Genomic DNA, 72,089 nt, shown 5'->3' on the forward strand with positions numbered 1-72,089 from the left:
TTTTAGGGTCCTATTGCATTACACATTTATCAATATAGACATTGTAAATTAGACTCAGAGGAATAACTACTAAGAAATCTATTGTTGGACTGCAGAATGATTATTACACTGCCACAACACATTTTGAACTATATATTCTAGGTACAAAGACCATCGGAGACCATTATGTTATCCTTTAACTGGATCCCACAATTGTAAAAATAAATAAATAAATAAAAATAAAGATGATGTGCTTGTTTCGCTTTCAAGTTATAAACTAGTTGGTCAGTATGTACAACTTAAGAATAACTGAGGGAAAAAAGTGGGCAGTACGAGTAAACAAATGAAAAAACATGATAGGTCGGTGTTGAGTATGATGTGTACCTATCCCTTCTGCTCCATGAAAATCGTTGTCAATGAAAAGCTCCTTCATTAGCATCTTTGCTCACAAAAGAAGACCAGGTTGTTCTGATATATTTCCTCTGAACAACTACAACTCACTTTATGAATACATCTGACATGCACTCAATATCATTGCAACGCTCACCCTACCTTGTTGTCAAGGAAACAGACATCACCATCACTTAGGAAGTAGTGAAAAGAAATCTGTAAAAGAACAGAAGTGTATTGTATATTGCAGGGTAAGAGTTCCTTTCTCTGAAAGAGAAATTGATAAGTTTCCCATTTTAATGAATTGAACCCAAACCCACTGCAAAGCATAAAATCTGAGCATGACAGATAAGATGCTATAAACAATGCTCACTGATGGCAGAATAACAACACAGGTGAATTGGCTTTATATTTACAGATAGTATACAGAGTATACTCATTATACCCAACATAAGGTACGCCATGTCCGCATCTGAAAATTATTAAACTGGTTTAATTTAGTGAATTAGCTACTTAAAAAAAAAAATAACAACTATAAACCAGTATATAAGCAGTTGACTTAATGCAATTAATTCATTTCAAGTTGTAAATTCATTTGCTTGGGAGATGTGTTTTTGTTAAAGTCAATGTACTGAAATGATTAAGAGCTTACCTTCTAATTTAAATAGCCTTGTAATCAAACTGCAGCTTATTTAAAAAGAAAGAGAAAAGGATGGCACTTTCAGAGGGTGTTAAATGAGAATAATGAAGGGATTATTTAGAGAGGTATGGGAAAGTAGAAGGAAACAATAAGAGATGGCGAAGAACCCCAGGACCAGAAAAAATGAAAGCCATTACTCCCACCAAGAACTCAAGGAATGGTATTCTCAGAATTTGATGAGAGTGGGAAGAACCCCGGTAGAAGCTACAGCTACACAGGGAAGCCGACTCTCCATGCAACAAGACAGGAAGGGAGAAGGAGTGACTGAACAGTAATGAAAAGTAACACCATTTCTCTTTTCTTTCACCACCAAGCTTGCTGAGCTCCCCTCTTAGTTGAAGCCAATCAGAAGCTGGGGAAAAAGAGAGTCTGGATGATGCAGCATGAATAGCTCAGCTTCCCAGAGCAAAGCAGAGTAGAAAACTGATCTAGGGAAGCGAATGGAAAATGATATCCAACATATCCCCTTATTTGTTAATTATCCAAGACATATTACTTAATCTATATATCTGTTTAATCATCTCTAAGATACAGTTAATAATAGTATACTTCTTACATAGTGGAAGTAGTATATGAAAATAGTATATTTTAAAATAGTATATTAAATGGTATATTTAAAAATAGTATATTTCTTACATAGTGGAAGTAGTATATGAAAATGGCCAGAATAACATAACAATTGTTTATTGTTTCTCCAAGTCAGTTTTTTTTAAATGAAAAATGCCAAAGTGTTCATGCCATCAGAGGTACAGAAAGTAACTTGAGAAGTTGAACATTTTGAAGATATTCAAAACATAAAACCCTAAAATATATACAACCATGTTAACATTAAACAGAATACTAGTTTGACATTTTTTGCATTCTTCAAAAAAAATACTTTTCCAATTATAAAAGTAATTCGTTATCAGTTGTGAAATGTGTAAACACAGTCTCTAGTTTTAATCTCCCTATAGCAGAGACATCAATTTCTTTCACATTAATATGCTGGTTGGGGGCTGTAGTCTGCAGACAGAAAAAGGGCTCCCCAAAGATGTCCACATCCTAATCCTCAGAATCTGTGAATACGCTACCTCAGTGGCAAAAGGGATTTTCCTGATAGGATTAAGTTAAGGATTTTGAAATGAAGAGATTATCCTGGATTACATGCGTGAGCTTAATGTAACCACAAGGGGCCTTAGAAGAGGAAGGCAAGAGGGTCAGAGTGAGAGAAGGAGCTGAGATGACAGAGCAGAGGTGGAGTGACTGGAGTAAGAAGCTGGGAGTCTAGGAATGCATGTAGACTCTAGAAACTGGAAAAGGCAAGGAGACTAACTTTCCCTAGAGCCTCAAGAAGCAACCCAGCCTTGCAGACACCTTAAATTTCGGAATTTTGACCTCCCGAACTATAATAAATTTATGCTATTTTAAGATACTAAATTTGTGATGATTTATTACAGCAGAAATAAAAATCTAATACAAGGTCTGTGCTAATTGCTTCTCTGTGACTTCCCAGATCCATGTTCTGTCCTTTCCCATCTTGATCTGTGCCACAGAAGGCTTTTAGCTGAGAGCATGAACGGGGAGTACGGGCAGGCAATGGGAAACCTAGAAGAGAAAGGATAGAGTATTTATCCCTATCAGACCCACCATCACTGCCCTTTGGAATATAGGCATTCTCCCTTCGCCAGTTTCCAGAATCCAAGGTGTTTATAGGGATGATAACAACTTCCCATTGTTGTTAGCCCCAAATGCTTTACCGCCCTATTGGTTCTCTTAACACCCCTCCTACCCAAACTTCCCTAAGTAGTCCCTTCATTAATACTCTCGTTAAGCCCTTTGAATGTGCCATTTCTTTGCTGCCAATACACTGTCCGATTCAACGCAAAATATCTTTTCCATAACTATTCATCTAAGATTCAGTGAACTATGGGGTGCCTGAGTGGCTTAGTCCGTTGAGCATCTGACTCTTGATTTCAGCTCAGGTCTGGATCTCTGGGACATGGGGTCCAGCCCCACATGGGGCTCCATGCTCAGCAAGGAGTATGCGTAAGGAGTCTCTCCCTCTCCCCTTGCCCTTCCCCCTGCTTGCACGCATGCTCTCTATATCTCTCTTTCAAATAAATAAATAAATAAATAAATAAATAAGTCTTTTTCTTTTTCTAAAAGGACTCAATTAATTTAGTCTTAAATTGTCCCTGAGGTGCTCTGAATGAATCCCAACCATAAGAAAGTTTGAAAGTACAACAGTCTATCAGTAATTAAAATTTGAATTTGTTCATCTTTTGAATTGAATTATAACATCTGTCCCCACTATAGAGAAACCAAATCCCCACCTATTAAGACACACACACACACATTTATAGTGGTAATTCATATTTACATATAAGAAATAACATTTACAAAAATGTCACAGAAACAGCTTCAAAGAGAAAAAAATGTGTTTTAGCCACTTCTTAAACTAATTGGCAAAGGCAGAAAGAAGAATAGAGATATTTTTCATGAGGTAATACAATTCACTGCAATACTGAAGGTTAATTAGATGTAACAGATCATTACAGGAATAAATAAATGGTGAGTAGAATTTAATTTTAAAAATGTGTGTGCCCTGGGGCACCTGGGTGGCTCAGTGGGTTAAAGCCTCTGCCTTCAGCTCAGGTCATGATCCTAGGGTCCTGGGATCGAGCCCTGCATCAGGCTCTCTGCTCAGGAGGGAGACTGGTTCCTCCTTTCTCTCTGCCTGCCTCTCTGCCTATTTGTGAGCTCTATCAAATAAATAAATAAATAAATAAATAAATAAATCTTTAAAAAAAAATGTTTGTGCCCATCAGGAGCACATTTGTTTTTATTTATAGTCTGTTAAACCTATTACCATGGCTGTTTTTAGAAACCGTATCAATGCAATGCCAAATAACTGGACTGATCAAAAATATTTAGATAATATTCAGGAGATATGCTATAATATAGAAAATAAATATCCAATGACAGATATCCAAAATACATTTATCACTTTACATCTGGCTCTCTTATACTGTGTATATGGATGGATCAACTTAATTATGCCCAAGTAAGAGCTGGGCCAAAGTTGCCAACAGATGGAACTTTCTTCTGTATGTACTTAAATCTCAAACATTCACGTTTTATTGAATTTGATAAATTAGGTAAAGTAATAAAATGGCATAATTTTTACAACCCTCCACCAGTCTCCTCAAGTTGGTTAAATTACTGTACTTCATGTAAATCTTGAAGGTCTTTCTCCATCTTATAAATAATCAAACCCTACAGATTAATTTTTGCTACAAGCAGATGATGAAAGATTCTGGGAAATAAAACTAAAGTTCCCCAAAAGTGAGCCTAAGATTTTTCACATCAGTTTAAATGGGTTTTGGTTCCCCTTTTGCTATAGATTCTACCTCTTCTCACTGTATCCATGGATGAATGTCACAAAGGACAGAGGACTGGGGATGGCTCAATGGGTACTACTGTCCCTGGACATGCCACCAAGAGTCTTACATATAGAGACATGATAATATCAGTTCTATATTCTCACTGAAACAAAGATCCAAGAATAGTGTTTCACTCTCTAGATAATGTATATTTTAAAAATGCTTCAAATCAAAGCACTGTAAAAATAAAACTAGTTAAATATACACATTAAGATGGTAATTTTAGCACTTCTTTTATCTCTAAAATAGGTTCCTATCTCTAAGACACATTAAGAACAGACAAGATTTATGCTCATGTTGTCTGTGTTAAACACTTGTTTGAACTACACTGAGTTGCCTTCATAAGACTTACTGGTATTTGTTAGTAAAACTTGCATGCTTGAAGTACATGTGTATGTGTAAATACCTGCATTTCCAAGGTCAATTTAACATTTTTACACAACACTGTAATAAATAATTTGTATTTCTAAGAGAACTAAGATGAAATTCTAGTTTATATATATGATAATTGGCCTGTCTTTGTTATAAGGTATTCGTTGCTGTTTAACTTGATGTATATTGTTATTATATGCATCAAGTCCAAGTAATAATGTGATATTTTATCACACATTACATCATGCATATTATTTATAAAATCTATACACAATATTAATGAGTATGTGCTCACATTAGTATTTATTAGCATATTACATATGAATAATGTATACATATATACACGTATACATTCATAATGTACATAATGTACATGTATATATGCACAAATACATGTATACATATATATGCATATATACATACATATACATATATGGCTTGCCTGGCATATCTAAGAAAAAATAAAGCTATATATTTCTACATGGCTACAAAAAATATAATAATCATCAACAAATTATTAACTAGCAATTAAATCCTTAGTGTACTTCCCATTCTTGAGTCTTTTGTTGTTTAAACAGAAACAGATCTACAATATCCTTCCTAATGCTACTACTATCACTACCACCAATGATAATAACTATAGTAATAATAGTAATGATGATGATAATAATAATGCTATCATTACTGCTATCACTACAGTGTCTATAGAATCAATCTCCTTGGTATTTACAAATTATTTTCACATCAATTATCTTCGTTTTTACACATCAACCTTGTGATGTTGGAATATACTCTTTAATATTAGAGATACAGAGGTATGCAATTGCAGGTGCTAGAATAGGAAGGTTAGAATTATTTGTCCCATACATCTCTTGCAACTAAGACTTGCACCTTACCTTTTCTATGAGTAGACTTTCCATGGATGATATCTGAAGCAGATATCTTCAACATGCATTTTCTGAGTTGGTACTTGAAAACCAACCAAACCTCAGCTGGTGTGGAGCTGCCTCAACCCACCAGAGGCATCAACTGGAGGGCAATGAGTGTACATCAGTGGCCAAATGAGAATAGGGAACAAAACTAGAATGGACAAACCAAGGTTGGGAGAATGTGTGATAATCCAGATCACCTTGTTGGGCACTTGAGCTCATTCAGAACCAGCATAGGCATCCAAAGGACTCTCACAGAGTTCAGGGATTGGCAGGACATCTCCTCAAACATCCTGACAACAGTACCATGAAATGCAGAAGGTGCTAAAAATCACTTGGTTCATCATGGTACCTTCTCAAGAGGCAGCGATGCCATTCCCTTTCTCTTTGATTCAGCAGGTGACCTGGATATGAAGCAACGTTTCAGTTTACAGATTGCAGGAGGCACGTGTATAGAACACCTGGCAAGATCAAGGACCAAGAAACTGAATAACGAATTTGGTGCCCTTTTGGCTGCTAAGCTGATCGATGGTAATTGCTTACTCACCTCAAGCAAGGACTTGATGTAAATGCATGTTCTGTGGCACCTTTCCAGCAGTCATGGAAAGAAGGCTCAGTATTGTGCTTACATTCCACCTTTTTCAGGAACATCAAACGGAAAGATTTGTGGAAGAGTTCATCCTTTGAATACTGAAATTCAATTCAAACACTCAAAGATAACTTTCTCTTTCTGAGTTTTCCCCCAAGAAATTACAGATTATCCTTACTAATTTAGACAAGCAATCCCCATTTCCTTTCAGGTAACTTGTGTAATTACTTTGTAGAGAAGGTTTATAAGCTTTGAAAGACTAGAATTGTGAGAAATGCACAATATTCCAGCTAGAACTTTAGAATAAATTTGGAAAGGGCCACTTTCTCTGACAGAAAGATGAGAGAACAGAATGGTTGTTCGACCAGTGGGTAGAATCTCACTTTCTCCAACTTTGGGGAGAAGGTCATTATAGACTGGACCTATTTTGGGCCAAGGACATTTTGATGAGTAGATGAGAAGGGCATCTCTGTAAATCCTAGAGGAGAGTTGAACTGTTCTTCATTTTGTCTCAGTTGGAAGTATTTATTTGCCCACCCAAAAAGCTTCCCAAAATATAGCTTATTGAGATTATTAAAAAACATAAATATTTAGAAGGACACAACATACTCAACATATTTTTAGAAAATGTTGTTGATATTAGCAGCAGCAGCTAGTTATTTATTTCATGCAATTTTGAAACAAAGAGAAATCAAGATAAACCCTACAAGTTCTCAGTAATATACTGATTCAAGATGTGATAGTGAATAATGCTTTCTCTCAATGGAGGAGATATAGTTAGATGTTACATATTATGTATTATAAACATGTCTGTAGATAACTTTAGAGTAATGCTTTCTCTTAAAAAGTATATAAATATATATGATATATATTTCATATATATGAATAACATGTATTTCATATATGTATGTATGTGTTGTGTGTGTGCACATCCCACCAACACAGGATACTTCAAACAACATGGAAATATCTTGAAATGAAATCTAGAATTATTAACTACATTATATTCCTACATACATGATTATGTATGTAATGCACTGACTAAAGATCCTCTATCCCTGATTCAATGCAATATATTACCTCATTTGTGTCTTTTTCTCTCATTAGAAAAATTCTCTGGGAGAAAGAATAAAGCAGCCGCTGACATCCAAGAACTTGGTCTGACACTTACAACGGGGCCTCAGTATTGCTAGTTCTTAGGAGCTGGCCTGGCCCTCCCAGCTAAGACTCAGTTTTTTCCTATTTGACTGACCAAAACAATCTCACAGAATATCAACACGAGGCAAGGTTTCTCTGTTACTGTAAAGAAAAAGACCACTTCATAATTTCATTTAAGCACAGCTCACTGCACAAACCACAGAAATATCAAACATCTCCTGGCTAATTTAAGTGACTGCTGCTTCCTTACAGCTTTATTGTCCTTCTAGTCTTCCCTCCTAGAAAAGACTAATTAGGATACCCAATCATCTGTTTTTCCCTACTTCCTGATAGCACCTTATCCAGAGCAAGCAAACCTCCATTTCCTTGACCTCCCTACCAAAATCACCAAACCAAGGTACGAATCCTCTAAATCCCTCCTACCACCATTTTACTAACACACTACACAGTTCCCCATGGTGTGTAGTCTCTCTTGCTGCAATGAACAATAAACGCAGCCTGTTCAACTACAGGTAAATTCAGACTGATCTATTGGATGGAAGGCATTAACATAGGTGAACATTTTATGATAATATCATGTATTGTGTGAGTCTATTTTTAATAAATATAGATATATATGTAGAGATATATAATAACATATTTATTATATATAAGGGCTTGTATTTTTGACTCTCTTGTTTAAATTTACATGTTTAATTAACATGTTTTTGTATTAATTTTGAAATTACTTTTTAAAACTTATTCTTTTATATATTTTTCTTTACATCTCCAGATATTGTTAACAGTTAGGAATTGTATTTGGTTACAAGCAATAGAGATGTCCCTGTCTATTTGGCCAAAGCAATGAGAGGTTAGTTCTCTGAATGGAAAGGAAGCCCACGGGTTGATAGCTGTGGAAGTAGATTTCTAAGATGGCCTCCGAGCTTCTCACCACCAGCTACACGCCTTTTTTGAGTGTGGAAAAGACCAGGTATATGATGGGATGTCACTCCCATCATTAGCATATCGTATGTGGCAAAAGTGAAAGGACTTTACAGATACAGTAATTAAGGTCTCAAATTGGTTGTTTTTTTAGTTAATCAAAAGGGAGAGTATCCTGGATCACCTGACTTCATCAAGCAAAGGCCGTTAAAAGAGGGAATGGGCTCTTTCTGAAGAGAGAGTTTCTTCCAGTGGCTTTGAAGAAGCTAACAGCCACCTGGTACACTGTGGAGATGGCCACAGAGAGAGGTCCTCAACTACATGCTGAGAGTAGTCCCAGGGCAACAGCTAGCATGAAAATGGGGACCTCAGTCTGTAACAAGTGCAAGGAAATAAATTATGAGAATATCCTGAGTGATTTCAGAAGCACCTTCTTTCCCCATTCAAGGCTCTTGATGAAAATGCTGGCTCGCTGCTACCTACCATGACTGAAACCTTGTGAGATCTAGAGTAAAGGACTCGTGCCCAGGCTCGTGATGCAAGGATACTGTGAGGTAATAGACCGGTGTTGTTTCAAGCTGATAGACTTGGGGTAATTTGTTATGCAGCAATAGATAATACAACAGTTTAGAAATCTTATGATGGCTCTTAGAAAATAACCAGAGATCTGGGCAACCCTTCCCTCTACCAGCTGTGCATAGCTTCTTTCTCAAGGTTATCCCCAAACCATAAGATGGCTGTTGGAGCTCTGGCCACAGGTTCTAATCAAGGAGAGAAGAAAATAGGAGCAAGGGAGGTACATGCCAGTTGTCTGTTGCCCTTTTTAGTTTTCCCAGAAGACTGACACATAAACTGCCACTTCTACCTTATTGGCCATGCCTATGTACAAGAGAAGCTAGAAAATAAAGTATTGTATCTGGAAATATCTAATAAGAAAGCAAACAAAAACAATTCTCTTAGCAAGAAAGAAGATGGGCAGAAGGGGCAAGGACATTTGGTGAGTAAACCGCATTCTCTTCCACAAAGAGAAAAACAAAGGAAAAACACATTTCCTGACATCAGTCTTTCAATGTCCTTTATTCTGCTTTGAACGTTTGCAGGTAGGAGAGAATTTTCTGAGCAGAATGCCTACAGAAACACAGAAGCATATTAAAAAGCAAGCTTCTGAGCAGAGTACAAAGAAAAGATTTCTTATCAACACTAATGTTCTCCATCTCCTTCCATCTCTTCTGCCTAATCCTTCCCCGTCTTTAACAGTCATTTGTTCACCCACTGGTTTCATGTCCTATTCTGCGGAAAGACCCACAAAAATGAGCCGCTGCCGGATCCTTTCCTCGATCAGGGATTTTTTTTTTTTTTTTAAAGATTTTATTTATTTATTTATTTATTTGACAGACAGAGATCACAAGTAGGCAGAGAGGCAGGCAGAGAGAGAGGAGGAAGCAGGCTCCCTGGTGAGCAGAGAGCTCAATGCAGGGCTCAGTCCTAGGAAGGACCCTGGGATCATGACCTGAGCCAAAGGCAGAGGCTTTAACCCACTGAGCCACCCAGGTGCCCCTCAATCAGGGTTTTAACTCCAAATCCAAAGCATGAAGAGAAATAAACCTTCTATTTAAGCACTAACACATTTAAATCACTTCCCTTTACCCTTCTCCCTGCCTCACAGCCAACACACAGGCTAGTGTGTTGAGGAATGATTACAGACAGAACCAACATGGCTACTTGAAGATCAGATAGAAAGGCTACTTCACAGTAACTTAAGTTGACAAGGAGAAAGAATGAGCTAGGGGCATGCTGGAGATCGATCCACAGTGAACAGAAAGAAGGTGGTGGCTGGGAAGCCTCAGGCTGCAGCCGGGTATTGGAGGCAATGCTCAAAGCATATGAAGAGCTCACACGTAAATCCGGCAGACTCTAGGACCCACTGGATGAAAGAACAGAGTGTTTAGGAACCAGCCACAGACATCTGAGGAAGTTCAGCCAAAGGCAGCAGGACTCCAGCAGTCTGGCTGGAAGACCATTTGATAGTTCATTGAAGAGCTGCAGAAAGCCAATGGTTGATAGTAATGGTGTAGAAGTATACTCATTCCTTAAAAACTTAAAGAGTTTTGGGGCACCTGGGTGGCTTAATGGGTTAAGCCTCTGCCTTCAGCTCGGATCCTGGTCTCAGGGTTCTGGGATTGAGCCCTGCATCAGGGTCTCTGCTCAGCGGGGAGTCTGCTTCCTCCTCTCTCTCTGCCTGCTTCTCTTGTGATATCTCTCTCTCCTTGAGAGAGATATCTCTTGTGATATCTTGTGATCTCTCTCTCTCTGTTAAATAAATAAATAAAATATTTTTTAAATAAAAAAACAACAAACAAAAAAACCTTAAGAGTTTTGAAGGTGGTAGACAGACCTATGCCTAAACAAGTAGAAAATGACATCATTAAAAATTACCCCCAGAGCACTAGAAATTAGAGAATAATTTGACTTTGGGGGAAGCAGGATATTTGAGATGCCTTCTTGAAAATGTATGCTGGGATCCCTAACACTGATACTACCGGAGGACAGAAAAGTGCTTAAAATTATAGGAATAGGTCACAGAAATCTCAGATTAGTGTTCTGGAGCAACAACTGACAATGGTTGAGGTAAGTTTCTTCTCTCTCTCAAATGCTTCATTTTATCACATACAAGGTTGTACATTTACCCTTTGCCCTATCACCTCCCTCTAAAAAGTACATAACAATGATGCTAATCATAGTAACAATTATAATAAAGAAAAAGGTGCAGTGCCTGGTGGCTCAGGTTAAGCAGTTAAGCATCTTCAGCTCAGGTCATGATTTCAGGGTCCTGAGATCCAGCCCCTACCCCCTTACCACCCTGTCAGACTTAGCTCTCACCTCGGAGTCTGCTTGTCCCTCCCCCTCTGTTCCTCTACCTCCTCTCTCTCCATCTCTTTGATAAATAAATAAAATCTTAAAAAAAAAATGAGTAAGACAATGCAATAATGAGTTTCTTCCTTTCTTGGAGTCTACTTTTATTAGCTTTATTGAAGTATAATTGACATATGATAAATTATACATATTTAAAGTATATGATTTGGGGTACCTGGGTGGCTCAGTCATTATGCGTCTGCCCTTGGCTGAGGTCATGATCCTGGGGTCCTGGGATCAAGCCCCACATTGGACTCCCTGCTCAGCCAAGAGCCTGCTTCTCCCCCTCCCCCTCCTCCTGCTTGTATTCCTTCTCTCACTGTCTCTCTATCTGTCAAATAAATAAATAAAATCTTTAATTTAGTAAGTAAATAAATAAAGTGTTTGATTTGATAAACTCTGATACACACACACACACAAACACACACACACATATTTATCAGTATCTGTGAAACTATCACCTCAGTCAAGATAATGAAACTCCAAAAGGTACATCACTTCTAACAGTTTCCTAATGCCTCTTTGCAGTTCCTCCCTTCTGCCTCTCCCTGTCACCAACCCCCATCCCCAAGCCCTGGTGGATCCATCACTCTACATTAATTTGTGTATTTCCTAGAATTTTATATAAATGCAATCACACAGTGTGTGAATTGTTGGTCTTACTTTTTCCACTTAACATATTTGAGTTTCCTCCAAAGGATACCACATATCAATAGGTCATTTCTTTTCAGTGTTAAGTGGTATGTCATTGTAAGTCACTTGTTTTTAGGTTTATCATTTTTGTTTCCTTTTTAACATCTTTCTTCTTTTCTTTCTTATTGTCAGCACAACATGCTTATTATTTAAAAAAAAAAAAAACCTTTCACAATTGTACAAAAGTATAAAGTAACAGGGAAAAAAGTCACCAACAGAAAGCCTCGGTATTTAAGTTAAAAAGAAACCACCAAAATGAAACACAAGAACCTGAAGACTAAAAAGCCTTCATGAGTGTCAAGAAGTAAGTCTTTACCAGTTGGTTGGTGCACCTTGACGGAACCCAGGGATGTTACTGCACTTGGGGGGCCCTTGCTGAAAGCCCTGTAAACTGCACTGTGTGCGGCTGTCTACGTGCTCTTCCAAAGGCTGTCATGTAACATGTTTTGCTTATACAAAAGGTGTATCAATAAGGAGAGATTGTGAAATAAGGCAAGATGCTACATCTAAGGAACATAAGGGGTATACATTAAAAAAGAAGTCTTGGAGATCCACAGGCTAAGGAAAACCACAAAGTTTATCGTCTGAGCCAAAAGAAGGAAGGTAGTTTGATTTTATCAGTTTGATTTTTATAAAACCACGTATTATCAGCAATTTTTCTACTGTTGAACTGCAACTAATTTCCCTTTTTTTAACATTAAAAATCCTTACATGTTCCCCCACTGACCAGGATATACACTCAGCAGCTGCTTCTTTTAGCCTAGCAAAGATCAACCTGACCTTGGCCCATCGGTTTGTACTTTGAAGAGTGTACTTTATGAAACATGTGAGTAGAGAAGTATTCATGCTTGGAAGAATGTGCTGTCTCCTTTGCTCAGTATTTTACCATGATTAATCCCCATCCATCTCTCTCTGCTGCTGCCGCTACCAATGCGGTCAGTCTCATATTTCTTCTCTATAGCAGACGCCTTTCAAATGTTGTTGGATTCTGGCTGGGTGTGACCTTTTATGGGGCACTGCTGCCTCCTATCAGGCTTTTATGGGCCTGTTGGTTTGTGCACATGTGCAGACATTCTGACCCTCTGACCCTCCAGAATAGATTCTATGAGAACAACTGTATCTGACCTTTTCAACATTTTGGACACCCAAACTCTCTCAAGTGCATGGGTGCGAAGAATGCTCCCTGGTGGTTTTGGCTTACATTCTTCTCACATCAGAAGAAACAGTCTGGGAGAATGTGAAGCCAGGTCAAAAATGCTAACAGAACAGCGATGTCGCTGGCAGCCCTTCAAGCTGCCCGGCATGAATTTGAGCATAAGGCAGTGTTTTCACATCTTTCTGTTTTTATTGTAGTTTCAGTGAGCAGTTCCAAATATACGAATTACACTTTCTGGTATAATCCAGTCTATAGAGAAAGCAATGGCTAACAAAAACTCTAGAAACTTTGAAGCCATTTTAAAAAATTCCTTCTCAGATCTAATCTTTTCTTTTTTCTGAGTCCTGAATCCTATTGCTAAACGAGCCTACTTTATACAAACTTTTTCTTTAAATGTAGGAATCCATTTTATGGTATTTCCAGCACTGTTGATTTGAATGCTCTGTGCTATTACAGCTTACCAACAGTGAGCTTACTTTCATAAACACTCTAGTATATGTTTAAGGATACAAAACAACTTTTTAAAATTGTCAGTCTACTTCTCAAAAAAAACAAAAAAAGAATGAAAGAAACTTCTTAAATTGGAGTTTTTAAAGTTTTAAATGCCAGATTATTTAAAAAAAAAAAAAACAACTATATAAAACCTGCTTTTTCCCAGTCTTCATCTACTTTCTCAACTTCCCTCTGCTAATAAGGATCTGGGTTTTGTTCTTAATGCACAGTGGTCACTGGGTCACTGAGGCCTGTTCCTTTCCTTTGTTTCTCTTGACACTGACCTCACTCTTCTTTCTCCTCAGTGAGCTTTCTCTTTCTCTCCTCGAAACTGAATACTTTTCTCCTCTTAGTCTAACAGCCATGTTCATCCTCTTTTTTGATGGCTGATAAAGTCAGGTACACCCAATTCTTCCTCTACCACTGTGTTCAAAAAGAGGGATTTCTCATCCGATCACCTTTTCTCCCATTTTGAGATCTGGACTCATGTTTCTTCCTCAATGCTGGCATAATTCAAAAGAATATATTTGCCCTGGCCCAGCACACCAAAGTCACATCAGCACTTCTGCAATGGCTCAAGTACAGGATCACGGAGGGGCACGTCATGTGACACTCGGGACAGCTAAATCAACATCTCAGGATTGGAAGGAATACACCATCAAGACCTAAAAGATATGATTTTTATTTTCCATACACCATACAAGAATCCAAAGCCAGTGTAACTATATACAGTGCATCTCATCACTATCACTGATGGTTTGTGAGGCTCATAAAAAGAAGGGTCTATAACAAATTGTAAGACAAGCCCAAGAAGATGAAATAGCACATTGTACCACATTCTGAAGTGAGATATAAAATAATTTGGGTCTAGATATTTAAGTGAAAATCAGCAGGATGCTAGTTACAGGTAATAATATAATTTCTGATTTAGCATTACAGTTAAAGATGCAGTGATCTTTCTAGGCTATTACATGTATCTAGGGAGTAGGGAAAGGATTCTTAAATTATGGCAAAACATCAATTTAGCTACATTCAAGTGAGACCCTACATCATATAATAATAGTTCAATGTTTTTATAACTAGATTGAGCACTCTGATAGGAGGGTGGATAGTTACATATTTGTTACACGTATGAATCTTAATATTATTATTATATTTTGATAATAAACTTTAGTCATTATCAAGAAGTTTACACTTGCTCTTTCACTTTATATTAATTTCTTGTAAAGTATGATGGGGTGATATTATCTCATTATACAGTCATTTTAACTTTAATATATTTAATATACAATAATTAACTTTAATATATACATTTAAATAAGAATGAGCACAATATTGTCAAAGCGCCAAAGTTAATTATAGTAATTCCTTAGGCATTATCGATGGCTTTTTCAGATTTTATTTCTTGCTGATAGGATGTGATCAAAGATTTCAGAACAGTTAAATGATAAAATACAAATTTTAAGTGCACAGCTTGAAAAAAAATGAGATTGTGCAAAACAGAATGGAATTAATCTGTAGCAACCTAGTTTTGTACCATCATATTTGATGGGATTTCTGTTCTTGAAGTTTGGCTTTTGTTCTCTATAGGAACACCTCTGAATATCGATTTTAAGCCTGCTAATTATTTTTTTGACAGAGGGTGTTATGTGTATAAAAGATAGCATTTCAAACTTTTCTTTATGGCATTAACTTATAACGTAAAAATGATGTTACATTAGCATATAACATATAACTTATACATAAAATATGATGTGCTATACACTTTTGATATCTTTCATATAGATGTGTGTGAGATATATACAATTCATTAACAAAGCCAGTTAAAACAGACCTCTATTACCATTATTATATTTTCACTTACATTTTTTTGTTTTTCCTTTTTTTGGATCTAATTTTGTACAGTGGAGGCACTGCAGATATAAGTCAACAATAGACAACTCAGAAAAGGCGTCAAGGTAATTGTTATGTCTTGGCTGGTGAACTCTTAAATCAACAAAGGAGCCCGTCTCTCTGCTAATCAGCCCAGGCGGGTCCCCCGCCTGACAGTTGAGCTCAGAAGTGAATCTGCGCTGCGGGGTTTCTCTCTTGTTTTCCAATTCAACGTTTGCAACACAAAGTGAATAGAATAAACTTGGGGAGGGGGGCGAATGGCAACTAATACTTTGGGCTGTCTATATTTTGAGGACGATATTAAGAAATAAACTGTTCTTTTAAAATATTGCGTACTAATAACTATAATGCCATTTCCCGACGCCGCCAACAAGGCGAATGCAGAGGGAATGCTGTCCTCACAATTTTCTGGAGTGTAGGTACTCAGAGAAAGTTGAGCCTCTGGAGATGGCATAAAGAGGTGATTTGACAGAGTTTGAAGCCATTAAAATGGTACCTTGATTCTTTCATTTCCACACGTGTATTCATTTTGGGGAAACCCGGCATACTGAAGCACCAGCGGAGAAGGGAGCAACCTAAGACTGAAAGCTTAACCTTCCCAGGGGGTTTCATCTCTGAGGCCACAGCCGGAGGTAGAGCTGTCTTTCTCCACTCTTCACCTTTAGGAGATTGGAAAGTCCCCAGGCAGACAGCCTCCAGGTGGCACACAGGGACTCCTCCTCTTTTAGTGACCGGAGCCTCGGGCGGCAGGATTCATTCACTTTTGTTTCCACGTCCCCACCTGGGCCCACCAAAGCGCGTCGGAGGCCAGCCCGGGCTCTGGTCCCAAACGTGGGTGGCAAGGAAATTCACACTAAGGAACTGAGTGGCCTCTCCAGGGGCTGCGCTCGCCAGCCTAGGGAGGAGACAGGTCGGCGTGACGTTGGTTTTCTCCTATAGCCTAGCAGGAGGAGTGAGGACAAGGGGTTTAGATTCGATTCGCTTTTTCCCCTTTTGTCCATGGGAAGAGGGAATCGGAAAATGCCCTGGAGCGCAGAACACTGGGTGGGGGGTGAGGGTCCAGCTAGAAGGTTGGTAAATTGGAAATCCTGGAGGGAGAAGGCCCAGGGGATCCGGAGGGGCGGGGGTTGCGTCTCTTTGTTTCAGGCTTCTCTTATCCCGGGACCCCGGCTAGGCTAAATTTCTAGAGACATATGTGCTTGAACACGGAAGGGTGGGGGGTTCTTGGAAATACTAGAAACTTGATCGCAGGACTGAGCCCGCAAAGAACCGTAGGACAGGAGCTTCTGGGCCCTGGCTAGGAGCTACCTGGGATAGGGAAGTTGACCTCCGCGCCGCGCAGCTGCGCGGGTGGGAAGGATAGGCGTTCTTGACCCTTTCCGGAGCAAGTTATTAACTCGGTTGAGTTGATCAGATGACATTCTTTCTGGAAGGAGTCGTCTCCAGAGCCCCTTTTCTTGGTATTTAGCAGGTAGAGTAGCAGGGTAAATCCGTCTCTCAACCTGAAATCTCAAAGAATTGAAGAGTTTTCTTAAGAGACAGGATCCGGAGGCGAAGATAATTCTAAACACATACCAGCCCAGAGCTCCATCCTCTCATTCACGTCAGCGGAGTCGAAGAGACGGCAACCTTCAAATTTTTCGCTAAAATCTTATCTCTCGAATTGATCAACCACTTAGTAAGATTTGAAGATTTTTCTCCAGCCCCGAATCCACCTTCTCTTCCACTTAGAATCTCCTTGCAGATGCCACCAATGATTGCCCCTCCCCTTAAAAACAGCCCCTACCGACACATCTCAGCTACACTGAACATCCCTGACACACAGTTCAGCCACCAGTTTAATTAACAGAAAGTAGCTCTAACTCTTGATAACACCTTCGCAACCCACCCGAGGACTCCAGCCCAGGACACCTTACTATGAGGCTGCTTTTTGAGCGCTGAATTCTGAGAGTAAGGGAAGGTTATTTGAGGCATCCTGATAGATTTCCGGGCTTCCAATTCCCTCCCCCGCTTGGCTGGTAATTTTCTGCTGCTCCTCCACCTTCTCCTCCTCCTCCTCCTCTTGACCTCCTCCAAGGTACCCTCGCCTCCCCTCCTCCACTCGTTCCCAGTAAACCTCCAGCGGGCGGTGGAAATCAATCCTTTGGCGCTAAACTCAAAGCTGCCCTTCGGACAAAATTGTAGTGGGGGAAAGGGTGTCATTTCTTTCAGAAAGAATGTCATTTGATCAACTAGACCGAGTTAACTTGCTCCCGGTTTCCTGAAAGCTCCGGTGAGCCCGTGGGTGTTTTGCTAGATTCAGTGCAGATATGTTAGCTTTCAGCGGAATCGTCCAGGACTTGGGAGATAAAGCTTTTTCTCCTCTCCAGACTCCCAACTACCCTCCACGAGAATTCGATACATTTAATGAAAGCTTTGCCAGATGTAGGTTTCAGGGCGTCCTTGGGCCAGAACCTCCCAGTCGGCACATTGCACTCAACTGGCTCCAACGTGGGCTCCACACACAACTCTGGTCCAGTTAAAAATTACTTGTGCAGTTCCAAAGACAGTAACAAAAACAAACACCCTCCCCCCCCCCCAAAAAAAAAGGGAAGAAAAAGATTTCACCTGACACTACCAGCTGCTTCTGTGTGATGAGAATACTTCCAGAGGCATAATTTTAAATGAAGGGTGCCAATTTCTGTCCTCAATTGGTCGAACTCCTCCCTGCAATGAACAGCGAACCTCACATGCTCAAGACTGAACTGAGGTTTGCCGCTTCCTCGCTGCCGGCAGCGTGGAATTCTATCTGGGCTGGTAACCGAGCAGCAGACCGCACATGAACGCTACCTCCCCGGCTGCCTCTGCCAGTAAAGAATATCGGGAACACTGGTGACAGAAACAGTTACCTGAACCCAGAAACGCAGGCTAACAAGTTCAGCCTGCAGAAGAAGATTCTTGCTAATTCTCCCAGATTGTTTTAACTGGTTAATAAAGCAACTGACACTCAACAAAACCACATTCACAGCAGGAGTCCTAGTCAATAAAATGAGAATCACAACTGAAGGTTTGTTGTTGTTGTTGTTAACAACTGCCTTTATTATTATCCTTGCTTGGTATTTTTTTAATGGACAATTAAAGGAAAGAGAGACAATCATTTCAAACCCAATGGTACAGAACGATCTCTTCCCCTTTCCTCTGAAATTAGTCTCTTGATTCATCCTCAGTAAGCCACCACCTAAAACAATTGCAAGAAGGGCAAATTGGCTCTAAACACCCATACTTTCATTCTGGGTGGAATATAAATGGCTAATCATTACCCCCTTTAAACGCACATAATTTTATCTGACCCTTGGATGTGATTTAACATACGGATGGTTATAGAGCCTTATTCTACATGATTAAGACTACACAGAAAAAGCAAAAGTGAGAAGGGGATTGGAATACATATACACTATATTACATGCCGATTTTCTGAAGTGAATATGTTCATTTTGACCTCCAAAATACACTTTTTTTTAATATCAGAAAAAATAAACCCTTCATATATATCTATTTTTTTTTTCTTTTCTTCCCCTTCACTCCCCACCCCCCGGAAACTGGAAGACCAGTTGTTATTCTACTACTTCAAATCCAGTTCTAAAGAGAGCTTTACCTCCCTGGGAATAAGTCCCAAACAAACCCACAGTTCAGAGAAAGCTGATCAAAACCCCTTTCCTTCCCAGTTTTGGTTAGTGGGGAAGGAAAAGGCTTTTTCCTTTGCTGCACATAATTTTCCAAAGAATTGACCTAAAATTCACTTATATCTGTCTGAGCTTTTGTGGGGAATAAATACATTCTAAATGTGTAATGCCACTTTTCAATTGCAATTAAAGCCTATTTAGATTTCTGAAAAGTAGACTGAGAACATATTCATTCAAGGCTCTGTATCTGGCATTAAGTTTGATCTGGAATGTTTAAATTTTAAATCAGAGAAAGGAAGTAATGGCACACAAACACATAGGCTTCAGAGCCCACCAGGAATTTTAGGTGTAATAGCTGCATTTTGGAAGGTGTGTACAAGTGTACATGCGTAGATGCCACAGCTTCAAGAGTAAGAATTTACTTAATCTCAGCATACCTTTTATATTCAGACACTGTTAAGTATATTAGGGTGGCCTGGAGGTAATGGGGACTATACATAATAGCTACCAATATTCTTCTTCTCTCACCAATAGATGAGCTCACAACAGGGGATTCACAGAACTGCTGCGCTGAAAGATGTATTTTTGACCTAACAGAACATGCAAAGGTCAAAATAAGTCCATTTTTGTCAGGAGAGGGTCCAATTTCCCCTTTGAACACAAGAGGTCGCTCCTGTGATCAAGTACTGGGGGAAAATATTGCTAATCATGTTTTTTTGTATTCTATAAAAACATTACACAATTTTTTTACTATTTGATGCATTAAATGCACATGTAGCAGGCAGCTAAGGAAAGTGGAGAATAATCTGTGGTCACATTTGAACTTTCAGGAGAAGTGAAAAAAATGTTTGCTCCCCTAACTTTGGTTCTGATGCAAAATGTATTATCAGCAGACACAGACTCCAAAGCACAACCGTCATGGAACAACATACTGGGTTCCTTCAACTTTCCCTCTTTACAGGGAGTATCTTCCGCATGAGTAAAGGTTTTCCTCCAAGCCACATGCCAGCTTTTCTTTTGGAATTGCTACCATCAGCAGCAATAATTCTTTGGAATAGGTTATTAGTTTAGGAAGTTTAAATACCACACTGGGTGACTGGTTTGAAGCAGAATGGAGAGTGAGGGCGCTTTGTGGATCTCAAATATGTCATCAGGCTTCTGGCAGCTTCTGTTGTTTAATTCCACATTATAAAGGTGGCATAATGGAATCTGATTGGTTAAGATCCTCTATTTACTTTCTGGCATTATAGTAGTATCTTTTTCTTTCTTTTCTTTTCTTTTTTTTTTTTTTTTTTTTTTTTTGTAACTAGAGTCAACTTAATTATCTGTAAGGGAAACATGCCCTTATACCAGAAAGATTTGCTTTGCTTTTTGATTACCAGCATCAGCTTTGCAACAGCAGCATGACAAAAGGTCCTCACATATAATACTGGAGACTAGAAACTTTAAACGAAACAGATTTTTAAGCAAAAAATTGGAGAAATTTATCAACCTATATATATTCCAATTTTCAGTTTCACACACAGAGATACACTTATAATAAAAATAGAAGGCAGGAAATCCAGCTAAGACTCTTCCTTGAGAGAAAAAAAAAAACAGATAACGTGTTCTTGGTAAAGCCCTGCTAGATCAGGAGGAAACTCAATCATCTTAGCTTTTTTTTTTTTGCGCTCTGGAAAAGCATATCCACGCAAACTCAGCCACTGCGGCTAGCTGAGAGCTCACCGGTCTTATCAAGGGTTAGATCTAGCGAAAAGTACAAAGAAAGGAGTTTCCTAACACAACTGGGATTTCTCGAGGCAGCAAGACACCGAAATTAAATCTTCTGCTGCTTGGGTTTGTGGACCTTTTAAGAGAAAACTGGCAGGCACTTTAGATAAAGATTAGCTATTTAGAAGCTTTGGGAGGGAGACGTGTGGGTGTTCTTCGTGGCCTTTCCTGTATCTGTTTTTGGGAGACTGTAAAAGGTGTCAGCAACATGTCAGAAATTATTGAAAAAGGTTAACCACGAGTTGGAGTCAAGGTTCTTCTCTCTCCAGGTTGTTTCCCGAGAGAAATGATCAGATAAACCACCCCGGTGAAGTGAAACAGGTATGTCACTGCCTTTCAGTATTAGATCCCTGCCTAAGTATTCCCTTAGACTAACACATTTTTTTTTTTTTAATCTCTAGAGACGTGGAGAGCTGTCCTTTTAATTGCCGAAACACAGCCAGCAATTGCACACGTTTGCTGAAAAACAAAGGACAGGAGACTAGCGTACAGAGGAACGGGACAGGATATACATAATCGCTTTACAAACTTTCCACTACCGCAAGAGATTTCAATCTTTGGCTTTGGGTTAGTGCGCTTCTAAATTCTAGGGCTGAACCGCAAAAGCAGACCTCAGGGACTGTTTAGGAGAGAGTGGTCCGCGGAGCCCACCTGGTTTTACCTGCGTGTTCCCAACCTGATTCTCCGCTAAGGCAAGAAGCGCTCTTTTCCTCCCACCCGACCCTTTTTGGAAAGGTGGTGGTAACGGGACAGTGGGGGTAGCAGTAGAGAACCATTCCTGCGGGTTTATTCATCCCAATCCCGCTTCTTCTTCCCCTAGGCAGCTCCCGGCGCGCCAGGCGCGGCCAGTTCGGGAACTCCCCCTCCCCGGCAGCCAAGCCCGGCCAGGCCGGGAGCTGAGCGCTAAAGCGCGAGACCAAACCGAGCCAAAAGGCCTGTCCTAAGTCGCCCCTTTTCCAAGAACCCTAGAAGGACCTCGTCATCAGGAAGACCTACCCACCAGCCACTCGCCACCGGCGGCAGAAAAGTGCCCCGCGCGCAGCACAGCCAGCCGGATTGCGGGGACCCCAGGAGCGCAGGGCGGAGGAGCAGCGCGACGGAAGGCGAGGGCGCAGACGGCACGGCCGGCCAGGAGCAAGGGAGGGGGCAGGAGGAGGAGAAGGGGAAGAAGAGGAAGGCCAAAAGCCAGAGCGGCCGGGCAGCCCGAGCTCCGGGGGAGAGCGGCCTCAGCCCGGAGCAAGTTGCCTCGGGAGCCCTAATCCTCTCCCGCGGGCTCGCCGAGCGGTCAGTGGCGCACGGCGGCGGCGAGGCTGAAATATGATAATCAGAACAGCTGCGCCGCGCGCCCCGCAGCCAATGGGCGCGGCGCTCGCCTGACGTCCCCGCGCGCTGCGTCAGACCAATGGCGATGGAGCTGAGTTGGAGCCGAGAAGTTTGAGTAAGAGATAAGGAAGAGAGGTGCCCGAGCCGCGCGGAGTCCGCCGCCGCCGCAGCGCCTCCGCTCTGCCAGCTCCGCCGGCTTAACTTGGACTCCCAGATCCGCGAGGGCGCGGCGCAGCCGGGCAGCGGCTCCCTCAGCCTTGGCAACCCCAGGGGCCACTATTCCCCACTTAGCCACAGCTCCAGCATCCTCTCTGTGGGCTGTTCACCAACTGTACAACCACCATTTCACTGTGGACATTACTCCCTCTTACAGATATGGGAGACATGGGAGATCCACCAAAAAGTAAGAGGCTCTTTTACCTTGTGGGGCTCGGTGTGCTGTTCTTGTGCGGGGGTCTCTCTCAGGCACGGGTGCCAAGGGCTCTTTAGAGTTGGAGTCCTTGCCTGGAGAGAGAGGAAAGGTGGCTTTTTCTTGGGGCCGCCACGCCTGCATGCTTGCTGTCGGTTCTGATCTTCGGGAAACTGGTCGTACCTGGTGTTTTGAGTTCGCCTGTGTGCCCTCCAAAACCATAGCCCTCTGGGGCTAAGACGGGATTTCCTCCTCGGGAATCTGGAGCTCTCCGAGAGGGTTATTCTGTTGCAAAGGTCCGCCTGTACATACAATGCCCGGAGATGTGAATTAGCATTAGACTTGCAAAAGAGAGCGAGTGACAACTGTATTGATGTCTGCTCTTACTAACAATATCCAGTCCTCTGTGCTATTTAAGAGCCTGCTTCATGGAAAATATAAGCGTTTGCTTAACGCTTCTAGTCAAAACCTTTTCTTTGACTTGACTTATCCCTAATCTTCCCCCAATGATTACGGCAAAGAGGGAGGTGGGAGGAAAAAGAAATACAAAATGAACGGGTTTGATTGCGTGCTAGGCTCACAAATGCAGACTATTCAAAAATGCGTTTTACATATATTCCACCTCCTTTTTAAAATGAGTCAAGGTTTTGATGGCACACTTCAATTACCATCCCAAAGTGCAATACTCTTAAAAAAAAAAAAGAAGAAGAAAAAGAAGAAAAAGAAAGAAAGAAAGAAAAAGAACGGGGGGGAAAAACTCCCAGAGTACGCCCTATAAGAGAACGACACTAAAAGTGTGTTTATCTCTGTAGGAAGTAAACGGTTAGTCAATCATGTATTTATTTTCATTTCAGAAAAACGTCTGATTTCCCTATGTGTTGGTTGCGGCAATCAAATTCACGATCAGTATATTCTGAGGGTTTCTCCGGATTTGGAATGGCATGCGGCATGTTTGAAATGTGCGGAGTGTAATCAGTATTTGGACGAGAGCTGTACGTGCTTTGTTAGAGATGGGAAAACCTACTGTAAAAGAGATTATATCAGGTACGCCATTTACATTGCTTCCTTAATTTTGTGAGATTTCCCTGTCTCTCTCTACTCTTAATATTAGATGGGGCTTTGTCTTTTTGCGAAGTATGCCTTAGTGGGGGTCTAGTGTGCAAAAGTTACCCTTTAAGTATGTTACATAAATTATTCTGTTTATCTCACTTTTTAGGGGGCATCCCCTCACAACCTCAGTAGTGGTTTTCGTAAATTGTGTGGTGTTGAAGCTTGTTTAATTGCTCTTGAAATTTGTGATGCTGAAATTATTTTCTTATTTCATCCTTCCTCTTCCAAAACAAGCAGAAATGAAAAGATGGATAACTTGGGCTTTCTAAACTTTCTTTTTTAAAGGTTGATTTTATTGTATCGAACAGTGTTTTTCTCTATTCATTTTTTTTATAGTTCAGTGTTTTATTAGTAATTTTACAAATTTTGTGGAGATGTCAGTGCAGTAGGCAAAATAAAAGTTTGACCTAAGGATGTTTAGAAGTGCACTTTGAAAGTGCAAATAGAAATATTGCCCCATGTATTTTTAGGGGAAGAGTCCTTTCTTGGAAAATTTCAAAACCAACCCAATATTCCCTGCAAAAAGACTGGAAATTTAATCTTTTTAAATATTAACCCTTTGGTGACATCTGACTATCTTTTCTTTCTTATCTTATCTGAGCTGATGAATTAGACAGAGCAGATCAAATTGCCCATCATCTGTCTACGAACAATTGGTATATTTAGATAATTGAACAGCTTCCTTTCTCACATTAAAATCTGGTAACTGATAAAATGAGCGAATTGCCCATACTGACAAGGCTAAAACCACATAGGGGACTTTCTGAGGTTTTTTTTGTTTTTTTTTTTCTTTCAGCTTATTTTGTGTCTAAACTTCATGCTTCACAAATCTCAAGTTTTCTCTGACCTGTGTATATACATGTGTCAGAAATTTCATTTTTTCTGCCTTAGGAAGCCAGTAGAATTCCTAAAGAAAATTTTATTGTTTTAATAACAAACAGAAGAGATAACACCTTCACTATTATATTAAATAGTGTCAAAATATTATGTATTTTTAACATTTCTTTAGTGGCTATTAACAAGTAATTAGCTTTTGTAAGTCATACGTTTTCTGGAGCTGCGAAGTGTAGTCAAGAGTTAAGAAGGTGGTCACAATTTTTACCTATTCAGTCCGGCACTTTTTCTTACGGTGAAATCATGAAATAGAGAGTATAATCTTGATAGGTAAAACTGAACAGTGTGTGTAAGGGTTTATTAATACTCCGTGGGGTGGGGGTGGGAAGGAGAGGAGAGTGGGAGGAAAGAGGGCATGTGGGGAACTGGAGGAAGGGGGAGGGATTTTCCAAATTGTTTGGTCACAGGCAAGGTAAAGTCCTCCTATGAAATGGAAGATCTCACAAAAAGTAGGCGGAGGGAGGAAAAACTTTTGAATCTACCTTCTAACCTCCGACAAATGAGCCGTTTTCATTGTTTACTTGGTGAGTGTGTGGACTCCGTATTCTGGAGAGGGACAGCTCACTTTGCACCTCTAGGACTATCTTTACTCCTGCGGAGATAGCGTTTTCCTCAATTGCATACGGACCTTCATGTAGCCAATTTCATGTACACATTTGTAGAAGGAGCCAATCGCTTTCACCTTTTATCCTTCTCTCTCTCTCTCTCTCTCTCAGTTTTGTGCTCATGTGTGTGTGTACGTGTGTGTGTTTGTGTGTCCCCCTTTGAACTCCTATAGTTGTAAAAGCAGAACAGAGACTGTATTTAGGTCTAAACGCCCTGCTTTCCTTGGGGGAGTGAGGTGCCCTCCTCCCATTTTTGTGTGGATCTTTTCCTCTGGTCCATTCTCTGTTTGTAGGAAAGCTCCCACTTCTGTTATTACTGATACATGGAGAGGGGGTCAGGGCAGTGCCACCTAGGTGGAACCTACAAGGATTGTCCCTTGGTAAGGAAAGGTCAGGAGTGAGGAGGTCCTTAGAAGTGGGTCTTTTCATTCTTCTGGCTGGTCATGGTTCTCAAGCACACTGAAATAGAGGTAGATGCTTGAACAGCTTGAAAAAAATTGAGGGAGCAGGGGCAGATTTTAAAGATGATAAAGGAAGAATGGAGAGGAAACTTTCTGTTAACACTGTTGCCCCAGAAAAAATCTGTAGTTGGGGGAAAGCTGCAACATGCTTATTGTGCAGAAGGGGATCTGGAAACCCTCGGAGGTTTCATTTTGTTACTCTGCTTGCGCATCTGTGTATATTTATAAATGAGTGAAGGGACAGTCTTCTCCCCTCACCTTTCTTTCTCTTGGAAGGACTTTTTTGGAGCAGTTTTAGAGACATTTCTTGCATCAGAAATTGGGGGATAAGAAGGCAAAAGTGTAGGGCCAATGACTACCAGAGTCCCCCCCTCACTCCTTTCTGCCAAGATCTGCAAGGGTAACCCCGGGATTGGGCTAGAACAGAGGTCCAGGTTTCCAGCACATCAAAGATTTTTACTTTGGGGGTGTTCTGAAGTAAGAGCTACAGTCGGTGACACAGAGGTTCATAGGAAAAAAAACCCCAAAAACAAAAAACAAAAATGGGAGAGGGTAAAAGAAAGGGAGGAGAAGAGAGAGAAACTTAATGATTCCTTTCCTCCCATTCCCAGCCGGTCGGCTAACGCTGACTTCAATGTCCCCGGGCAGCGTGGCCCTGGGTATTCAGCAATCTTGGGCCGGGGCAGCGCCGGCTTGAAGTGACCCCCTCTGACCTGACCCCCTCTCTGTGTTTTCCCCCGGTTCCTGCCCGGCGGCGCGCAGGTTGTACGGAATCAAATGCGCCAAGTGCAGCATCGGCTTCAGCAAGAATGACTTCGTGATGCGCGCCCGCTCCAAGGTGTACCACATCGAGTGTTTCCGCTGCGTGGCCTGCAGCCGCCAGCTCATCCCCGGGGACGAGTTCGCGCTTCGGGAGGACGGGCTCTTCTGCCGCGCGGACCACGACGTGGTGGAGAGGGCCAGCCTGGGGGCCGGAGACCCACTCAGCCCTCTGCACCCGGCGCGGCCGCTGCAAATGGCAGGTACTCCTTGCCTGGAGGGAGGCCAGTCCGGGGGAGGCTGGTGCTGGGCTAGGCCAGGGCGCACCCAGTGTGCCTGTCACCTCGGCCACCTCGGTAGCCAAAGGGCAGTCGCTGGGGCCTCGGCCAGCAGTTAAAAGAAGTGTTCTGGGAGCAGTTTACGCCATACTTTGCTCTTTTGTGCACGATTCCGTGCACTCCCTGTCTCCCCAGATCTCCTTCCCCGGCACATCTGCTCACCTGCATGTATAAATATGGGTACACATGAACGTACATCACTTGTGCATACACGTTTACACACATCCAAACACAACTTCCAGCTCACCTTGGCCTCCAAACTGGGACTTACTGAAAATGGGCTTCAGCTCCCGGCCAGGTATTCTTCCTGCCGCTGCCTAATTAAAGGGGTGGAGCTCTGGGCCCCCAGAGCTTCCTCCTTTAACCCCGTGAAGGAAGCTTAGGTGGTCCTAAGTCATTTAGCCTTTGAAATCCTCTTTCCTTGCAACTGCCCCGCACTCTAAAACATTTTTAAAGTTTATTTTTATCCTTTTGTGAAAGAATGGATGTGAACAGATACAGTCTTAATAACTGCCGGCCATTGCACAGAGCTGTAATTTAAAACTGTCAACAAGCTAATCTGCAGTAATTGCCTTTTAAAGGGAGCCTGCCTCTTTAAACCGTTCGTTCTATGTGATTTGGTGAGAATTTCATCTTCAGGCCTGTCGCTGTAACACTAAATGGACCTAGTAGGTTTTGACCTGACCCTAGGGGTCCTGGAAGGTGCAGGATTTGTACCATACGTTTCAGAGAGCCCTTTCCCCAAGAAGGAGAGTAGAAACAGGACAAGGCTGGCCAGGAAGAGGAGCTGCATGAGAAGGCAGACAATGTCTTCAAACCTTACTTCCCCTCAGGACTAGATCTACTCCTCAGGAATAGAGCTACCTGGTGCATTTTTGAAGTATTAATTTTTACTAAACACTGGTGGTGAGGAAACAGATCTGTCCACTCTACTTTTTCAGAGGCTGTAAGACTTCTGTTCTGGAGGATATATGGCTAGCTTGCACAGGGGCAAAGCCAAAGTGGCAATTTCTGTTCTGTGCAACCTGTGCTCTGCTTGTGGGGAAACACAGAAGAGGTGGAAATATTGGGAGGAAGTCAGGAGACAGAACACTTCCCAGCTATTATTTATCTAGAGATTAGGCAGCTCAACAGTTTTCAGTTGTTTTTTTGTTTGTTTTTTTTGTTTTTTTTTTGCATGGGATCAGCCCATCTCAGGAACAGCCAGGTAGATTTAGTAGTAAGAAAAATCAAGGACTGGGATTATGGCCAAATACTGAATTTCTTTAGCCCCTTGACACGATTGCCCTCTCTGGACTGAAGTTCAAGGCTTTCTGGCATAATTCTCTTTGACCTTTGCATTAAAGACCTCCTGGCTGGTATAGTGTCTCTGGCTGACATTGGGGTGTTCTCCATTTCCCCTTGTACTATCTGTGCCTGTTGTCCAAGAGTCTGGAGGTGGTGGGTACTCGTGTAACCTAGGCACAGTCTGGGTATGAGGACAGGCAAGGATGGAGGAGAAACGATGCTGAATGATGCTGCCCCTGAGACCTGAGACCTGAGCCCCTTTGCTAAGGCTTTGTTGATAAGAGCAGGGTTGGAGGCAGTGTTCTGGGCCTGAATTACTCAGCATTGGCCTCTCAGATTAGAGAGCCACGTATTATTCTCCCGTTTGCTTCCCTGGTCCCTACCTCTGCCATGAGACTGCAAAACACTGGCCATTGACCGGGAGCAGCACAGGAAGGCGAGAGATGCCCAGCCCCACACTCACCGCACCCCTTGCCTTGCAGCTGAGCCCATCTCCGCCCGGCAGCCAGCCCTGCGGCCCCACGTCCACAAACAGCCGGAGAAGACCACCCGCGTTCGGACTGTGCTGAACGAGAAGCAGCTCCACACCTTGCGGACCTGCTATGCCGCCAACCCCCGGCCAGACGCACTCATGAAGGAGCAACTGGTGGAGATGACGGGCCTCAGCCCCCGTGTGATCCGGGTCTGGTTTCAAAACAAGCGGTGCAAGGACAAGAAGCGGAGCATCATGATGAAGCAGCTCCAGCAGCAGCAGCCCAATGACAAAACTGTGAGTGGCCCTTGGGGGTGTGGGACCTGGGCAGGGAGCAGGGCTACGCTTAAGGTGCAAGGGGCTGCCCAGGTTGGCCTGCACGTGGGTTCCATCCTGCTCCAGGGCCAAAGCCGGCAGCCCCTTACTGTCTCTACCCATGCCCAAGGGAGAAGAAGCTGGCAAGGGCCCTTGCTGAGTCCTGAACCTCCACCCCCAGCCCACGTGGGTGGGCTTATGCCCTTCAGTCCTTGCTCCCACCCCACCCCGGGACCAGAATAAGTTCTGGTCCTGTTTTGCCAACATTCAGGTTGTCAGTTCCTCAAGCATCAGGGTGAGAGACTCCTCCTTGGCTCCCCATCTAATTCAGGGGTCGGTGGGTGGGTCACCCTGGCCATTGACCTCCCGGGTGTGTCCCCTGACTCTGGGCAAGGCCTGCCTCAGCACCTTCAGACAAGTGAGGTGCACCAAGGTGACCCATGACGACTCTGCTCTTGGTCAAGCCCAGGGCTCCATAGATCCATGGCAACACCCACTCCACAGGATTTCTGGTTGTGTTAAACTAAAGAGGTTCTTTTTTTTTTTTTTCTTTTTACCTCTTTAGCCCTATTTTTAAATGCCATAAAACCCCCGCTGTCATTCAACTTGGCAGGCCAGCCAAGCCTGGGCCGGGGCACTTTTCAAGTTGGTGAGTGTGTAATAGCACACAATAGAGGCCAGACCCAAATGCTTGGGGGTGGGGGTTGGCTCTGTGAAGAGAAGTGCCTGGAGAAAGTGTAGCTGAAACTGCCCAGAAAACCCACCGTGTTTAGAGGCTGCAGTTTTCCACCGCTGTAATGCCATAGTCTGTGAAGGCAGATGGGAGGAGCTGGGATGAGCTAGCTGTGATCGTAAACGGAAAGGAGAAAGTCACAATAGAATTTAGTTTAGTAGGGTCCGAGGAGATCGACTAGTCCCACCCACGGAAGCAGAAAAACCATATAATAAAACAAAACGAACTCCGGCTAATATCCATACATGCAGCAGATTAACTGAGTCAATAATGGCCACTATATAGATAAGATAATGCCAGGGCCTATTTGCTTAGCCTGTGCAGACAATCGAGGGCAGGAGTTCGATCATTAACATGTTGGGATTGGGGGGGCCTATTCACAGAATATCCAGGGGATGACAGGAACTCCCATGGTGGCTGCCAGTCCAGAGAGACACGATGGTGGCTTACAGGCAAACCCAGTGGAAGTGCAAAGTTACCAGCCGCCTTGGAAAGTACTGAGTGACTTCGCCTTGCAGAGTGACATAGATCAGCCTGCTTTTCAGCAACTGGTAAGTGTCAGCTCTCAGACTGAGGAGGGCTGAATCTCTAGCAAAAAGAAGATTCTGGCTTAACTGTCACACCATGAAAGATTCAAGGAGGAGAGGGTGCCTCCCTGGCTCCAGGGTTGGAGAGAGATGAAGGAGGTTTGGTGTAGATGAGGCAAGTGCTGAAGGGAAACGGACTTCTTGTGAGTCTTTTCTGTGAGTTCATAATTTGACCATTTGGTCTGCTTTGAGGGATAACCTCCAAGGTATCTAAGTACCTAAACATGCATGGAAGGGTGGAGGGGGTTGCAGAATCATACATCTTAGACTTTTAGAGCTTGAAAGGACTTTAGAGATCACCTTGTCATTTTGATCAGCAATGAGTGAATTTATTCCCTCTCAGCTCCTAGAGAATGGTGTATTTAAAGACCAAAATCAAGCTGTTCGTATTAATAACCGATGTTGTAAGACATAATCAGTGTTCTTATCAATGGGGAGCAGGCACCTGTCTGAGTGCAATTTTCACATGTATCAATAGAGACTTCAGTTATTTAAAGACATGATGGATACCTTTCATTATTATTATCCTTTTCTGGGACCAACTTCATCTACAACGTAGGCCTGCTTTAACATTTAAAGTGTTTGAGTTCAGATGTTATATGCAGTCACATACTGTGGTCCATGTCTGGCCAAAGGAACATGAGTTCTACCAATTGGAGAGCGCATGAAAACCGGTTTTAGCATTAATATATTTTGCAGACCCAGAGAAGAGAAAATTAACTCACCTTATGCCTGCAAAAGGCTTAAAGGTCAAGATAAATAAGATTATTAAATACAGGTACTTTGTGATATGGCATATATACACATATTTTTTTTTCTTAAGTGGTCAAAAGTCCTCTGAAATCTTGTTCTATAAAACTATAAGATCTGTTCTAAAAACGTGTTCCTTTCTTCTAAAATAAAACTTTAGTCAAGGTTAACTTTTTACCCTCACATTTACCCGGACAACATTTTATTTCTCTGTGGCAACAGTTAAATAACAGGCCAGAGGCAGTGGTTACAAGGACTTGGCCTGGGGTTTACATTTGTAAGTAGACCAGTCTAGAGGCTGGGCAAATTTGAGAAGTCCCTTGACCTCACCATGGGAAAATTTAACAGGATAAAAAAATTTCCTATTTCCTGGAAATAGGAAAAAGAACTTATTTTAAAGTGAGGTTAATCTTATGAGTTATTTGAGCAAAACCTGGATCATAGAAGGCAAGTAAGAGGAGGGCTCAGGGCAGCCAAGTGTCTGTACCTTCTAAAACTTTAGTGTTAGATGAGAGCAGTGGGAGGGAAGCCAAGGCAGGAGGGGGGTGTGGGGGCAGAGTGGAGAAGGAGGTTTCCAACAGCAACACAATACTTTCGGTTTAAAAGAAGGAGCCAGATATTTATAATGCGATGACGTTATAATATATGGGTCTCCTCTCGGAAGGAAGAGCCTGATTTAAAGAGAGAGAGAAAGAGAAAGACAGAGGAAGGCCAAAAGACAGCAGAACCAACAAACAACAAGGAAGAAAGCCCATGCTGTGAACCCTCTGAGGAGTTAATCATTGTTCTGTGGAGCCTTCTCTGAATCTCCTGTCACACGATCTGAGCGTGTGTTATGGATTTTCCAACTAGAGAAGAGAGGCTTTGATGCCTAGAGACTGAGAACTGGCCTGCTCCCAGGGCAGCATGTAGCCAGCAGGATAATTTTATTTCGAGCAGGCATGGTAGAGTTGCGATGCCATTTTACAGTGGGAAACACATTTGTTCTTAAATAATTTAATGCAACACAATGTTGGGAATTCAGTTTCAGATAAAACAGAGATCTCTTGAAAGATGGGAAAGCGAGAGGATTTCTTCTCAAGTTCTTTTCTTCAGTCACATGTAGATATCTTTATCTGTATATCCATCTACACATGCAAACCTCGCACATATGGATACTCATATGGCGTGTTTATAATCCTTTAAAGAATACGATCGCAGCCTCCTTTATTCATTTCTCCACCTTCTACACAGGTGAATTTTTCAGAAGGAGGACCGGGCTCTAACTCCACTGGCAGTGAAGTGGCGTCGATGTCCTCTCAGCTCCCAGATACACCTAACAGCATGGTAGCCAGTCCAATTGAGGCATGAGGAACATTCATTCCGATGTATTTTTTTTTCTCCCCCCCCCCCCCCGTCCCCGTTGGAGAAAGTGGGAAAGTATAATGTTGAACTCCGAAACAAAAGTATTTAATGACCCAGTCAATGAAAACTGAATCGAGAAATGAATGCTCCATGAAATGCACGAAGTCTGTTTTAATGACAAGGTGATATGGTAGCAACACTGTGAAGACAATCATGGGATTTTACTAGAATTAAACAACAAACAAAACCCAAACCCATCATACGCTATCCAATGACCTTAGGAGTACTGAAAAAAAAAAAAAAAAAGACGTTTTTAAAACGTAGAGGATTTATATTCAAGGATCTCAAAAAAAGCATTTTCATTTCACTGCACATCTAGAGAAAAGCAGAAATAGAGATTTTCTAGTCCATCCTATTCTGAATGGTGCTGTTTCTATATTGGTCATTGCCTTGCCAAACAGGAGCTCCAGCAAATGGGCAGGAAGAGAAACTGGCCTCCTTGGCTGAAAGAGTCCTTTCAGGAAGGTGGAGCTGCGTTGGTTTGTGATGTTTTTAGTTGACTTTAATGAGGGGTTAATTGAAATCCTGGGTCTCTTAGCATGTCCTATAGCTGGTTTCTTTTTTACTTTTGCACCTCCCCCTCCCCCTCCTCCTTTTTCCTCCTCCTCTTCTTCTTCTTCTTCTTCTTTTTTTTTTTTTTTTTTTTTTGAGATCCATCCTCTATCAAGAAGTCTGAAGCGACTTTAAAGGTTTTTGAATTCAAATTTAAAAACCAACGTATAAAGCATTGCAACAAGGTTACCTCTATTTTGCCACAAGCGTCTCGGGATTGTGTTTGACTTGTGTCTGTCCACGAACTTTTCCCCCAAAGATGTGTATAGTTATTGGTTAAAATGACTGTTTTCTCTCTCTGGAAATAAAGAGGAAAAAAAAAAGGAAACTTTTTTTTTTTGTTTGCTCTTGCATTGCAAAAATTATAAAGTAATTTATTATTTATTGTCAAAAGACTTGCCACTTTTCATGTCATTTGACATTATTTTTTGTTTGCTGAAGTAAAAAAAAAAAGATAAAGGTTATACCGTGGTCTTTGAATTATATGTCTAATTCTATGTGTTTTGTCTTTTTTCTTAACATATTATGTGAAATCAAAGCGCCATATGTAGAATTATATCTTCAGGACTATTTCACTAATAAACGTTTGGCATAGATAAATAAATGCAATGATCCAGGGTCATTTATACGTTTACAAGTAAGCCATTAAAATGTCTGGAACTAAGGACTGCACGTGAATGGGGTAAACTGACATACAGTAGGTGTGATATTTAATTGCAAATAGTTAAGGTCGAATTTGCCAGTTTGTATTTTAATAGTTGAATCAAAAGTGGATGGAACCCTTGAGTTCTCAGCAGTGATGTTACTGTTTTGTTTTGTTTTTAAAATAAGCTGCTATTCCCCGTTCTGCTCCCTACCTCTCCATCGTCCCCTCTCTTTTCTTGCCCTGTCCACCCACCCAAATAGGAAGAGGGTCCTGCTTAAAATAGGTTTTTATTTCGAGTCACTATTGTATTTTCTGGGAGTAAGTGCTTTATGCCCAAGTCTCCTGCTTAGGATTGTTGAAATGACCTATATTTCAAGTATAAGCTCTTGCTAAAAGAGAGCCTTTCTGCCTAGTCAGTGAGGTATGACCATTATTTACCAGTGGCTGCTGTCAGCCGATTGAGAAATGCTGCTTTATTTGCGCAGGAAGAGCAGGCCTAGAGGGGAGAGCGTGTTCTCAGCAATTCCCAGACCGGTCAGCGTGTGTCTTTTCTTGTCTCTCCCCCACCCCCTTCCCTCCCAGCTCCCTCCCCTTCCCTTTTTCTCCCCCAACTCTTAATTCCCCAAACCTTGGACGTATCTCGGGCTAGGGCTGAGGCGCGGGATGGGGCCGGGTGGAGTGCTCCGCTGGCCCCCTCCAGTGTTCGGACTAACGGGGACTTGCTTTCTAACACTCCCCCCTCGCACTCCCCGCCCCTGCATTTAGCAGTAGTTCCTGTGTGAGAGCTAGAACCCGGGGATAGATAAAGGGCCCTGCCCGGAATCAGGCTGCTTGGTGCTTCTTCGTTTGCGGGTGCAGACTGAAGATTTGAGGCTTCACACTGTCGCCTCCACTTTCTCCACCCCGGGATGACTCTTTGACTCTTTAGAAACTGGGTTCATTTGTACGCTCCAGTGTCAGGCCGGTTTACGTCTCTGACAGTTCTTAATGAATATGAGAGCTAAAGTACCTTAATCGTGTGTCCTGTGGCTCGTGCCCCTTCGGACCCCTGAGGGGGGGGTAGCGCGGAGGCCCGGCTGGAGACCGGGGGAGCCCCTCGGCTCCGGGCTCTTCAGTTGCTTTCACCCTCTCCAGACCTGCCGCAAGTCGGGAAACGAGCCTCAATTAGCCTTTTGTTTGGCATCGTTCTACATAACGGGTTAATTACAGGCTCTAACGTGGGGGCAGAGAGAAAACAAACTTTGCATTGAAAATGTTACAGTGCATTAGACATGCCCGTTGATTACTTTGATTGTTGTGTCTAATTCTTCACAGAGGGGTAATAATTTGGCCGGCGGTAATAATGGCTTGTGGTCTTCTGTTGAGAAAAACAGGAGTTATGTCTTATCTCACACAGATCTTCTGCTGGAAAGATCTCTCGCTTGCTCGCTCTCTCGCTCTATCTCTCTCCTCTCCCGTCTTCCATCTCTCTCTAATGTCTCCCATCGGACTTGGCTCTTTTACCTTTCTGTTCACTATTTCTATTTGCCTGCCTTTTCAGTTTTACTTTTTCTCCCCATCATACCTGGGGTGGCTAACTGATTAAGCGCAAAGATGGCAGGTCCAAGGCGAATATTGGTGTCTGCGAAGTTACTGATCGGATCGCCCAAGTCCTGGTTTGGAAAACATTAAATGCCCTTCCCCAGCCTCTGGTGGACTCTACAGACGTTAGATGGGAAAAATTTATTTAGGGTTTGAATGCAATGGAGGGACTTAGGTGAGGCACACATCTTTGTGATGCTTTCTCATCCTGACGTTTATTTCTAAGATTAGGGGGGTGGGGAGTGGGGAAGGAGGTGATGTTTTACATATATAGATGTCAGATTTTCTGAGGTCCACAGCTTGAATTTAAGTACAGTAATTTGGGAGGGGAGTGATGAACGATTTGGTTTCACTTGCTAGATTCAAGATATTTGTTGCCTGATGGCTGAGAATGGATTGATGGGTCGATAGCATTCCAGTTCTTGTATTATTCATATGAAAGGTGTGTTCCCCTCTAGACTCCTCAGCATGTGCTCTAAATTGTGTATCTGAAATGTCTCCTTGTTTGCAAACCATCTCTTGCACATACTCTCCTTTTCCCTGCACACCTCTGGAGACCTAGCTTTGAGCTGTGCTCTTCTAATGAAATTCCTCCTGTTTGCTATTATCTTTGATCCTCCCTCTCCTTATTACTCTGAATTCTTCCTTCTGGACATTATGACTCATTTCCTCCAGCTTCTGCAAGCTAAAACTTAATGCAACTAAAAACATCCAGGATGCTCTCCTTAAATCAGGGAATCCGTATCTATACTCAGGATCCTCCTCCCCCCCCCATTGTTTCAGAGCAATAACATCTTCTATTTCAGTCTATTCTCTCTCTTTCCTTTTCATTACATGGGCCTGGTTTTCCTTACCATTAAAAAATAGTCCTTTCTAAGTTAGAATCATATTTGAAGAGACTTTTTTCTTCGTTGAAATAACATTTCTGGTTATTTGACATACTTCGTGGGTGTGTGTACCCACTTACCAATTCACAACTTGATTTTTTTTTTAATTCAAGATTAAATGGATGACTTTGTAATGCTCTGCTACTATTCACCCTAATAAGCCTGTTAAACTCATTGCATTGACCTCTTTTTTGGTCTATCTCAGCCCTTTGACTACTAGCTAAAAGACAATGTGCTTTTTTAAGGTACCTAGAAGTACTTGGCATTTCTCTACCACCCTGAATCTTTAAGCCATAAGTTCGTTCGCATTGCAAATCCATGTGGATTTATTTAGCCTTTTCCATTTTCTTAAAAAAAAAAAAGAAGAAGAAGAAGAAGAAGGAAAATGTTAAAAACTCTGTTCAAACCGCCAGAAGAGCTAAATTTGGATAGAACTCAATCAGTTTGGGTTTTTAATCCCACCCCTAGTACTAGTAAACTAAGCAGAAAGTACTTATTTTCTTATTTGTCAAGTTTAGCCAATTTTTGTAGGGGAGATTTATAATCCAAATTATGCTTGAGTTGATTCATTAAGGGCTATTTACTTCCTTTCTGCTAATCAACAGTTAAAGATTAGTCACAACAAGGCAAGTCAAATTTTCTTTGGAAGTGCCTAGAGAAAAAGGCAAAGGATTTTTGTGTGTGTGTACCTTTATTTAAAAAGTGTTACTTTTTTTTAAAAGTGTTACTTTTAAAAATGGCCCCAAATCTTGAATTCTCGTTAACTATTTAAAATAAAAACAATTCACTTGTACAGTGTGGGTCAATGTTTTTAAACTAAAACGCAGGTAGTTAATTCAGGGCGCTGGCAGCGATGCTGTTTACTGATCTTTTCTGATTGTTGTTTTCTTGATAACTGAGCAAGCCACTGAATGGCTGTTTGAGCCCAGGCGCCACAAACATAAACTTCACAGCTTACAATGTCCCAAGTCGTGATGGAGGATCTCTCCACACCTCCCGGAGACTTCTGAAGTGTAGACAGAGAAGTTGGTTCACAGGGAGAGAAGGAGGGGGAGGGGCGGGAGGGACCACGGCTGAGTGTTTGCTGTGAGCATTGTTACCATCACATCCTTTAATTTTTATGGCGCTTAAGCTGTTAGCTCTGAGAAGCCAGTTTCTGTGCCTTCAAGAAGCCAGTCCCTCCCCAGAGCAGCACTAAAAACTACTTGACTCTTTTTATAAAAAAAAAAAAAAAAAAAAAAAAAAAAAATCAAATCTTTCTGCCTAATCATCCTTTGCAAAAGCGCTCGGCAATGATAATAAGCAAATCGTTCTAAAAAGGAAACCTTCTCTACCCCCACACCCCTCTAAAAGAGAAAGCCTAGATTTGGAGAAAAAGTTGTGGGATAAGATTGCTTTTCGCCAGGTGGGGGAAAGCCACTTTAAGACAGTCCTGTGGGAGATTGTACTTAGCCCTCTCCTTGTCTGGGGTCCTCTTTCCCTTCCACTGATTGAAGGTTCCTGTTTATTTCAGGGTGGTGTTATTTGTGGATTTGATTGAGATGGCTACTTATTGCTGCCAATCTTCCTTGTGGTTATTCCCTCCCGTGCGTTTCCCGCGGGTGGGTGGGCGCACCGAAGCGGGGACCGACACTGGTCTAACCAGCCCCGCGACTCCTGCAGGCAAGTCAGCCCTTGATCCCTTCAAGAAGGGACAATCGTGGTCCGGGAGAGGAAAAAAGGGTGTTGCTGGGCCCTTCTCTTTCAGGAGTTGATCAGGTTGGCAGATCTGGAGGGCTAATCCAAACAAGGCGCTTGACTTGTGAGGTCGCGAGTCTAGACAGAGCTGGTGGCTCGGCGGCTCCTTATCTTGCCCTGGAATCAGCCGAAGAGGCGCTCCCCCGGCCCAGTGCGCTCCGCTCACCCTTGCCGGAGCCAACGCTCAGCACAGACGGCACAACAAACACAGCACCTGAGGCTTTACAGCTCGCTTTATTGTTTAATGGGAATGCTGCAAAACAGTCATTTGTTTTCTTGGACCCGCGCCCCGGCCTCTTCGCGTTCTGGCCACCGACTCTGGGTGGGGGTGTTCACCAGCGCCCGGCAGTCAGGTCCCGCGCCGCGAGGGAGGGCGCTTTCCGCAACTCTGTCCTGTCTCCTTTCCTTCTACCCAGGCCCCCAGAGAGGGCCTCTGGTTGGGGGTTGGGGGGACGCTGATTCCCCTTTCTTTACTCTGAACCCCGGAGGCGGAGTGGGTGGAGGGACTGTGGAGAAAACCTAGGGCGAGGTGTCTTGGACTAATCCCGTATCTCTTCTTGCTGCCTGGAAATGACAGTTCTGCGCTATAACCATTTGTGGTTTGCGGGGTCAGTGAGCTCTGACTCAAGGGCGATCAATAAAAACATTTAGTTCAGTAATAAGCTGCTCCCCCCACCTCTCAATGTACCGAGAAAGATGCGTCACCATCTTGGACAGGGTGTCCCGGAGCGGCGGCGGCGGAGCGCCCTTCCTTTTCCCAAGAGCACAAAGAAGTGACGTGAGTCTCCAGTGTTTTCGTGACTGCTTCATTGGGCAAACCATGGGTCTTCCTTGATCCTCCAGCTGGCTTTTACCACGGAGAAGCTGGCACTGCCATCCACTTGGAGGCAAGGGAACCATTGGGACAGGGTTTGCTCGCAGTGCCCTTTTTTTAAGAAGGACAAATAGCCAAGCTTGGGGAATTTATAATCAAGAATTTGTGGCTCGCATTTCAGATTAATTGAGGTTAAATTGATTATAATTTTGGTCCATCCCTATGGGATTTTTCTCTTGTTTCAGAAAGGAGGGAGTTTCTAGTTAGATCTTGTTATTCACTGTTCTTGTAGTTTGCAAGCAACATTCTGTGTCTGTGTGTGTCACTGGCATGGAATAAATAATATTGCCTCTGTTTGAAAACTAACCATAGATGTGAGTGAGAGTGATTTGGTTATGTGCTTAATGTGGTGGTAATACAAACACCATCATCTCCCAACTTCGGAGGCACCACAAATCCATATCATGCTTTTCCCATTTTCCTTGTGTGTTAGATGAAAAAAGACAAAGCAAGACAAAACCCAAGTTTCATGAAATTGATGAATTTCAGTAAGGAGATGGAAAAAATAGTCTTTCTCCAGAAAATAATTCTTAACTGTACTTAGGCACTGACTTGTCTTGTTCTCATGGGTAAGGGTTGCTGTTTATTTTGACCTGTCACAAATACAATGTGTTGGTTGAAACTTGTTATACTTAGCAGGTATATGGAGATAATACTAGACAGGCCACTGAATATGATAAAGTAAAATACGGTGGGAATTAATTTGTAAGGGCTATGAACAATTTTACTTTTTCCTAGTAGCTTTTTAATTAATATTTCTTCAAAATGTTGTGTCTATTTGCTCATACATAGTCCTAAAATATCTAACAGTAAACTAGCTGTTCAGTGCACAGTAAAGATATGATTGGCAAAATGTTACTTATGCAGGTTCTATCCTGCAGTCATTTTGATAAGCTACCTATATTCTTAATTAGTTTTAAATAAGTCTTGTTTTCCTTCATTAAAAAATGGTCACAACTAGGCAAAAATACTTTTTGTCTTAAAAATTCAAGTATTACTTATTAGAACAAATATTAATTTGTTTTTTAGTATGTACAGGAGGTTTACTTTAAAAATAGCTTTAGCAAAGTGAAAAAGTGTATTTGATTTTGGGATAGTACTAGCAGGAAAACTGTCTCAGAAAAATCTGAGACAGATTCGTGAAAAAAAAGCATATATACTTTGAAACAGTGTATTTTAAGCAATAAAGGGAAGAATACTTATGGACCAAATAGTGAAAAATCTCACTTCAAACTCACAAAATATACCTGCTAGTTATTTAACATTATATATCAGTAGTCAGAAATTTTTTTTATAAATTTTTAAAAAATATTTTATTTATTTATTTGACAGAGAGAGATCACAAGCAGATGGAAAGGCAGGCAGAGAGAGAGAGGGAAGCAGGCTCCCTGCTGAGCAGAGAACCCAATGCGGGACTTGATCCCAGGACCCTGAGATCATGACCTGAGCCAAAGGCAGTGGCTTAACCCACTGAGCCACCCAGGCGCCCCAGTAGTCAGAAATTTTTGTCTTGGGATATCAATTCTCAAAAAGAAATACTTGAAATTAAAATAACCTGTCAACCCAAATACATTTAAGATTTAATTCACAAAACAAGACAGGTGACTTTGTTTGTAAAATGCAATAATTGCTTTCACTAACAATGAATGCTGATGTCTAAAATGATCAAATATGGAATATATAGATTATCAGTTTCTGGAGAATGAAAATGCTTAGTAAATTCTGAAATCATTCACTTTCTAAATTAATACATGGAAATACTTTAGAGATTACCACTTAGAATTCTGTATTTATATCACAGTACATTTCATATTTTTAAAACTATAATGTATCCTTGAAGTCTTTACAACTTCAGAGACAGTAGTCACTCTTGCATTTTATGCATGGCCAAATTTCTGCCTATTTTACGAGAAGTTAAAACACTTGGATGAAAGATGGTGTATCACCAATAAAACCTTACCTTTTAGTTCTATTATACCATCAATGGATTCATAGGTCTCATTAATGTTAATGGGAAATGTCTTTATGTGTCATGTGCAAAACAGGGCTTGGAGATATTTCACCCAGCAATGTCTTTATAGTAAGTATGCTAAGGCTAAAATGACCTAAAAAGTAGTTTCCTTCCCATCTAAGCCCAGATAAGGTTAGTCTTGCAGGTGCAGATGAGCATATTTAGCGGCTGAATTAGAATTTACTTTAAAAATAGATGTACTATTTTTTTAAAAAGGCCTGAACAACCCCCACCCACCCCCCTGCCCCAAACCACCACCTTTAGAATTTTTGGAGTAACCCCTACTTAACTAATAGTTCAGAAATACTCCTTCAGGCAAATCCAGTAGCTTCCCTACCACTGAGACCTAAGACCAAAGCTGGTTATATACTGCTTACTCAACATAAAGGAAGTTGTTCCCATTGAATCATTTACTGGAATTTGAGTGATGCTTTGTTTATTTGTTTTCATTTTGTAGTGATGGACTGTATGAAATCATTCTTGTGGATAAAGGTATGCATTTATAATGTGTATTATGGCAGCCTTTGGCCGCAGTGTAGAGTTTTCTCTAGGGCAAAGCTAAGTGTCTAGCAACAGGATAGAATCTGTAACATTACAGAATTGAGTGATGGTCCAAGAATAAAAATGATGAATATTATTCATCACGAATGTTGTTTTGGTTATTCAAGTTGAAATCTTCCAGAATCACTATACAGACTAAGAATATTTTAAATCTTCTTTATAAGGAATATCAAGAAAGGAGGCAGTTTCTCCTAGAAAAGAAGATGCCTATTGGTTGTTTCTGCTGTGGCATGACACTTTTCTATCCGGAAAGCCCTTTGCAGTCATTAGCTATGCATGAGAGTCCACAGAGCCCATTTTCCTAATAACCTCTGTACCTGTTTCTCAGCACAGTTCTCAATTCCTTCTTCTTTTCCTTCATATGTTTAAGAGCAGAACATCAAAGAAGCAATACTCTGTCCCTGATGACTTCAAGGGGGACTACCTTAGATCAGAGAATGGAAACTATTTTATTGACATCTTCAGTGATGCCCACTCTCCTTACTTCCAGGAATTGAGGGGGGACGCTGCATGGTGATATGGGGGGATCCAATACATTTAAAAAACTGTAATTTATCTCCTGAAAGCTGTGACTCAAAATTTTGACTTCAGGACCCCTTCACACTCTTCAGAATTATGGAGGATCTCAAAAAGCTTTTGTTTATCTGAGTTATATCTATTAATATTTGCTGTATGATAAGTTAAAAATGAGGACTTTGTAATATTTATTATTCATCTAAAATAGCGTGTTACCATAAATAACTTTTTCTTTTCATAAATAACTGTTTAATGAAAAATAAGTATAGGTCACAAGACAAAAAATTTAGTGAGAAGATTGGGCAATTTTTCCAATTTTCTAATTTTGCAAATCTTTGAAGTGTCTGGCTTTATAGAGGAGAGCTTAATTTTCATTCTGCTTCATTATTCAGTCTTTGGCAATAACACACATCATGCAGCCTCTGGAAAACTCCATGTCCACTTGTGAGAGAATGAAAGCAAAAAACGTAAATAATTTTTCAGTATTATTATGAAAAGAGTTTTGACCTCCTAGACCTGCTGAAAAAGTTTTAGGGACACCCCTTCAGAGGTCTTCAGAACACGCGGTGAGTACTTCTGCCTAAAAAACAGCCTTAAAAAACTTCTGCCTTAAAAAGAAGGCTTATAGAGAAACTGTTGTTTGAGGGAATTTTATTGCTTATATTAATACTGTAATGATATGGATTGTTTTTAAGCCAAGTCTGGGTCACAGTTTTATTTTGTGACTTTTAAGTTTCGTCATCAACTACTAATCTGAAAGTCATTTATACTCTGGGCCTTGAAGAATATATATATTCTTCAAATATTTATCTAGTGCTTATTATATATATATGTATATATATATATATATATATATATATTCTTCAAGGCCCAGAGTGTATATATATATATATATGTATATATATATATAGTGATGTTATATAACTGAAAATTTAAGTCTTATTTCTAAAAAAACTTTATTAAAGACAGACCTGTGAATGTGGACTGTATATGTAATATGTGCTGGACTCCTTTATCTTTTTACCCTTTATCCTTGTGAAGCTGTGGAGGAGGAGGAGGAGGACCGAAAACATGAGAAATAATTCAGACTGGGCATAGGTTGAATTGCTAACCACAGCATTCTGAAACAAGGAATTAAAAGTAGTTATAATTTGGAGGAGTCATTTAGTTTTTGGAATGAGATAGGCTTGTGATGGGAAAGACTGAGGTTTAGGAAAAGAGCAAGTCAGGATCATAGTGGTTTCAGGCAAGGGATGGACTTTTCTATAGGCAGCATGAGGAGAAAAGGAAAACATTGGTTTGAGAGATAGTCTGAGAAGTTGACTGATGTGGAGGAGACTGGCAGCTGCCCGTCGACATTTGTTTTCCATTTCTTCATAAACACGTAGATCGGCCACATAGCCCTGGTTCCCTTACAGGGTGGAGGGGGGATGCCTGTGACTTCATCCTTGCTGACGGAATCCAGGCAGAAATAATGTAGGTTATTCTAGCCTTGGGGATGTGTTTCCTTTATGTTCTCTTTTTCCTTCCCACTAGCTGGAACCTATGAAACTCCAGCTTTAATCGGGCAGATGATGAAAGTGCCCTATGGGTATGGTGGAACAACATGGTGGAAATAACTAATGTTCTAAATAACTTTGGCGAACACAGCTGCCCACTCCCTCTAAAGCATTCAGCCTAAACTCTAATTGAGAAACAAATGTTTACCTTCTTTAAGCCACTGAATTATTACTGGCCCCATTTATCACATTGGCTTAGCCTTACTCTCACACAACAGAATATAGAGTAGAGCTTTGAGGTAGTAAGAAATCAAGGATAACTCTAAGGTTCTGAATCTGAATGACAGATTCTGAATAAATCATGCATGTGTTCACTTCCTTACTCACTTATTCATTAACTCACTCAAATATTTATCTAGTGCTTATTATTTGCCATGCACTGCTCTGCGTGCTGCCTATATGGCAGTGAGCAAAGCAAAAAAATTCTTGCCTTCATGAAGCCTATATTTTTGTGGTGCATTCCAATGCCATACAAACAAATGCACACCATGATGAGAGTAGTGACAGACGCTGCAAAGAAACCTCAACCAGGTAAAGGGTGCAGAGAATTTGAGGAAGAGTGACCAAGTAAGACTTTCTGAAGAAGTGACTTTTGAAGAAGTGGTGAGCACTTGAGAAAGTGAAAATGAGATCTGTATATATTGCATTCATTCTATGTTGAAACTGCATATTTGAGTTTTGATGTGCAAAACTCAAAACTGTACAAAAAATGGATCAATGACAGAGCATATCTGTAAGTTTTTCACCTATACAACTTCAGGAAAACAAAGGAAACTGTGTAGAATAAAAACAAAAAGCAAGAGGATACAAGGACTATAGTAATTATCAAAGATCTGTTGGAAGAAAAGTGACTGGGAAGGTATAAGAAGAAAAAAAGACACATAAATGTGGGAAATAGGTGAAGAGATCAGGGTGGTGATGAAGAAAAATAAAAGACAATAGAAGTGTCTCAGGAACTGAAGCCAGAAGTCTTCAAAGGGGCAGGTATGAAAAGCTGTGCCCCATACATCAGAAAGATCAAGGAAGATAAGGACAGGGAAAATGCCTTTGAACTTGGCTGAATTGAGATCATTGGATACCATAAAGAGCCAAAGATGGAAGCCAGATTTAGGAGGGGAATTAAGGGGGGAAATACTTTAAATATAGTTCATCTAACTCCTCACCATTGTTATTGGACATTTATTGAGTGCGGTGATTCTATAGGGCTCTACTCTGATAGCTGGAGTATTCGCTGAGTCTAGTTACCACACTTGTGAAGAATGACTGAAGAAGAACCAGAGTCTGGCACCTCTGTTAACCCTTTTAGGAAGGCTCTGGAGGACAGAATTACAAAATGTTTTTAACCCCTTTGGTTGCCTGGCTTTGCTGAATTTAGCAAGACTCAAGAATCTACAACCTAAGCAGACAAACCAATTAGATGTTAAAAATCCCAGAGGCTACAACTAAGCTGTCAGAAGAAAGTGAGTGTGGAGAGATAATTATCCAGCAATTATAAGCAACTAGGCAAAAAATAAGAGGAAAAAGGTCTATTGGCATGTTGTAAAACCGAGAGGTTAACAATTTGCTTCGTTTTGTTGAGACTAGGCTAAAATATGTGTTTCATCACAAGGTGGTGTTCCTTGGTCTCTATTACCATACTACTAAAAACTCAGCTGAAAAGACTCTGAAAAAAAGCAATCCATGTGAAAATGACAGGTAGTAAAGAAAGCAGTTGGGCCTTAGAAATTCAGGTAGCAAGAAGCAAAATCCTCCTGCATTTTGTATTGTAATCCATCATCCCGCTAACGCTTTGCCAGTCTGAAAACACTGGGGAATCAGATGGCATCCAGCTTAGCATCTTCAAGGCATCCATGGCAAGAGAAAAATCAGTGATAAAATTTGCCATAATCAGCTCCTCCTGAAATGGATTCTTCCCCAAAATTCATAGTTTCTCTGAGTTTTACTTTGCTCTGTGCGAGATAATAGGGCATATACAACTGTAGGTTTGCCTGCACTGCAGTCCCATTGAGAGTAAATAAAAACCAAACTTAGTAACACATGCAAGCATATGAGGTTCTTTATTACCTGTAGTTCAAAATAATTTTAGAAAATCAATTATCCCCTACCCAATATTTTGGAGTCTACACAAGAAGATAAAGCATAAAATCTTTGGTAAAGGTAACCATGAATGGAGGAAGAAGAAAAAAGGCTTACTTGATTTGAGGGCCAACACAAAAGAAACAGGAAGGGAACAAACCCTCATCTGATGGGTAAATGCACAAGGTGGAGTATAGAAAAGTACGACTAGACAAAGCAAAAGACTTCAATGAGGATAGTTGAAATACTTTCTTTTAAAAACGTTTAGTCGTCGTAATTTCTTTAATGCTGTATTTCCCTCAGAATGATAGGGATTTATTCCGTTTCCACCCCCGGGCTCTAATTTTAGGATTATGTTAAAGTACATAAGGCAATAAAATGAAGACACCCCGGAACTGTAGAGGTTTTAGTTACTCTATTTCTTGTGGAATCCAGAATGGTTACATAAAATATTTTCCAACTTAATCTATAATTTTTTTTTCTGAAAAAATTAGCATTTGTGTTTGCCCTATGTACTTTCTAAAATGCACATCATGTACAAAGTATATTAATAGTGGAAACATAGTTTACCTCTTATAGCTAGATTAATTTGTAATTACCTGACACTGGTTGTCTTTTTTTTCCAAAGACAAAGTCTTGATTGTCTTTATGGGAGAAAAAAAAAAAGATGCCACAACAAACCAAGCTACATTTGTTTTCAGAAAATTGTTTTTCTTCTAGACAGGAAAAACATTTTCTTCACAATGAATGATGGTATATCTATTTTTACACTTGAGATTTAATGAGAATCCTTTCTTTTGCCACCACCTACTAAATCAGAATGGCAGCCTGAAATCACTCATTTTTGCTTAGCAAGAATACATAAGCAACATATTTTAGAATGCTGTAAAATGAAGATCTTGCTTTTTTGTAAGACATAATGCAATTAACAGTTGAAAAAAAAATACCAGGATAACTAATGAAGTTAGAATTCTACAAAAGTCCCCAGACCTCTTGGCATTGAGCTAATTAGTGTTATAGTAATAAGCCATGCATAAGCCAGGTGGGTGGCTGGATGACAAAGGCAGTAAATGAGATCTTTTGTGACACTTTCTTCTTAGTTTAGGAATATCCTTACATCCCCAGAGGCTGTATCCTGAATGAATCTAGGATTTCCCTGTGACCTGTAGCCACAGATCTAGAGCACTCATTCCTATATCAAACAGGAATGGATAGGAAGCATGGGAAGGACAGGAAGGCTTGCAAATCATCAACCCGGTGGAAGTTTGCTATGTGTGAAATAATATTATATTTGAATAGCCAGTCAGGATTGGGAACCAAGTGTGAGGCTGATGAGAAAATGGCATTTCCTTCTCATCGCAAAAATGAGACTTACGGACATTTGGCTCTCGAAACTCTTCTACTGTAACTACCATTTAATAGTTGTTTTCTGTGTATCAGGTGCCAGACTAGATGCTGGCCTTATATTGTTTCTCTCTCTCATCTATAAACATGTAAGATAAGTGTATTCCATTTTGCAGAAAAGGAAAGTCATCTCTAGTCAAGAAAAGTTGAGCAACACCTCAGAATTTGTGACTAGAGACACAGTTATATTTAAATTAATTGCAACTGTAACACTTAATTCTGATGTGTCTATTCACAAAGCCATTTTTATTATTGATATGCAATTGAGGAAAACCTAAAAAGTTTTAAGTGTTGATTTTCGACATCATGAGTCCTTTTCTTCCTTGAAAAGCAAACCCTTCAGATCTTCAGAAAACAAGACTTGTAGGTTACAAAAATGTGTGGTTATCATTGCTTTCCAAGTCCAGCTCTGTGGTTAACTTGGTTTCTGGAGTATCCTGTGTTTGTTTTGTCTTGTTTTTTTCTTCTTTTGATTCACTCCCCCCCTTCCCCGGTCCTCTACAGGGATTATTTCCTATGATGCACTATCCATCTGCCTAATCCCAACTCCGTAGCTGGTTTCTCAGTTCAGATGCCAGTTCCTCAAGAAGCCGAGGTCAGGGGCCCCAGGTGTGCACCTTTGCTACTTGCATGCTTGCATCCACCACTTGCCTGTGGGTGCCCAGAGTCAATTTTTCTTTTCAGCTTTGTATCCCCAGAACCAGCACAATGCAGAATAAGGACTCAATATTTACCTACTGTGTATACATTAAAGTATGAGTGACTATCAGACCTGCCAAAGTCAGATGAGAACTGCACTGCTTTATTAAGGGCTAAAGGCAAGGAAGAAACAGGAAATAGGGCTATTTCAGATTGAGGACTGGAATTTAATGAAATAATGAGAGAATGTCAGACAGAGATAAAGAGACAGGGTTGCGGGGTAGAGAGAGAGAGAGTGCTGTAATTTATTGGAGTCAGACAGACTGGGATATTAATACTTGCTCTTTGACCTGGGGCATGTTCCTTAGTTTCTCTGAACCACTTTTTCATGTGTTTAAGAAAGGGTTGTTGGACTAGTCTGATGTGTGCCTACTATGTAAAAAACCCTGAGGTAGCATTACTATTACTATTATTATTATTATTAAAAAGGGTATAGGAAAAGTATTATTTTCTTGGATGAATTCACTTGGTCCTGTGCATATTTTTCTTTGTTCCCTGTTGAGAGGGATGCTGAGTCTTTATGCTTTTTCCTGATTTTAGACAGAGTAGAGGATGCTTTATGTTTTTACGTCTGTTTTCCTTTTCATTGTTCGTAGTTCCTTCATGAGAATATTTGTATACGCTCTTTTATCGAGGAGAATATGCAACATTAAAAGGATTTAAACAAATAATGAAGAGATAATTAAAAAAAAATCATACCCGCCTAGAACAACCCATTTCTCTTTTGCATATAACTTGCCGCAAGCACAGATTCTTACCTAGTTATGATTATTGTGTGAATATACGTTACATATATAAGATGTACAAATATATATTGTATTCTGTTCTTTTGCTTAATATCTTATGATAAATATTATCCACATGGACTTCTAGAATCAAAAACATTTGGGAAAAAGTCTTTGTTACATCAGTTGGCCCCTTACCTCCTTCTCATTGGTTACCATTGTTTCATGGTACCACAGTTTAAATGGGATTGTCCATCTGACGTTACTGGGTATGTTCTATTCTTTCACTGCATTTCTCATGGCATAGGCTCCTACCCTTTTAATTATGACAAAATATTCAAAAAGGTTAACAAAACAACCCCAAAGGAGCTTCTGGTACATTACAGTAGCCCAGGCTTATTGTCCCTGGCTTAAAACTGATTATGTGAAAGAACAGTGTGCACCTCTAGAAAGGCTGGCAATTCTGCCATCAGATAAATGATTGCAGCCTTCAGTGGGCTGGCTCCCTTTATTTTAGCTACCGGTTGTAGAGCTGTGAGACAGAAGCCTGCATGGAGAATGAAGGCCCAGACTTTTTTTTTTTTTTAACTGAAATGTCAAGCTATGTGACTATGCCCGGCGGAAGACGACCCCCTGCGAGATGTGATAAGCCCCAGGCCCTCTCCACACACTGCTCTGAAAATGCTGTGGGAGGGCTTCCCAGGCTGATGGAACTAATGACAGTAATAGCTCTGGGTAATTTGTCTTTTTCCTTACTGTGCACATTCTCTCCATGTGGTGCACTTTACACCTACCACCAGGCTCACATCTGGAATGCTACGACCCTCTCAGTCCTGATTCAGATAGGTCGAATTCTCCTGTAAAGTAAATCTGACCTCTCATTTTCTTAATAATTCAGGATTATGCTAATGCTACTCAGCAACCAAGGTAGAAAGGTACAGGAGCACTGAAGAAAGCTTAATCCCTTGTCCTGGAAGCATGGCCAAGCTTCCCTTGCATATTTGGCTATAATTTGTCTTCTCTATCATTCTAATTGAGAAAAATAAAAATTTGGGAAAATGCGTTGTTTACATCATTTATGCTTTGTTTCTGGTTGTAGCACATCCCCTGCTTAAGAAGAAGTTTTCTGTTTCTTTTCCTTGGTAAACAGATTTTCTACTCAGGATTTATAAGAATACTAATGATAGGTTTGGGTTTTTAATTCTAACTGTAAAAAATACTTAGATAGTTAAAAAGACTGACAAAATAATTTCAGGGATAGATAAAACAGACTTCACAACAGCTTAATCTCATAAATGCAGAGTGCTTTCAGGAAGATTTTAACAATAAAAATCCTTTTTTTAGTGCTGGTTCCACAACAAGATTATACTTTTAATATTGTATTTATGTCTTATGTTTTTTGTATTTACATTTACAATAGCTGTATTATTAAAAGTGTAAACCTCTGAACATATCTTTTAGAAAAACATGAATGATCTTAAGTATTAAGAAATGCTTGTGTTACATTAAAAGGATAACCTCTTCAATCTTAGCTCTGTGTGAATAAAGGGAGAATAAATTAGTATGTGAAATATTCCCCCAGAGAGCAAGAGACTCAGCCATTGTAGAGGTACGAGAACCACACTATTTGCCAGGAAAAACATGTATGCTCATTAGTATGGATATCTGGATCATTCTGTCAAAATATTTAATAAAGTTATTTCTAAATTATAAAAAGACACTTTATTACTTTCTTCTTCAGTCCAGGTGTAAGAAGGCACAGGCTTGTTTTGAGGACCAAAGATTGTACACAATTAGGAATTGTTTATATTGGTTAGTAATTTATGTTCCTTACAAATGATGTAGAGATTATTAACATTTTTCCATAGATAATATCTGTGGCTATAATTAGTCAATAAAAATATAATTCATCAGTGGTGTTTAATCTCTTTTGGTGCCTTTCACTACTGTCTCAATCACTCAAGATTCACACCAGTTTGAAGGCAGAAGAAGTTGCATCTCTAAGCACTGGGTCACCTCAGAATTTAATCATGGAGTCAGACCATGCCATAAAATCCCATTTTCGCCTAGGTGGCTCAGTGGGTTGTGTCTGCCTTCGGCTCAGGTGGGTTGTGTCTGCCTTCGGCTTGATCTTGATCTTGGGATCAAGTCCCGCTTTGGGCTTCTTGCTTAGTGGGGAGTGTGCTTCTCCCTCTCCCGCTGCTGGTCCCCCTGCTTGTGCCCTCTCTCTCTCTGTCAAATAAATGAAAAAATAAGTAAATAAACTCTTAAAGAAAAATAAAATAAAGTCCTTATTGACCTTCTGGATGGATGGTACAAATGGATTCCGGGGCGGTGGAAATATATATTATTTATTATATGTATTATATTATATTTATTATATGTATTATATATTTATATATATATATTAATATATAAATATATTTCCCCCCTAACCTGGGTATCCTAAGAAGTCAATGTTTTCCTATTGGTTTAGGATAAAACCAATTTAATTAGGGAGAGAGAAATAGGAAAAATGTCATCCTGTGTGTTCCAGTGTCCTTCCTAGAACATTTCTTTCTGTCAGGTCTGAGCCTTTAGGAAGGATTGTTCTAGGAAAAAATAATGATCATTATCTCTGGGTAAAGTAAAACAAGCTGCAGAAAAGCTGCTGTAGAGGTTGATTGTGACAGGTGTACAACATTGACCCTTCCTGAGTTTCATCCCTTTGGGCAAGATTTGTGCAGAGTGGAGCTTCTGCTTATGTGACAGATAATGGGAAGGGAGGTAGTTGAGAGCAACTTAACTGGTAGGTTTGGGATTTGACAAAGATCTGCAACATTTTCAAATATATATATGTATATGTATATGTATATGATGTATATGTATATATATAATGCTTTAAGATATTTGACAAGAAAACTCCCCAAAGAACAACAAATTAGATAGTGATTTCAGCAGAATCTGTGTAGGGTGAAAAGTCAGTCATTTTGTTTCACTGAAATAGCTGATGACCTAGTAACAAGAAATTTACAAGAACACCCTGTTCAGAATGAGACTGACGTTGACCCCACCAGTTGCTTTTACCAATACCTTCCATTTATTGAGCCAGGATCCTCATATGCATCACTTTACACAGTCCTCACAACAGCTCCAAATGGTTCATATTACTTCAGAGAAGGAAGCTGAAGATTAGAGAGGTCCAACACAGGAAAAGAAAGGTGGTGAATGGGAACCTAGATCTGAAAAGTCCTCCATCTTGTTTCTCATCCTCTAATCCACCCACCTTTCACTTTCCCACTCCTTTTCCTGGCCATGTGTGGTTTTCCTCTCAAAATATCGGAGAGTTCTAAGAAAATAAAGGTGTATAGCAAAGGGGCGCCTGGGTGCTGAGTGGGTTAAAGCCTCTGCCTTCAGCTCAAGTCATGATTCTAGGGTCCTGGGATCAAGACCCCCATCAGGCTCTCTGCTCAGTGGGGAACCTGCTTCCCTTGCTCTTTCTCCGCCTGCCTCTCTGCCTACTTGTGATCTCTGTCTGTCAAATGAATAAATTAAAAAAAAAAATCTAAAAAAAAAAAAAAGATGTACAGCAAGAAAAAAACAAGCATATGAGGGCTTGAATACCATCTCTGCCAGTTGAGTGACCTGAGCACTCTACAGGTCTCACTGTTCTCCTTGACAAGCTGTGGATAATCCTAACTCACAGAAGACTGAGGGAGAGAATCAGGTCAACTGCTGAGCACAGCAGGCACTCAATGAGTGCCATGCATTAATTTATAATGATAAGCCTCCCAATCAAAGTTTGAAAGTTTTTTTTTTTTTATCATTTCTTTCAGGAACTTGAAGTATAAGGTCTTTATAAAAACATACTCCTTTTCTTTAGAAGATTCATAATATTGTAGCATATTTATACATAAAAGCATATTTATTTACATTTTTATAAAACATGGCTTCTTAAGATAGTCAACACTTTCTGGACAGTTATTAGATGTAAAATAGTACTTTGCAATATTTTTCTTTAAACCAATTTATTTAGCTGGTAAAAATGGTAAGCATGGCATTTTGATTTAGATAGTAGTTAAGATTTTATAGCTTATTTGGCTGATTCTTGAGAAATGCTGATAGCCTTTTCTCTTGAGCTGCCTTCCTCCCAGAACCACCTTTCCTAGGGAAGCTTCTTTGCATACTGAGGGCAGAATGGGGGACGTTAACTAGTTCTTAAGAGAGCTTACAGGTAAGCATCCGGACACTCTCAACTGTTAGGTTTTCATTACTTCTTTGATTTAGCATAGGCTTACCGAACTCTTTAATATGTCTAAATTCTGTGAAATTACAAAGATATGTAAAAAAGACTTTCTGACTTAATTGTTGAGTAAGGGAGCTGAAACATTATATACAAAGAGAAAACCTGTGGAAGGCCAAAAAACTGAGTTCACAGGAGGAAGAATCCCTTCAGCTGAAGGGATTAGGCTTCATGCATGGGTGATTTTTAAACTTGGTTATTGAGTAGGTATGATCTGGATAAAGATAAGGGGAAGACATCTCAGGTAGAAGAAGGAAGGAATAAAATGAACAAAACCATGAATGATAATGTGAGGGTTGTGTACAGGGAACAACGAGAAATCCCTGTCTGATAGCATTTTGGCATGGGTTTATAGCACAGTCACATACCCCCAAGGCCTCCTTAGTCTCCTGAAAGACCCTCTGGGATGAGACCCAGGAGTCAGCCTGTTTTCTCAGCAATCCCAGTGCATTCGGTTAGAACCCCTGAGAAACAGACAGGGCTGAGGAGCTGGAAGTAAGGCTGCATACGCATCCTAACGGAGCAGAGTGGTGGCTCTTCTCCTTCCGCCCTCTCTTCCTCCCTTTCTCTCTTCCTTCTTTCCTTTCCTCTTCTTCCTCCTCCTCCTTCCTCTCAGGCTCTTTCTTTCCTGTCTAACCCCTAGGCCAATTAAATTAGAATCTCTGAACACAGGGCCTTTGTATCAATGTATATATCTTTTACTTTTTATTATAGAATTTAAAAAATTGAAGTATAATGAACACACAGTGTTACATTAGTTTCTGGTGTACAATATAGTGATTCAACCTCACTAGAAGAGTACACTTAATGCTCGTCACAGTAAGTGTACTCTTAATCCCCTTTATCTACTTCATCTATTCCCCCCTCCCCCCCATCTACTCCCCTCTGGTAACCATCGTTTTGTTTTCTTTATTAAAGAGTCTGTTTTTGTTGGCCTCTCTCTTTTTTTCCCTTTCTTTTGGTTTCTTTGTTTTGTTTCTTAAATTCCACATATGAGTGAAATCATATGTGATATTTGTCTTTCTCTGTCTGACTTATTTCACTTAACATAATACTTTCTAGATCCATCCATGTTGTTGCAAATGGCAAGCTCTCATTCTTTTTTATGGCTGAGTAATATTCCACCATATTATTATGGGAAATTTTACATACATATATTTAAATATATATATATGTATCTACATATGTGTGTGTGTGTGTACAGAGAAAACTATAGTGAACACCCATGCACCCACCACCTAATTTCAAAAGCTGTACCAGCTATATTTTCATTTGTATCTCTACTAGCTTTCTCACCTTCTATATGATTTTGAAACAAATCTTGTACATTACAAAATTTCATCTATAACATTTCAGATTTCTAAAAGTTCTAATTTTGTGCTCTGGGGCTATATCACTTTCCAGTAGCTGGCTTAACGAGGCTCATTCCCCACGCTGTTTGTGCTTTGATATAGCCCTTGGATCCACTTCTCCACACCTCCTACCTTGCAACAACTGGTGCTTTTCTATTTGTAGAATTTCAGCAATTCTTTTCTTACATCTCAGGTTGAATTCATAGGTGTTCAGGATGATTTGATAGTTATCTAGCCGAATTCCAGAGATCAGATTCAAGGAGTCCCCTACCCTTCTGCCATCTCGCCTCCCTCAAAATTTCATTCAGAGCATTTCAGTATGTATCTCTAAGTAAGAATGTAAAAGTGCCATAATACTCTTTAAACACTTTTAAAAAAGAGTGATTTTTCTAGAGGTATCTGTGTGGCTCAGTCTGTTGAGCATCCAACCCAGTTTCAGCTTAGATCATGATCTTGGGGTCTTGAGATGCAGCCCCTTGTCAGACTTTGCCCTCAGTGGTGAGTCTGCTGGACATTCTTTCCCTCTCTCTCTGCCCCTTCCCACCATGTGCAGTCTCTCTTTACAAAGAAATGAATACATCTTAAAAAAAAAAAAGTAATCTTTAAAAAGATTATTTATTTATTTGTCAGAGAGAGAGAGAGTGAGCAGGAGAGAGATTGTGAACAAACAGGGGGAACAGCAGGCAGAGAGAGAAGCAGGCTCTCTACTGAGCAAGAAGCTGAATGCAAGATCTGAACCCAAGACCCAGGGATAATGACCTGAGCAAAAGTTAGATGCTTAACCCACTGAGCCACCCAGGCATCCCAACCAGTAATTTTTAAATATCATGGAATAGCCAGTTGTGTTCTGATTTTTTACTGTTTCATAATTCTGTGTATGTGTATAATTTTTTACAGATTGTTTGAATCATAGTTTTGACTAGATCTACACATAGTGAGTGGTTGATAAGTCTCCTTCAATCTATGTGTTTCCTCTCCATTTCTTTCTCTCTTTCTCTCTCTTTTGGTTTAGTTTTCTTCAAGAAACTAGATTGTCCTACAGTTTCTCTCATCCTGCACTTTACTGATTACATTCCTGTGGTACCATGAAACTAATTTTCTAATCATTTGTAGATATTTGGATCTAGAGGTTTAATAAGATTTAGTGTCCAGGGTTTTTTTGTTTTGTTGGTTTTTTATTTTGTTTTGTTTACAAGACCATTTTCTAGGTGTGTTCTTTCAACAGGAGCATGTAATATCTATGTATCTCTCTTATTGAAGAGTTAGCAACCACTGATAATGCCTGGAGCCATTTATTTAGTATACACTGTAAAATGATGACATTCTATCTTATCTTCATTAACTTGCTGGAATACTGTAGAGGCATTTTCTCTCATCTACTAGTTGCTTAAAAAATGGTTCAGTTTAAATAGAAAAGGCAGGATACACGACTCTTTCCCTTGTTTATCAGTTTTCAAAATAATGAATTTGTTCATTAGCAACATGTAATGGAATCTAATTATTAGATTTATTATTTGACTTGCTATTAAATATGAATTTAAACCTGTATGGACTTTTCCAGTCCATTGCAATGTTACTGTTATTGATGGTAAGATTGTTCTCTCTTTGCTTGGTCGGAACCTCTTTCATTTGACTCCCGAGTTCTTTTGACATGACCCTAACAGTATTTAAAATATTATCTGCTATCTGATATGACAAGATGTTTCAGTATCATCACATACATCACCTACATTTCCTGCCCCAAACCTACACTCAGTTATTTCTCCAAAGAGCTCTTTAGTAGGAAAACATGTTTTTAAGTCTACAGTCTAGATCGTTCTCATTGCTATTAAGGTTCAGAAACCTCTTCAATAGAAAGAGCTAGGGAAGAGTTTCTTTTTTAAGGTAACCTCATATCACAAATTTATGCTGATACTTTTTAATTCAAAGCCAGAAACACAGAGTATATCCTTTTCCCTAGCTTTCCCCCAAATTCCAGTTCTCAATGACATCAGGAAGATTAGAAAGATAATGTTTTACACTAAATCATTTGCTTTACCCTATAATGCACACATGGACGTTTCAAATTAACAATACCAGAGCCGAGGGGACCCCGCAGTAGTGCTGCCAGTGTCCTGGGGGAGGACCTGAGGGCATCACTGAATCTGAAATGTTTAAATTGGATACAAAACAGTTTCAGCAATGCAGACAATTAAATGTGTTGTTCTGGGCGATGGCGCCGTTGGTAAAACACGTCTCCTGATATCTTACACAACAAACAGATTTCCATCTGAGTATTAACCTACTCCTTCTGACAGCGATGCGGTCACAGTAATGACTGGTGGACAGCCAGTTCTCTTGGACTTCGCAATACTGCAGGGCAAGAGGATTCTGACAGATTAGGACCCCTGAGTTATCCACAAACAGATGGATATCCAGTCTGTTTTTCAGGGGTCTCTCCTTCCTCATTTGAAAATGCGAAGGAAAAGTGGGTGCCAGAGATATAACTCACCATTGTCCAAAGACTCCTTTCTTGTTTGTTGGGACCCAAACTGACCTCTACCACTGAGAAACTTGCCAAGAACAAACAGAAGCCTGTCACTGCAGGGGCTGCTGAAAAGTCCGCCGGTGGCCTGAAGGCAGTGGAGTACGTGGACTGTTCTGCGCTCACCCAGAAAAGCAAAAAGAATGTATCGGACAAGGCAATATTGGCTGCTCTGGGGCCTCCGGAACCGCGGAAGAGCCGCAGCCGCGTGCTGCTGGGAACGGCTCTCCAGGGCCTTTCCTGTACAGCTGGTGTCGGCCTTGCGCTAAAAGCAATGTTCAATCAAACTCAAGAGGAAAGATTAAAATTCGTTTCCGCAGTCATGACAGATACCCTGCACCTACTCACGTGCGCTCGTGGGAGACATGGCCCATAGGTATGATCCTCTTCTGCCTCTCAGGACTAGTTCCTTTGAATAATTGTGTCTTGGGAGAACAGCAAACAATTCTAGTTCTTGTTTGGTTGTTTCGGTCCCCCCCCCACCCCGCCTCCCCTTAAAAGTAAAGCATGCTTGTGATGACTCTGTAACACACGAATTTGGGTCCTTGAAGCTGCTCCCAGCTCCATCCACTCTGAAGAATAAACTGACACATTTAGGTTTGTTTTTTTTTTTTTTTTAATTTTTCCTTCCTCCCTCTCTTCCTCCCTCCTTTCCATTCTTCCTTCCTTCCTTCTTTCTTCCTTTTTATTTTTATTCACATATAATATAGTATTTGTTTCGGGGGTACCGGATTCATGAGTCTTACACAATTCACAGCACTCACCATAGCACATACCCTCGCCATGTCCATCACTCAATCATCCATCCATCCCACCCCCCTTCCCCTCCAGCAGCCCTCAGTTTGTTTCCTGAGACTAAGAGTCTCTTATGGTTTGTCTCCCTCTCTGATTTCGTCTTGTATCGTTTTCCCCTCCTTTCCCCTATAATCCTCTCTCTTGTTTCTCAAATTCCTCATATCAGTGAGATCATTTGATAATTCTCTTTCTCTGACTGACTTATCTCACTTAGCGTAATCCCCTCTAGTTCCACCCACGGCATTGCAAATGGCACCATTTTGTGTCTTTTTGATGGCTGCATAATATTCCATTGTAGGTATGTACCACATTGTTTTTATCCATTCATCTGCAGATGGACATCTAGACTCCTTTCATAGTTTGGCTATTGTGGACATTGCTGCTATAAACATTCAGGTGCACATGCTCCTTCAGATCACTACATTTGTATCTTTAGGGTAAATACCCAGTAGTGCAATTGCTGGGTCATAGGGTAGTTCCTATTTTCAACTTTTTGAGGAAGTTCCATACTGTTTTCCAGAGTGGCTGCACCAGCTTGCATTCCCACCAACAGTGTAGGAGGGTTCCCCTTTCTCTGCATCCTTGCCAACATCTGTCATTTCTGGACTTGTTAGTTTTAGCCATTCTGACTGGTCTGAGGTGGTATCTCACTGTGGTTTTGATTTGTATTTTCCTGATGCCAAGTGATGTGGAGCACTTTTTCATGTGTCTGTTAGCCATTTGACTGCCTTCTTTGCAGAAATGTCTATTCATGTCTTCTGCCCATTTCTTGATTGGATTATTTGTTCTTTGGGTGTTGAGTTTGATAAGTTCTTTATAGATTTTGGATACTAGCCCTTTATCTGACATGTCATTTGCAAATATCTTCTCTCATTCTGTCAGTTGTCTTTTGGTTTTGTCAACTGTTTCCTTTGCTCTGCAAAGCTTTTTATCTGGATGAAGTCCCAATGGTTCATTTTGCCATCACTTCCCTGGCCTTTGGTAACTATTTATTTATTTATTCATTCATTCATTTTTTGTGGGGCCAGGGAGGGTGTGTGAGGTTTGTTTTTATTTAGTCATGTTTTTAAAATTCATTAATTACTGGGCAGCCCTTAATTGGAAAAGGATGGATTGATTCCACATTCCACTTCCTAGATCCAGTTTAGAAAACTTGTTCTCTACCTGGTGCTCTTAAAAGGAATATAGCAGGGGCACCTGAGTGGCTCAGTGGGTTAAGTCTCTGCCTTCGGCTCAGGTCATGATCCCAGCATCCTGGGATTGAGCCCCCGCATTGGGCTCTCTGCTCAGCAGGGAGCCTGCTTCCCCCTCTCTCTGCCTGCCTCTCTGCCCACTTGTGATCTCTCTCTCTCTCTGTCAAATAAATAAATAAAATACTAAAAAAGAAAAAAGGAGTATAGCAAATGCCTCATTTAATAACCTACTCCTTTTTGAACTTTGCCTTTTCTCTCTACCCTTAAGTAGATCCAGTATTTGATGAAACTTGTGAATGTGGGTAGAAACTGTCTTGCCCCTCCTTTTTTCTAGGGTGCACTATATATATGACTTTGACTTTCAGGAATGGTTTGCCATTTGCTAAATTTTTTAAAAAATTAATTTCTTTTTAAAAATATTTAATTTATTTATTTGACACACAGAGAGAGAGAGATCACAAGTAGGCAGAGAGACAGGCAGAGAGAGAGGGAGGAAGCAGGCTCCCTGCTGAGCAGAGAGGCCGATACGGGGCTCTATCCCAGGACCCTGAGATCATGACCTGACCCAAAGGCAGAGGCTTTAACCTACTAAGCCACCCAGATGCCCCTTGAAATCAATTTCTGACTTTTTCACTGATAGATGAAGAAAAGTATTTCACCTTTTGAGATACACCAAATGAATTGAGTAAATAATTAAACACATTTTTTTTCACTGTCAGTCATTGTCTTGCATGCTTAGCATAGATGTCTAGCTTAACAGCATGGGACACGGTGTTCCTAGAACACAGCTGAAGATCTGGTAAATTGAGAAAATGCAAGGGGTGGCACCAGAAGACAGATGTCTACAGAATGATACACATTCTCTTCCGAGTTGGGAGGGTGGAAACCTGCTTCATGAAGAAGATGGGTGTGGGGAGAACATTTAACAACAGGGACAGCAGTCAGAGGAATCCCCTTATCTCTGTTTTGTGTATGAGGAACCCTAGAGTAGCTAGTTAAGGCCCAGTCGTTTAATAAAAAGATCATGGAGTCTTATGAAGACTTCATAACTATGTGCTAGTAGGGATTTTATTTGCTTAGTTTGGTTGCAATTTCCAATTTTTAAAAAATGTTTAGGTAATCTTGTCCTCCTTCCCCAAATCCTGATTCTTGTAGTTTCATTGCTGTTGAACCAATGCTTTCTCATGGCTCTGTTCTTTGTACGTGCATTCTTTTCACATGTATTAAACAAACAAAACCCCCTTAAGAATACTAACACCTCTCCAATAATATTATTGCTGCAATGTTATTCTTTTAACCTTTTTGTTCTTGATGTATATGCCACTAAGGATGTATAGACATTTGCTCTGTCTTAAGATTACTTTGAATAGTTCATCTATTTGATTTTTATCAGCAGTTTGTTACATATTCAGGCTCATTTATTTTACCTTATTTTAATGTTTATAAATTAATTCATAAATGTAATTTTGTCTTGTATCTATGTACAACTTTCACATGGTTTCAAAGTTACATTTAGAAAACAAATTGTTGTCAAAGTCATTCAGCCTGTCCCATCAGTGTCCCTGCTTCCTCTCCCTGTGGATAGCCATTTAAACAGTGAATGGTTTGTCATTCTATTGTTTATGTTCAGCACATAGTTGTAAATCTGTCCCGATGATCTTATGTGGAGCCAGACTAGTGAGCCTTTACTGTAGAAAATAATGAGCTAGAATGTTTTTTCATCTTATAGAGCTAGGACATTGTACAACATTTTTAAGGCTGTATTTCCTGCATCTATATTAGAGGTTGGCACATAGTAGTAGATGGTTGGGTAACATGTGTTGAATGAATGAATGAATGAATGAATACTTGGTAGAATTTTGCAATCAGAAGAGTGAGAGAATCAAAGCTGTTCTTTTTTTGAAAACTTACTCTGACGGTAATGGTTAAGGTAATTTGGAAGGAAAAACTGAACACTGAGAATTACTTGGTTAAGTGGATGATAGCAATTTTGATAAAAACAAAAATAAAAAGAGTACGTACATGTGTGTGTGTGTGTGTGTGTGTAAATTTTGTGGACAGGCTGCATGCTGTCCGGATTGGCTCTATGGATATCCGTTGGGTGTGCTTATGTTTCTGTGGTCAGCTCCCTTCACTTTCATCACTGGCAGGTGGCAGGCTTCAGCAAGAAGGGTAATTGTTGTCTGTGTCACCTCACTTCTCTTTGAGATATTTCATCTTTCATCCCTCAGTGGACTCGCTTGGGTTCTTTCCATCCCTGGTAGTCTCAGGGTATTGAGAACAGCAAAATTCTGTACAAGGTGTTTATTAAGCCTCTGCTTGTGTCATGCTTGCCAAATTCCCACTGGCCAAAGGAATCCACAATATCAACTCTGATTCAGGAATTGTCCAGACAGACTCTAACTCTTGATGAGAAGAGAATTTACAGCCATTTTGAGTTTTCTGGCATGGGATGTATGTGAATCATGTGAATAAGGTCCTCTATTTCCTACAGCTTTTAGTTCTAGTCACACACTTTTGTTAATTTACACCTCTGTGTCCTTTCTATGGTTTTTTCTGAAATGTTTCTGAGACACATAGTCCATTTTGAGTTCTCTATCTTCCACAAAATCTGTCCTTACCAATATTTCACTTATGAGAGTTTCTTTAGTACTTTGGCTTTTGTCTCAGTGATTACCTTTTAATTATGCACTTTATAACATATATTTATATCTTTTATATATTTGTATTACATTTTGTATTTTTGCATTTTTTCTAAATTTTTTATGTATACTTCTGAATTCTCAACTAATTTGCCTTATTTTTCTATTGTAGCCTCAATGAATTTAGAACAGTGTTATAAGTACTCTATAAATAATTGTTAACTTGAACTTTGGATTGACCTAGAGATCTCTTCTGAAACTGGATATCACCAAAGCCCTCTTTATTTTGCTTTCCAATGGATCTGTCCGCTTATGATTTACTATGTCTAAAAACAGTGGCTAAGGAAATCTGGTTAAAAATAGTAGACTACCTATTTTTAAGTAGGATTAATTGGATTGAATCCATTAAAAATTAAATATTTGTAATTATGTTTTTGGAATTACCTTACATGTGCAATAAGACCAACTAGAAGTAAGACATAAAATATCTGTGCTAGGGCATGTGTATGGCTGAGGAGGAGTCTTTCAATGGTTCAAGTGGTGAAAACAAAACAAGCAACAAAGATTGTGATGATTCAGGATGTGTCATTGGAAATCTTCTTAATTTCCTTTAGCAAAAGGTCATGTTGGGGACATCTCAAGGAGAGCTGGAGGTAGTTGTGTGAGGCAGAAAAGTAAAGATAAGTGCTAAGAGGGAAGGTAGAAGAGAGGAGAGAAAATAGTGCCAGGCTAGAACAGCAGTATCAAAAGCATCTGGTTCGGATTTAGCTTCCTGTGTCCTGGGGAAGAGACTCAGGAGTTCCCAGAAGAGGAAGGAATAAAGACACCCTTCCCTTCTTATCTTCACTGGAAATTTCAGAAGAGAGTGACTGTAAAGGGAGAGAGCTGAGGTGGGGTGTGATCCTTCTTGGTTCTAGAAGACAGAAAGGAGAGATGAAACGGTATTTGTGCAGGGGCACTTTTGTGGCTCAGTCTGTTAAGCATCTGCCTTCAACTTATGTCATGATCTCAGGTCCTGGGATCAAGCCTCACATCGGGCTCCCAGCTCAGTGGGGAGTCTCCTTCTCCTCTGCCCCTCCCCCTCTCATGTGCTCTCTCGCCCGCGCTTTCTCTCTCTCTCTCCTTCTATGTCTCTCCTCTCAAATAAATAAGTAAAATTAATTCAAAAAAAGAAAGAAAGAGAGAGAGAGAAAGAAATGGGATTTCTGCAAACGCATCTTCTCTTAAGCCAGCCGTGATCCGTGGTTGAAGAGATCAGTACCCAACTTTGGATGAATTACATTAAAACTAAAACTGCCTATGAGGTCTGACTCTAATAGGTTTTTGTGAAGTGCTTGATTATTGTAGAGTATGGTGATTGGATATGATAAATTGTAGGATAATTCTGCATGAGAAATCTATAACATTTTTGTTTTGTTTATCTGGAGACTGTCAACCTAGACTAAAGTAAACCTCAAAAGTCTTCATTGATCTCCTGTAGAAGAAAATGACTACAAAGGAGTTAACATATATATATGGAAAGAAATGAGGCTTAGCAAAAGGCATAGCAATTCATCAATGAGAGCTATATTAGTATCCAGAAGTCTAATGGATGCTATCTGTCAATAATTGTTGGAGACTGCTTGTCAACAAATTGGATTGTTTGCCATAGACACTGACAAATTGTATTACAAGGACCTTGAATTTTTGCATACATTTAAAATATTTATGTGAATATACATAGGCACATATATATTTGTAATGAGAGTGTTTTCCTGCATTTTAAAGTTTCAGGATTTGTCCAATAGGGCCTGAAGTCATTTCATCAAATGGTGGAACTTATCATGACATTTATACACTCTAACATCCAATCATCTTGGTTTTAATGAAAATATTTTCCTTAAATATTTTGAAAGTAAAGCATCTTCACTGAATCAAAACTGACATTTTAATTTGAACTCTCCAGTCTGAAAGAAGTTCGCAGTCAAAATTTGTCATTAAAAAAACTCAATGAAATGAAAAATAATGATATGCTGGCTTGTGCCTAAAGGCATTTGGAATAGAAGTGCTAAAGATACTGTATTCTAATGCTCAGTTGGCTTCTTTTCAGGCAGGGATTAAGTGGGAGGCAGCTCCTGGAGCCATGGAGAGGGCCATGGCCTTAAACTCAGAAGAGCTGCATTTAAGACAGAGCTGTGTCATTTATCAATGGGATGACTTTGCTAAGTAACTTAGTTTCTTCATCCTTAAAATTGGGGTGATAATAGATATGTCACAGAGCCTTAAACAAAAATGCATGCAAAAGTGTTACAAACAACATTTTATGTAAATGTAAGCTTGTTGGAGGAATTCCCTATTTTCTAATAAATGGTATGGTTTATATTCAAGTTCTATAAAAATTAATACACATTTATTTTAATTACCTCATTGAAAGAGCAATACATGGTCAAGGTAAAATATAAAAAGTAAAAAATTAAAGCAGAAAGAGGAACTGAGAATCACCCATCATCATTCTAAATAATTATTATCACGTTTATGTGATTTTCACGTGAACTTTTGCTTCTGCATATTTTTAAAAGTATACTATTACTGTAGCACACAATATACAGAATGTAGTTTGTACCTTTTCCCTTAACATTACGTTTTTAGGATGTACTTCATAGTACTTCCTGTACTATGTACATAGGATTGGGTAAATTCATATATATTCCTTTATATGAATGAACCATAATTATAATTTACCGATTTCCCTATTAGCTGAACAAAGACTTTAGGATTTTCCAGTCTCTCAAAGAGATGACTATTCTTTTCTATTACTCCTTGTATACATTCACTAGCATTTCTGGATGAAAGAGTAAATAGCATTTTGAGCCTTTTAATGTAAACTGCCAACTTGCCTTCTAGGCTGACTGCCAGTTTCTCTTTTTCCTTGTAGTGTTTAAAGGTGCCTGTTTCCCCACATCCGAATCAATAATGGGCATTACAATAATTAAAAAAAATCCGTATCAAGGTCATAGGTGCAAATATTATCTCACTTTTTAATTAGCATTTAAACCAATATATCGAATACAGTTGTAATTCTTTTTAAATTGCTTGTTCATGACAATGGTCCAACATTTTCTCATTAATATTTAGGAGATCTTTACACATTAAAGTTATTAAACCCTTCTCGTATATGTTGTGAATATGTTTTTCCACTTTTTCATTGCTTTTAAATTATGTGTATGATGATTTAAAAAATGATGTATGCATTTTCAATTCATAGGTAGTGCTTTATTTATCTGGTATTGTCAACCAATAAGGAATATCACCTAAAGAAAGGTTCCAAATAATTGAGGCTTTTTTTTTTGTTGTTTTGTTTTGGTAAAGGAAAGACAATTATTTATTTATTTAATTTAATTTTATTTTTTTTAAAGATTCCATTTATTTATTTGGCAGACAGAGACCACAAGTAGGCAGAGAGGCAGGCAGAGAGAGAGGAGGAAGAAGGCTCCCCACTGAGCCGAGAGCCCGACGCAGGTTCCGATCCCAGAACCCTGGGATCATGACCTGAGCTGAAGGCAGAGGCTTCAACCCACTGAGCCACCCAAGTGCCCGGAAAGACAATTTTTAAATGAAAAATTGTTGAAATGAACAGTCATTCTAAATTGTGTAATCTACCTCCTTCCCTCCTTGCATAATTATAAAAATGTTTCCTATATATATATAAATTTGGTCTTCCAAACAACCTTGCAGAATAATTACTGTTATCTCCTTTTGTAGCTGGGCCACTGAGGTTACAGGAACAATAGATAAAAGACCCAGCCTGTAATCTGAACTTAAGTTTAAACCCACTGCTTTTTATGGTATACTCAACACACTTCTATTGTGTATTAATATTCGGAGGCCCTCAAGTCTATAAAAACATCCAGGGCTGTATTTGCATGATATCTGCTTTTTAGGTTTGTGGATTTTTTTTTTTTTTTTTTGGTGGATATTTCTTTGAAAATAGATTTTTATATGTGCTCCCTCAGCTTCAGTAAGGGAACACTAAATGTGTCCTGCTTTCAGCTTCCTTGCTTCTGACATGGGCAACAATAACAAATAAATACAGACGGTCACTGTGTACTGACCCCTGTAATGACTGCTTGGCGCTTTTCCCTACCCGGGTTTTAATTTGCTACTCTTATTAATCTGTCATAGGGTGGAAAATGCATAACCAGGTTTGTAAAAATGATGTACAAGGAATGAGTAAAACTTTTTTTGAGCAAAGTCCAAGAGGCTTTTCTGTAAGTAAAATTCACGAGTGTCTTTTGCCTCAATCTGACTCTCTAATATTCTGATGTTTGCAGCACTCCCTGCAGTCGATAGTTTAGTAACTTTATCCCATTTAGTCCTTAATATGACGCTGAGGATTAGAATAATCCATTTTTATCTTCCAGTCAAAGAAAGTGAAATTTAAAGAAAAGAAGTAACTTGTCCAAGATCCTGTTACCTCGATTTTGTGGCTTTTGTTCGGAACTCTTTAACTGTTAACCTTAGGCTGGATGGCAAGGCAAGTGGTTTTAACTGAAGAATTACTGTGTCTTAGCATTCAGTGGTGGTGATGGGACTGGAGAACGTGAAAGGTAGCATGTGGTCACGATGTTTGTTTATGAGCTGTAAGCTTTAAAGAAGATCTATACATTTTAAGATAAGGTTGAATTTACGCTATAACGTGATGTCTAGTTTGAGAGCGTTCTTAACTTGCCAGAAGACAAAACATCTAGTGCTCTGCTAAAGATATTTACAGTGTACTACAAATAATGGTCCTATTGTGATGAGAATATTTATGTAGAATAAAAAATACACAATTATAATTTGTATTTTTTAAAAGATTTTATTTATTTATTTGACAGAGAGAGAGAGTGAGTGCACAAGCAAGGGGAGCAGCAGAGGCAGAGGGAGAAGCAGACTCCCCACTGAGCAGGGAGCCTGACTCAGGGTTTCATTCCAGGACCCTGGGATCATGACCTGAGCCAAAGGCAGTCACTTATCCATCTGAGCCACACAAGTGTCCCTGTAATTGCTATTTGATGGTGATGATTCAACTCTCTCTCTCTCTCTCTCTCTCTCTCTATATATATATATATATATGTATATATATAAAATGTTTGTCATTATACCCAGCACGATGTTATATGATAGAGTTGGGTAGATGAGAGTGTAGTTGGGGAAAGAGTACTAAATTGTTGGATAACTATATATTACAGAATGATATTAGCATGCCCATCTGTATTTACAAAGTGCTGTTGTTTCAGATTTATTCCTAGGTGGGTTCCAAACTCAGAGACCAATGGAAGTCAAATAAAGACTTACTTTGGGTTGCACATGAAGGTCAGATTTTAATAGAGAATGAGAGAAAAATCTTTTTGTTAGGTAGGGAGTAATATTATATTGATTGTTGGTTGGTGGCAAATAACAAAACTGACTTTTTTTTTTTTTAAGATTTTATCTATTTATTTGACAGACAGAGATCACAAGTAGGCAGAGAAGCAGGCAGAGAGAGAGAGAGAGAGAGAGGAGGAAACAGGCTTCCTGCTGAGCAGAGAGCCCGACGCGGGGCTCGATCCCAGGACCCTGAGACCATGATCCGAGCCGAAGGCAGAGGCCTTAACCCACTGAGCCACCCAGGCGCCCCAAAACTGACTCTTGATAACCAGAACTACAAAGAGATTTTAGGTAGCTCCCATTAATAAACAGCAGAGTTAAAAAAAAAAAAAATCAACCCCCCCTCCTTTTTTTAGAGAGAGAAAACATGTGCAAGCACAGGGCTGAGGGTCACAGGAAGAAGAGAGGAATAATCTTAAGCAGGCTCCACACCCAGTTGGAACCCAATATGGGGTTCTGTCTCACAACCCTGAGATCATGAACTGAGAGGAAACTAAGAGTTGGACACCTAATAGACTAAGCCATCCAGGTACCCCAAGAGAAACATATTTCAAACTTCGGCTGTGTACTAATATTTAAAAGATGCTGGCTGGTCTACTTCATGTGGTATAACTCCTTCCATCTTGATTTGAGATATGGTACTGGGATGGCTAATTCTTTGTGTAATTCCTTTAAGAAGTAATTCTTAATTTCTTAGCTGGGCCATGGATTACCCAGATATTTGATCAAATATTATTCTGGATGTTCCTATGATGGTGTTTTTGTTTTGTTTTGCTTTTTACAAACTTACTGATGTTGTTGTTTTTTATATCTCTACATTTTTATGTAAATTCAAGTTAGTTAATATGCAGTGTAATATTGGTTTCTGATGTAGAATTGAGTGATTCATCACTTACATACAACACCCCGTGCTCATTTGTGATGGTGTTTTTGAATGAGATTCATATTTAAATTGGTGGACTTCATGCAAATCACATTGCCCTCCAACGTGTGAAGGAGACTCATCCAGTCACTGGTAGACATGAACAGAACAAGGTGGACCACTCTGGAGCAAGAGAGACTTCTCCAGCAACTGCCTTTGGACTTCATCTGCAACACTGGCTTTTCCTGGTTCTACAGCAAATAGCTTTTAGACTTGAACTAAAATATTGGTTCTCCTGGGTTTTCAGCCTGCTGCCCCCCACTTTAAATTTTTGACTTGCCAGTCTCCATAGTCATGTAGCCAATTCCTTATAATAAATGTTTTTCTGTATATTTGCACATGCTACTGTATTCTTATTTCTGGAGAACCTTGACTGATGCAGGTATGGCGTAACGTTTTTGTGTAAAAACTCTTCAAAAGTGCTCTATTACCTACAGATTGAAAAAACTTCTTAGCTCCTTAGCGATCTAGTCTCTTGGAATTATGAAATACTTGGAATTCTTGAAAGGGGTCATGCTTTTTCTTGCACATGCTGACCTTTCCATCTCATGTGCTTTTATGCTGCTTGTTTGTCTGGAAAAGTCTTATCCTTTGGTTCTCAACCAGTTATCCTCAACCACTTTGGGGAGTATTGCCAGAAAACCAGTTTAAAGCTAAATTTTATTATTTAGAAGCACCTGCTCATCTTCTTACACCATTTATCATATTTTTATAGTGATTTGTTCATATGTCTGTCCTCCCCATCAAACTCCGAACTTCATGAGGTAAGCGATCTTATTGTTCATGTTTATAGTAATTAGTAAAACTCCTGGAAGCATTAATAACAAGCCCATACTGGTATAGTATTCTTCCAATCAAGACCTCAGTCATTCTGTTGTGTGTGCTTATGGCCACACAGTAATTAGCCTTCCTGGGAATATTAACGGTTACTAGAGTCTGAACTTATGTGGATGTTCATTACCACTGAATTTCTAATATATGCCTCAATAATTGTGAATAATAATAACAAAAGCTAAATAGACAGCCTTTGTTTATTTAGAATAGTATAGATTGTGGGGTATCTTCAAAGATGATCTTTGAGGCCCTAATGGCTCACAAATAAGTTCTCAGAAGATTTGTTTTGAATGTTGAAAACCTAGGTAAATATGGAAGGATTTTCTTTCTGTCACAAAAAATTTCTAGGGCATACTTAATTATAACACCTCCTTGTGTATTTATTTAAAGTTGGTTTTTACCTCCTTGACAGCATGATTGGCTGTTGAGAAATAAAAAATTTCAGTTTATGAACCTCTGTAATAAAGATCAGTCTGAAGTAACAATGAGAAAAATATGCTGACATTGACAAAAACTACATTAACGTGTGTCTCTCAGAGCACATTATCAGTTGAAGTTGGCTTTATCTGAACTTGCTGGTGGAGGAGGAGATGTTAAAAAAGTTATGGGGAGATTCTGGGTTATTGTGAGTCATCATATGTTCTTTTCAAGTGAGGTGTACTTTTTTTCTTAATGTGATTCTTTCATGAGAAAATCTTCTGGGGGTTTCCAGCCTCTTCTGGTGTGTCTCTTTCATCTGCCATCCTATTACCACCAAATCATCATTCAAATAAAACAGCAGAACCATGATTGCTAATCTGTTTCTTAGCTCCCACAAACTGTTGTTTTACCAATGCTTCAAATCCATTAAATACACAAAAATTAAATTATATATATACACATACGTATATATGTATGGATATTGGTGTCACTTCACAAAGTCCCTGGAATTGGACACTAACTGCTCTGCAATGAAGCATTTTATCAGAGTGGTAGCAATTTGTCTTCATTGGCAATTATTATTATTATTACTCATTTCATTCCATCCTGTTCTGCTATCTTAGCCTAGACTCATTGGCTCCCAACATTACTTCTGATAATGAAATTTCTAATAATAGAAGATGCTCCTGAGGTGCGAAATTCTCATGAATGAAGACTTGATTGTTCTTCTCAATGGAGCCTGATAGCTCTGTGCACCAGGTCTTCTGGAAAGTAAAAATTCTTTCTTTGTTCCTGCCCTAAATCCTCACAATCAATCAAAACTTTACACAGTTCCTAAAGACATTGTTCCTGCAGACAAACTTCCATATAAGATCATTAAGCAAAAACTTTTCTGCTTGCAATGATGTCCAGCAGGCCTGGTATGCCCAGAACTCTGTTAGGAACAGGTCTTGAGGGTGAGAGTAAGACTCAGTTACAACAGCTTTCAGCAGGCTGACTTTGTTTCCTCCCTACTTGGAGTATAGATTTTCATCATTTTTAATAATTACATAATCTCCCACACACTGATTATTTATTTATTTGACTTCTCATTGTTGGGACATCTTTATATATAAACTACTTTGAGTAGTTTCAGCAAACTACTCTTACTATTTCCTTGGATTCTTTTCCAGACTTGTAGTTGCTGAGTCAAAGAATATAGTTGTAAGGTCTTTGGTTTATACTGTCAAATTGCCTTCTAGAAATGTATCAATTTATAGTTGTGCTAGTCATGATCGATCAGAAAATATTCTGTATCTTGCTCTAAAACATATTTTTTTAAAAGATTCACACTTAATAAACAATAAACTATTCACAATTGTTTCACAATAATTTAGTAAAGATTATGTCACCATATCTTTCCTTATTTGGAAGAAATCCAAAATTTATAGTAGACCTTATATGAAAACAAATGAAAAATTATCTACTTTTTGAAAAAGTGATATGCTCTGATTTCAGAATTGAGAAAGACAGCAGGAATCCTGGAAGAACCTGCCTTGTGGAAATTCTCCTGTTTTCAGTATTTGTTTCAGTTTCTCTATTTATTATGGGTGTCTCAAATTTTTTTAAATTTTTTATTTAAATTCCAGTCAGTTAAAACGTAGTGTAATATTAGTTTCAGGTACACAATATAGTGATTCAATACTTCCATACATCACCCCGTGTTCATCACAAGTGCCCTCCTTAATCCCCATCACCTGTTCAATCCAAACCCCCACCCACCTCCTTGGTAACCATCAGTTTGTTCTCCAGTGTTAAGAGACTCTTTTTTTCCCTTTTCTTGTTTGTTTTGTTTCTTAGATTCCACCTGCGAGTGAAGTCATATGGTATTTGACTTTCTCTGACAGACTTATTTCGCTTAGCATAATATCCCTCTAGCACCATCCATGTTGTTGCAAATGGCAAGATTTCATTCATTTTTATGGCTGAACAATATTCCAGAGTGCATATATCCCACATCTTCTTTTTCCATTCTTCAATCAGTGGACACTTGAGCTGTTTCTATAATTTGGCTATTGTAGATAGATAATGCTGCTATAAACATAGGGGTGCATGCCTCTCTTTGAATTTGTATTTTTTTTTAGTCTTTGGATACATACCCAGTAGTTCAATTGCTGGATCATAGGGCGGTTCTTTTTTTTTTTTTTTTTAAGATTTTTATTTATTTTTTTATTTTTATTTTTTAAGATTTTATTTATTTATTTGACAGACAGAGATCACAAGTAGGCAGAGAGGCAGGCAGAGAGAGAGAGAGAGGAGGAAGCAGGCTCCCTGCAGAGCAGAGAGCCCAATGTGGGGCTTGATCCCAGGACCCTGGGATCATGACCTGAGCTGAAGGCAGAGGCTTTAACCCACTGAGCCACCCAGGCGCCCCTTATTTATTTATTTGACAGACAGAGATTACAAGTAAGCAGAGAAGATAGGCAGAGAGAGAGGAGGAAGCAGGCTCCCCGTCGAACAGAGAGCCTGATGTGGGGCTCGATCCCAGGACTCTGGGATCATGACCTGAGTCGAAGGCAGAGGCTTTAACCCACTGAGCCACCCAGGCGCCCCTACGGTGGTTCTATTTTTAACTTTTTGAGCAATCTTCATGCTGTTTTCCACAGTGTCTGCACCGGTTTGCATTTCCACCAACAGTGCAAGAGGGTTCTTCTTTCTCCACATCCTCGCCAACACTTGTTGTTTCTTGTGTTGTTGATTTTAGCCATTCTGAAAGGTGTGAGGTGATATCACACTATAGTTTTGATTTGCATTTCCCTGATGATAAGCGATATTGAGCCTCTTTTCATGTGTTTATTGGTCATTCATATGTTGTCTTTGGTGGCATGTCTTTCCATGAACATTTTAAAACTCGGTTATTTGTTTTTTGGGTATTGAGTTTTGTAAGTTCTTTATACTTTTCCTCTGAGAACTGCTTTTGCTACCTCCCACAGGTTTTGGATGTGTTTTCATTTTCATATGTTTCCATGTACTTTTTCTTTTCTACTTATATTTCCTGGTTGACCCAGTCATTGTGTAGTTGCATGTTATTTAACTCCATATATTTGTGGTCTTTCCTTTTTTTTTTTTTTTTTCCTTTTTTCTTGTGGTTGACTTCTAATTTCACAGCATTGTGGTCAGAAAAAATGGTATTATCTTGATTTTCTTTACTTTGTTGAGGCTGGTTTTATGGGCTAATATGAGATCTATTCTGGAAATGTTCCATGTGCACCTGAAAAGAATGTGTATTCTGCTGTTTTAGGACAGAATATTCTGAATATATCTGTTAAATCCATCTGTTTCAGTATGTTATTCAAAGCCGTTGTTTTCCTGTTGATTCTGTTTAGATGAGCCAACCATTGATGTAAGTGGAGTGTTGAAGACCCCTAGTATTATTGTATTATT

At 39.9% G+C, this 72,089-nt stretch overlaps 1 protein-coding gene, 1 long non-coding RNA gene and 1 pseudogene across 2 annotated transcripts; 2 read left to right on the plus strand and 1 right to left on the minus strand.

Annotated features, from left to right (window-relative positions):
* Positions 1–14,380: 14,380 nt before the first annotated feature.
* On the minus strand, positions 14,381–18,384 carry LOC123391926. The gene is made up of 2 exons (XR_006606608.1): positions 18,215–18,384; positions 14,381–17,109 (listed from the first exon to the last, which is right to left on the minus strand). It is a non-coding gene; the product is annotated as an uncharacterized LOC123391926 (long non-coding RNA).
* A 4,073-nt stretch (positions 18,385–22,457) lies between these two features.
* Positions 22,458–33,951, plus strand: ISL1 (ISL LIM homeobox 1). Its single transcript, XM_004737906.3, has 6 exons — positions 22,458–22,765; positions 23,626–23,815; positions 26,604–26,863; positions 28,708–28,994; positions 30,129–30,296; positions 32,316–33,951. Exons 1-6 carry the CDS (start codon positions 22,738–22,740, stop codon positions 32,430–32,432), a joined length of 1,050 nt encoding a protein of 349 aa, XP_004737963.1. The 5' UTR covers positions 22,458–22,737; the 3' UTR covers positions 32,433–33,951.
* A 22,178-nt stretch (positions 33,952–56,129) lies between these two features.
* LOC101690383 lies at positions 56,130–56,848 on the plus strand (annotated as a pseudogene).
* The last annotated feature ends 15,241 nt before the right edge of the window (positions 56,849–72,089 follow it).

The sequence above is a fragment of the Mustela putorius genome, unplaced genomic scaffold (assembly GCF_011764305.1).
Source record: "Mustela putorius furo isolate JIRA1106 unplaced genomic scaffold, ASM1176430v1.1 tig00000407_pilon_pilon_pilon, whole genome shotgun sequence".
In the NCBI taxonomy this organism is placed as follows: domain Eukaryota; kingdom Metazoa; phylum Chordata; class Mammalia; order Carnivora; family Mustelidae; genus Mustela; species Mustela putorius.

Excerpts from the sequence above, each read along its gene's own strand:
- ISL1 (XM_004737906.3), top strand. The coding sequence starts at position 22,738 with ATGGGAGACATGGGAGATCCACCAAAAA. Across the intron at positions 28,995-30,128 it reads AGCAGCCCAATGACAAAACT|AATATCCAGGGGATGACAGG; the intron begins GTGAGTGGCCCT and ends GCCTATTCACAG. Across the intron at positions 30,297-32,315 it reads AGCCTGCTTTTCAGCAACTG|GTGAATTTTTCAGAAGGAGG; the intron begins GTAAGTGTCAGC and ends CCTTCTACACAG.